Source organism: Cygnus olor, chromosome 3 (genome assembly GCF_009769625.2).
Source record: "Cygnus olor isolate bCygOlo1 chromosome 3, bCygOlo1.pri.v2, whole genome shotgun sequence".
Lineage (NCBI taxonomy): Eukaryota > Metazoa > Chordata > Aves > Anseriformes > Anatidae > Cygnus > Cygnus olor.
In genome coordinates, this window is record NC_049171.1 from 11,915,753 (window position 1) to 11,984,294 (window position 68,542).

Here is a 68,542-nt window from a genome sequence, read left to right on the forward strand (position 1 = left end):
TTTTCTTGAGTGATGGTTGCATTTGTGAATCCCGTGAGCATGATTGCAGTCTGAAACTGGAGACAGTTAATCTAGGAACACTTACTCTGCTGCCATTTAACCACAGTCTCCTGGGATGAGCTGAGCGGGAAATATGGGATGCCCAAAACATTAACTATATTGGATGAGAAATTGGTGTCAGGTTTCCTTCTGAGCTCTTTCCAAGTACTTGAGATATTTGATTTATCCATTAGTCATGTTTGGACTATGATCTCTGGAGTAACTTTTACAGGAGGTGAGCTAATAACCACAAAAGATAGATAGTCAGCTAAAACACATCAAGGATAAGCTTATCAAAATAAAACAGAGTTCCTCCATACTAATATTTAAAGTTATATACTAAAATGCTAATTACCAGTCTCAGATCACTGTAGAGGGGGAACTGGTACCATCATGACAAATAATGAGATCTAGCTTGCCACACACTATGTGGCAGACTGAAGAGCAAAACAACGGTCTAAGATTGTGACAAGCCAACAGCCTCTGTAACAAACCGCTTCCTATCTAAATAAAGCGAGCATGAGGTGAGGAGGGAAGCAGATCAATGAAGAAAAGGACAGAGGAGAAGCAGATGGGAATTAATGTCCCCAAGGAAATTGGGTGACCAAACCAAACTCAGAGGTCACGCACCCTCCATCATAGTCATGCTCACCTCGACCTGGGACATACATGGTATAGTGTAGGGGGGCTGCTTTTCCATAGCAGTCCAGATAAAATGTATGGCACTGAATATCCAGGCCACTAGCTATTTTAGAAGACTCTACTCAGATACTATTGGGCAAGAGTTGGAAGAGGTTATCATTATTTTCAGCAAGATCCTGTATCACTATTGGTACCCAGCCTCTCTGTGCTACTCCTATCCCCATTTCATTGCAAAGAACATTCCTTTCTGATTAGACAACACTGTCAGTTTCCATCACCCAGTTCAGTCCTCAGATCAGTACCCTTCCGATTTCTCAGCACCCCTTTTCTCATGTAGAAATACCTTTACACAACTGCAAAACTCCCCTCAAAGCTTCTCTTTGCCAGAACACTTATCAATGGTTAAGAAGCTGCTATTCTGAAGCTTCGTTGCTTGCACAAATAATTGCATAATTACTTATCTTGTGTCTGTATCTAGCTGTGGTCTCTAGATTTATAAGCATTTAATACAGGGCAATCGAGGTTAAGGAAAAGGTTGTCCATGCACTATTGAAATACAAATATGTACTTAGTTGTGATTCTCTCTCTATACATCTGTTTAACCTAGAACATGATACTTGTATGCCATCAGTTAGATGATATTTCTGTTAAAAATACTGGCTTTCAAAATTCTTCCTCAGTGTTAACTGGACAGGATATGTCACTGAGAAATGGAGAAAAAAAAAAAAAGAAAAAAAAAAACAACTTTCAAGAATAGCTAGTTTTCTTGAGTAACAAGAAGTTTGTAGAAGGAAGCAGTGTAGAGTCTTCTCAGACCTGTGGACCTGTGAGGACAGTATTTTTTGCTCACTGTAGGGATGGTAAGATAAACAGGAAATAAAGAATATAGCTAGGATGTTACTCCTTACTGGTACTAGCATTTGGTAGATCTAATGAGAAATACATTTCTCTGTAATATTTTTAAATTAAATTTAAAATGTAATAATTATCTTTAATATTTCTAAATAGTTTAAAATTTTAAAATTACTCCAAATATCTTTATGCCTCTTATATACTGTTGTGCACTGTGTTCTTTTCATTCCATTTGCAGAAGCCCAGCTAATATATCTTCAAGATCATGATTCTTGTCATAATGGCATCTGTCCCAGGATTCTTGATTTGTAGCCAGGGATTTGGTTAAAAGTTGTAAATGGTGTTTTGTCTTTCAGTTTATAATCTGGGTCCTAAATGCTGGAGGGTGAGGGGAAATTGTAAGTATAAAAATAACATTCTAAAAAGAAAATTATTGTACTTCTCTTCCTCTAAAGAAGTTATTACTGTTATATTACTGTTATGAGGAAGAAAAATATTTCTAGCAATGTAAATGCTCCTGACTCTCACAGCCAAGTCCATTTATAGAAGTTTCCTTTAGTTTATGACAGGTACAACAGTATGGAGAATCTGACACCTAGTGTAGACTTTTAATGCCTCATGTAGAAGTAGAACAACTGTATAAGAATTACTTTTCAAAATATTTTCTCGTCTTCCACAGTTTAAAATGTTTGTTACTGTGACTTCTTTTATTCTTCTTCTTATTTTTTATTTTATTTTGTCTATTCTACCTGAATGGCTGAAGTTCACTTTTCTTTATGGGAGACAAACTTGGTGATGTACCTAATTAAAAAAATAAAGCTAAACATTTCGCTCAAAACAGAAGCATGCCATGTCTGAGAAAGGGGGTTTAGCACTCTTTCTTTTCAACCTTCAATGTCATAATATTCACAGTAATGAACCACTTTACACAGGGCTCTGATTACATTGGGTAAGAAGAGGATGTAATGGATGATGTGAATACCACTCCATTGAGCTCTTCAACTATTATCCCTTCCCATCAAATGCAAATCACTAAACATATTACAATTTTCTGTCTCTCTTTTTCTATATATTGCAGTAAATCGTGTGAGACAGCTTAGAGAATCAGAATTTTAGATTTTATTCCCTTCCAATAATCCTGAGACATAAATTCAACTCAGCTTAAATCAAGTACATGAGCTGAGCTTCCTGTTTCGCATGCTGATCTGCCAGTTGTCAGCAACAAGGTGAAAGTGAAACAAAATCAGTATCTTGGTATATGAATACCTCTTATTGTAAATAATTGCTGTAGTGCCATAAAGCTACTCACAGGATGAATACATATTGGAGGTACGTCTCTAAAATGCTTACACTACAACTTGAAGACAAATGAAAGACAGAACACATCAATGTAATAAAAAGGAAAGAAATTAGGAATAAAACTCTTGCAGTCACATAAATATTTAAACGTCACTTATTACTAGAATTGACAATACCCAGACGAAATACAATGAGAAATATCATTTCCAGAAAGAAGCTCTGATAACACTGATAAATTCGAGGGGTAGATGTCACCCTGTACCTTGTCACTGAGTGCTCAAGCAAATCTGAAGTCCCTAAATGACATGCAATCTAAAGAACTACGTCTTTTCATTTCATATGATAACAGGGCATTTTATATGGCTATATTTTTTTCTCAAATGACTTGAAAATTGCTCCAGGCCACCATAAAGTGTTGAAGGTGGTAATACAAAATACACATATTTTTCAACATCCGTTTTTCACTTTGATTGTTTTGCATAGTTTATTTTTATCCATTCCCAGTCGCTAACATGATCATTTCAGATCTGAAAACACAATGTACCCTTGCAGGTTATAGCACCTACTCCACAATAGCTGACTAAAAGAGTTCACTCAGTTCTTTTAATATATTTCAATAAGGAACAATCTTCAGGGAAATAAGGAAGCACAGACAAAATAGGTTGTCTGCTCCGTCTACCTGAATAAGTGCAATTTAAAAGTAAAGTCTTATAAAATAAGAGAATGAAATATTAAATAAAGAGTATTAGAAAGTTGTGAAAGATAGAATAATAGCTTTAGCTTTTTAAGTCACTGAAGGTCTTGAATGTTTAAAGTGTATAATGTGAAATGAGCCAGATGAAATAATTATTTATCATTGGCTAGCAAAGACTGAATTCTAAATGGAAAACAATTTTCAATTAACTGGTCATGCTACACTTACCTGAGGTTATGTTGCATAATCAATCATGAAGAAATGTTATTTGCGTACGGTTCATGAGCTAGATGGTTCTAATGCTCATTTAAAAACTAAAATACTACTTAAAAGAGGGGGCCATTGATAAAATTTGCCACCCACTGGAAAAAAAAAAAAAAGAAAAAAAAAGAAAAAAAGAGCAGAATGTTGACAGACACTTTAAATGTATAAATATTTTGAAGAAATGACTTATAGCTGTTGGCATCTAGCATCTCATAAGGCTATTATCCTTCTAAAGTAATTCCTCAGCTACTTTTATAACCAAAGCTATTCAGGTCTGTTTATATTACTGCAGGCTATGAAAGTGGAAGCAGGTAATTAAAGTGGTATGTAAATGTGTGAATATGCTAAGCTCACCCCTCAAATTCAAAGATAAAGTCTCTGCAGCACTGGGGTCAGTGTCAAATTTCCCTTTGTCACTGAAGGCATATATCAGAACTGATTCCTTTAGTCTCTCAAGCTTCTTCTATTCACCTGCAGAATTTCTGCCTATTACCTTCTTTTCACTTGCTGGCTATAAGCTTGGGATGAACGGTTATTTGTTTCAATTTGCCTTTAAAGCATTCAAGCACAGAACATAATTTTTTCTGGCTTTTTAGTTGCTCAGTGCAAATAGTGTATTATCTGTGATTAGGATCTTCAGGATCTTTTGTAATATAAACAAATATCAATAATGCTCATGTCTTGGAATAGCCTAGGTTTCCTGTGCTGAAATATTCACTTAAAAACTGATACACACATGAGGAAATGGGAGGTGATATTCAGGATAGTTGAAAACATTCTTAAATGTAAGTAATTACTTACACCCATTCTTAAAGCAAATGGATTATTGCATTACTTTGATTCAATAAATACATGTTATTTCATAAATATACAAAAAGTGGTGATATTTATAGAGTTTTGAAAGGGAATTCTATTTCCAACAAATACAAATAGTCCAATTAACTTGAAAGAAACGGCTCATGTGCTTAACAGTAAGCATGTGCATAAAGATTTGCAGTAACTATATAGTAGGAGGCACTATTTGGAGAATGCGGCAAACACTTTCTTCTAAATACCACCACTGAATCACCCTAGGATTTCGAAGCACTTTATAAAAGCTAATTAATTATCCTCCCTCTACACTGAACTCTTAATCAGAGGAACTCAGCATCTTTTGCTGTAATTAATTAATTCAATCTCCTGAGACCACAGTAAGGTAGGAAAATACTATTGTCCTCTCTCAGATTTTGAAGGAATTCAATAAAGGTGCCTCTCTTTAGTTATGCAACAGATTACTTATTGGCTCCAGCACCCACCTCCCAAAAAACACACTGAATGCAGCAGCCTGGCAAAATGGGTAACATTGCTGTATATTTTTTACAGGTGCTTTAGTTGTTTTTCAAACAGTGACCCATCAAGAAAGCCAGAAATAGCATCCAAACATCATGACTTTGAATCCCTGAGCTAAATAGTAAAGGCATATTTTCACTAAAGGTTGTTAATTAACAATTTAAGACACTTCTACACCTTATTTTGAAGCATCTTTAATTGAAATCAGTTTCAGATATTTTTCAGTTGCTGTGTAAGCTGAGTGTGTGCCAACATCAAAAGTCAACAAAAGCATAGTGCTAACAGAAGTAAGATATGTTACAAAGGGAACTGTATCCTGTGAAACTGAAAAAGCATTTTCCCAAAAAGTGCTAATGCGAGAAGGCTATGACTGCATCCCAATACATTCTGTGGTTATAGTCCTCCTGTTAGCCAATGGCTTGCTAACTAAATAAGATGCACTCAGGTAGGTTTACTGACATGGCTGTTATATTTCAGATGACTTTTATCTCAAAACTAATGCAAGGTGTTCAAAATATTAGTGTATCTGGAGTATCTGGCATACAAGCAATGCAGGATGAAGCTGTGGTGTTTTCACACTGATGGACAGCTAAGCACCACACAGCCACTCTCTCACTCCCCCTCCTCAACAAAACAGGGGGAGAATATATGATGTAAAATGAAAAACTTGTGTTTTGAGATAAGGACAGGGAGATCACTCACCAATTACCATCACAAATAAAACAGACTGAGCATAGGGAGATTAATGTAATTTGTTACATATTGCTAACCGGCCAGAGCAGTGAGAAAGTTAAAGCAAATACTCTTTATCTCCACCGCTCCTTCACGGTCACTTTCTGCCCCTGATCCACATGGGGTCCCTCACACGGGATGCCGTCCTTCCCGAACTGAGAACAGGGGCTTCCCGAACAGGGGCTGCCCACAGGCAGCAGCTCTTCAAGAACTGCTCCCACATGGCTCCGTACCACGGGGTCCATCCCCCAGGAGCAAACTGCTCCAGCACGGGTTCCCCACGGGCGGCAGCTCCCCCCAGACCCCCTGCTCCTGCGTGGGCTCCTCTCCACGGGCTGCAGCTGCGGCCCGGGGCCTGCTCCTGCGGAGGCTCTCCATGGGCCGCAGCCTCCTCCAGGCCACATCCACCTGCTCCACCGGGGGCTCCTCCACGGGCTGCAGCTTGGAGATCTGCTCCATGTGGGACCCATGGGCTGCAGGGGGACAGCCTGCTCCACCAGGGGCCTCTCCACAGGCCGCAGGGGAACTTCTGCTGCGTGCGTGGAGCACCTCCTGCCCTCCTTCTGCACTGACCTTGGGGGCTGCAGGGCTGGGTCTCTCACAGTTTCTGACTCCTCTCTCCCATCTGCTGTTGTGCAGCAGTTCTTTTTTCTTTTCTTCCCCTTTCCTCAGTCTGCTTTCCCAGAGGCTCACCCAGCGTCACTCCCGGTCTTGGCTCTGGCCAGCAGCAGGTCCCTTTTGGAGCTGGCTGGAGCTGGCTCAGATCTGACGTGGGGCAGCTGCTGGGCTCTGCTCACAGAGGCCACCCCTGTAGCACTACTCATCATTCCCCTGTGTTCCCTCCTCCCCCCCAACTCCCCCCAAACTTTGCCATGTAAGCCCAATACAGATGCATACATGAACTGAACAATGTGGATCTCAGAAATTTGAAGCATTTTTGTGTTGTGTCTTTTGTGATACTACAGAAATAGCTATTTTCCTCTTAACCTACATATGACAAAGACATCAACTGAAGACATCAATAGTATTGCTTTCTTGCTTACAATGTACTGTTCTTCAATAGTATCATGACTAACGTGATAGTAATGTGTAATATATAACTTCTGGGTAACGTGCCTACTGCATCAAATCACACAACAGCTGGAGAAATGTCATTTGCTAGAACCTCTTCAGTCTGAACTTAAGGATTGTTTTACAGAAACTAGCTTTATCAAACAGCCAACAATTTTCATTCTTGATTTGTCCTTCTCTGCAGTTCCCTGTGACTACCACTAAGAAATGCCAGCAGCATCAAGGAGATGAAAGGAAAAGCAGTTTCTCCATTCTTGGTATTGCTGAAAACTTTGATTAGTCACTTGCTTATCTTCTGCTGTTACCTCCTCCCAGGCAACTTTTTAGGGAAAAGCCAGATCTGACCTGACTCACCTCATAAAACAACAGGTTCTTATCTGCCAGCTGCTACCTAAGGTCACAGCCAGAAAATATTTTATGAGAGTTAACCAGTAAGCCCCCTGGGTCTAAGAAATCCCTCCTGAGACTGGATACAGTGGAAAATGGTAGAAGAAGATCTCATCTTCTTTCCCTCTCTCATTTTCTTGTCTCCCAAGAATGGAGTAATAAAAATACTTTTAGATACTTACAAACCCCTTTTAACATTGCTTGGAGCCAATGGCTGATAAGACCCAAGACTCTGGGAAGGAGAGACAAAATGTTTCTGGGGTAGTGATGTTAATCAAAGCCCTTTTTGAAAATAAAATCTTTTGCTCATGGCCAAAATGTCTGGTTCACAAACATTGTGTCAATGGCCCAGTTATATGTAGATTTTTGTCTCAGGTTGTCATGTATCTTTCTCTGATAATTTTTAATCAAACCAGCTCTGCACAATTGGTATACTATTTTGCAAATATAGATTACAATCTATTGAAGCATCACAGATAAATGTAAGAGAGTCTTTCACTTCATTTCTTAATGTATACAACGCCATGATAGAACAAATTACATTATTTATAAAAAAAAAAAAAAAAGGGGAGGGGGGAGAGAGAGGCAGGGGGACTTGGAAAAAAATGAAGACCTGTACAACTCTATTGAAATCTGACCGTCAACACATTCAGTTCTGTCTCTGCAGCAGAACTCCTCTTAGATTATGAGAAAAAATAAAAAATAAAAAGTATCTTTTTTAACTCCTCATTTCCTAAATAACTCCTGGTAATGAGTGTCAATATAATACTGTAAATTGACAAAAACTGTCAGTATAATGCAAAGTGGTTTTGTTCCAGTGTCTATAATTGCTACCACTACACACAAAGAATAACACACATAACGAATAACACATACATGGACACTGTGAAATAAGGCTGTCATGTATATATACAGCCACCTGAGCTCTGCATTGCATACTGAATCAAGGGATTTCTGAAAACCCTCTGCTATCAAAACATTTGCATGAAATTAGAGAAATGATTGAAAGAGTGATTAAGAGTAGAAGCTTATCCTATGTGCGTGTACTAAGAAAATTAGTTAAACATACTAGTACTCATGCACAAATATGTATAAATTTTATGTATATATACATTTTAAATATAAATATATGTGCATGTACACATATATATGTATATGTATGTTCATACGTATAAGCAAATAAAAAATAAACTACAATACATAAAAATTATCATTGTTTTTATGATGGATATTCCAGTTAGAATACCCTTATATACTGCCTTTCTTAAACTCTCGGATTTCAACGCAAAGAAGACAAATGGAATTGTATTCCTTTCCAGTTGTAGAACTTACTCAGCATTTTTCGTTACAGAGATAGGATTGGTACTTTGTCAGAGTAGTCATTTAATGTATGCCCTGACACAGAAATTCAGACCAAAAATGCTCTATCAACAATACAATATTCCCTCGTGCTGCTGTGTAACTGAACTTCAATTCATTCAAACATGAAGGTGATTCACTTGGAAAAGATAATTATCTTGACCTGAGAAGTATTTATAACCTTAAAGATTTAGGGTGAAATCCAAAGTGATCTTAAGAAATTAAAATGACCATTCAAACGACTGAGCTACATAGATCCGAAAATATTGCACTGCAGTCACTTCAGTTGGAAGTTCAGCATCCCCTCTGTGATACTTGAGAAATGTAAGGATATTGAAAGCCTCCAATAGGCCTGAGTATTCTTTGAACTTCACTGACTATAATAATTATTAAGATCTTCCTCCTATAATCCACCTGATTCCTAGTGCTGAGGAGAAAACTGGTTTGAAATGAGAAAACAAACTAAATATTCAATATAAAAATTCCATACTATTACTGTACTATTTGTATGTAACCTGACAAATTATATGGTTTATTTTTATGACTGTCAGCAAGATTCATTCTTCAGCACAAAAAAGCTTCACAGAATTACGTGTTCCTACATTATCTGAGCATCTTACTCAACAGTTCTTAGAGAAATGTGTGTAAATGCATAGAGATCAGCCTATAATTAAAAAATTGTTTGGATAGGGTGAATCATAAAACGTAACCTATGGAAAAAAAAAAAAAAAAAAAAGACAGCTTTATATGGTCATTTCAGGGCATTGATTAAAGAAACTTATTAGCACTTTCTTGTGAATACCCCACAACAGAAGACATGCATAGTAGACAAGCTGCCCAAACAGCTGCCAAATACCATCTAGGGCTATCCATTAATAAAAAGAAACTCTCTCCCACAATCCTCCTAATCCTCCTAATCTTCTCCCTGCATATATATATATATATATATATATATATATATATTCTTTGATACTAACTCCATGTTGTGACATAACTGCTCAATATATTTTCCATGAACATATCTTGTGCCCGCACATGAGTCCTAGTCCTCTGTCTAGGTGTCTAGGTGTGTGCATGTTTCAGCTCAAGATCTCCAAGTCTCATGGCTCAAGGGAGCCTAAACTCTACTTAAAATTTGTGTCTGGTTCACATTGCTGCACTTTAAGAAGCTTGAACTCAGACTCATCAGTTATTCAAATCTCATTTTTGCAGGCCTTTTGAAGGTCCTTCCAGCCTGAATCTCTTGCTGCCCATCACAGATGATGTCCAGCATCCTCCGAGATACTGTTTTAGGAGATGCAAAAAAAATCTCATCAGTAGCTATACTCACCACCTGAAGTGGCAGCTCAAAGTTTGCAAGACATGCTGTCTACACACTTTATTCAGGAGCTAGGAACACCAGGCTCTAGGTAAAAAATAAGCTTTTGAACTCCTTGTAACCTGAACACCAGGATGGAAGTGTGTGCGTGCGTGCATGTGTGTGTGTGTGTGTCCATCCGTCCCTACCTTGGTTTTGCACTAATTTGTGCAGACAATGTTGTAGCTATATATGAGCTTCCTCTTCCCTTCATCATGCACGCACTGCACTGAGGAAAGCTTAGTACCTAGTGGAAAATGTTCATCTTGCCAGCCTGGGACAAGGACTTGGCAGGAAAAGGCTCAGATTCATCTCTCTGCTGGAAGTGTGTTGTCTATTTAGTAGGAACTACTCAAAAAAAAAAAAAAAGAAAATATTCCAAGGTTAGCACAACGGATCCTTGTCTGCACCTTCAATTAAAAAAGAATTAAAAGGGTAATGACAGAAGGGTTGTGAGAGTTCCCAAGCATAACGAGGTCCTCTATAAACAGTACCTAGACAACATAACCTCTGATTGCTAATGATGGTGTTATACTTGCAGTCTGAGGCTATATTCAAAATACCTGGGATGGCTTATCTACCTTCTTACTTCTGCTTCCAGCCCCAAATCAGTACCCATGTTCATAGACCAGCTGTTTGCAGTGAGCTGTTTTCAGATACCAACCAAAACGCGTGCAGCCCCCCAACATCAGGAGTGTCTAGGAGTCACGTTTTGGACAGATTTTTTCCCAATGAGTTTCTTTTATGTCAAAAAGGGCAGGTCAGTTCTGTAAGGATCTGGTTTCCTTCCCAGGATCTGCAGGCTACCCAATCTGATATCAGAAATTCACTAGTAATAAGAGGACTGGCTTGCAGGACACTGGAGGCAATGGGATGCTCAGCATTGGGACAGAAAATGAACAGCAGATTGTGAGGCTACAGCTCCATCAGGGATTGTAGGAAGACCATGGACAAGTCAACACAAACTAGTCTAATGCTGATCATCTGCAATGCCTGCAGGACACCTACATGATCTTTCTGTCCCAACAAAGCATTCCTTTTTTTTTTTTTTTTTCTGTCCATGGACACAGTTACAACAGAGGGATGAATTTCAATTTAGAGCTGGCCTGGGAGCTGCATGTTTGAACCCATTCTGGATGAAGGGTAGTTCAGACTTGGCTATCCTGCTTCCTAGGGGAGCACGGTAAGCATTAGGTTATTAGTTGTAGTCAATTATCACAGAAAGACTGCAACCAGCTTCCCCAGTTTTCCTGTCTTAACAGCAAAGTTGTTACTGAGTTTTCAGAAAGAGTCCAATGTAATTTATGTATTTTAAGTGTGTCCCATGAAATGATTTTCTTAAAGCTTTCAGGACAGACAGGATGATCCATATTAAATATTAAGCAGGCAAAATTATGGTTGTATATGAAGCTCCCTGAAAACACACAAAACTCCAGTAGAAGAAAGCATCAGGTGAATTTCAGTATCTTAAGCACCTGAGTCACAATATTGTATGATAGAGAATAACTTTAATGGCTTAATTATAGAAGGCACGGCAAATTTATTTATAATTCACATGCAATTCACAAAAAAAAAAAAAAATGCTTTGTCAGACACTGACCCTATAATAAATCACATATTGTGATCCTTCCTTTCTTTTTAGTAATGCCTTTATTACCTATAATGTAAATATCATTTGTTAGCATAAGGGTCCCAGAATTTGGCACAGGATTGTATTATGCTAGACCAAGTCATGTGGTTGGTTTTACCTCGAGCTGTGAGACTAAAGATGGAGAATTCACTAACAAACACAGAGAAAAAAATACACAAAGAAAGAATCGTGTAAAATTTTATTGGTGCTGAGGTAGCTTGCCTTATTGTGGAATAGTCAGCCAAGATATTTGCACAGTTTGACTAGTGTTAATTTTCATTTTTATTGAGATTTTACACAAAAGGAGCAAGAAAATAGCAAGCAGTATAATTTACATATCACAGCATATCCAAGTTACACAGTGGCAGCAGCAAATGCCAACAGGCACAGTATGGAGCACAGGACCCAAGAGCTCAGTCAGTCACATGACTAGTGGGAGATGTGCAGGCATCAGATGAATTATGTTAAAAAAGTGATTGGTGGGGAGGAAGTGTTGGATTTAATGTAAGCCCTCTCCTGACAAAGGGGAAGGCTGCCTTTCAGTAGTGAAAGGGTGGTTATTGGGTGGTGAAATGGGAATTGGCAATAGGCTCTACTGGTGAATGAGTGACAGGATCAAATCTGTCACCACTGTCCCCTTCATATAACTTACGGATTGCGATTTTTTTCCCTTAAAGATGGGTTGCACAGGCTTGTTGGCCATCTGAACAGGAAAGTGCTGCTTTATCCCTTCAGGAAATAAGGAAGATTTTGTCTGACTGACTTTATGGTCATGTCAAGTCCAATCACAGATGAGTCCTCCAAGAAACTAAAGATGTTGTTCTATGATGAAGACAAACACACTTTTAAAACAGAGGGCGGACATCTACAATTTAAAAACATAATGTATCTCACAGCTCCCATGACTTACTGGAGGAGGAAAGTGAAAACAACTACAACAACATTTTAATTTCTTGTTTGGTTTTGTGTTTTCTTTTGCAAAGGAAATGATGCAGCTCATGTTAGTTTAGTAAAATTAGCACCTACAGTGTCTAAGCAGGAGAACAAGAATATACAATTATATTTGACTGCAGAACAAGAACACACAATTGTTTTTTTTTTGTTTGTTTGCTTTGTTTTGTTTTATTTTGTTTTTTAATCTCTTCTTTACATTAAAGAAACAGCTGCATTTTTTATTATTATTATTTTTATTTTTACTGCCAGTGCATCTTTGCTGTTTGGAAAACTAAATAAATGGTTACAGATGAGCCGTAACAGAACTTTTTTCAAACTAAGCTGCAGAGAATAAACGTTTAAATATTCTCTAGGTACTAGTAGTAATTCTGGGTAAGACAGAAAATGGATGGTAAACTTTTGTTCCAAAATTTACCTGTAAGCATTGCTATATTTCTAAAGCTCCTCTCTTCTCCCTCCCCTCTTCACAAATTCCCTCCCCTCTTCATTCAGTTACATCACATGTTCATACATGTAAATATGCATATCAAACAGTTCATAAAACAAGCACTGCAGAAGAGCTAGTGACTTTTATTTGTAAATTATTGCTATAGATTGGGTTGGATTTTTTAAAAGGGATATTAACATTCCCTACTGCTAATTCTGAAGTAAATAAAATGATACGAGGTAGATGAATTTCTCAAAGGTTAAGTAGTTCTCATTTGATTACACATCTGAAAATCCATACTTAGACTACAACTTTAGAAACTGAACTAGAAATATCCCTATATTTACAGCAGTTACTGATTGCTCTTAGACTAGAACTAATAAAGAAGTAGTCCTTTTTGGTTTTTCTGAACATCCACTTTTGATCCTTATCTGGACAAATTAAATTTTAAGTGAGAAACAATGGAGCAAAGATGTAACATGGCCAGAGTTTTAAATGTCATAATTTCCTCCATTTCTTAGTTACTGTTATCCTACATTGATCTGTTCCTCTGCAAGCAGTGACAGTTTTAGAACTGAGACACATTTTAAAGCTCTCGATGTGGGTTTTGCATAGGGATTATCTGAAGGACTCCAAGGGAAAGGGGATCTTCAGCATGCTGGTTGGTGCTTCAGCATGCTAAACAATTTACTGACCTATCCAGAAGTGTTCAATCCACTACCATCCATGCAGGACATACAGCCTTTGTGGAACACCAGTGTTCATTTCATATTTCAGGATCAAACGTGACATTTGTATCCACACACAACTTTCATTACTTGGTTTTGTTATTGCACACAATATAAAAAAAAAAAAAATAGAAATGATATGGCTTGTAAAGCTGGCAGAACACTACTCAAAGGTGTACTGCCATCTTCTGGGAGAATCTATCCAGTTTTGAAGCCAGATGAATTAGTTACTTTGTCCAACTTCTGCCCGCTGTAGTGAAGAAGATGTTGTTTTCCAAGCAGCTGACAGTACAGCTGAAAGGTTTGCATTTTAGCTTTATAATGTCTTGCTTCATTCAGGACCAAGAAACAAACATCATCACATCATACAGTAATGTGTACTAGCACATCAGACTGCTTAAGAAAATCTCTTTTATGGCCAAAGAAGACATGATAACATTAGTAATACATTATCTTCAGAGTGATCAAAATTTTTAATTATCATCTCTTCAAGTCCTACTCCTATTCAATATTCCAAAGGAAAACACAAATTGGTTGTGTTCAATTCACAGAGATTCATTATGAGTTTGAGATATATCAGCCAATCTTCAAATAATTAAAAAGTTACTTTTTATCTATTTTTCATCTACTGACGCACACTGACCCTTTGGATCAGGCTATTAATAACCTGATTTATGACATCTTCCATGCTTAGACAGATCAGCAGGAAATCAGCTTCACGAACTTGCATGTCTCTCTAAAAACATTTTAATAGTGCTAACAAAAAGCTTGGATGTCTCAGATGAAAAGCAACCACTCCAGTCATTTCAAATATTTTTCCATATAATAATGTTGTTGCTTTTTCGTAGACTAGAAAAACACTGCCTGAAATCTCTTGCAGAATTTGCATGAATTCACTGAATTTAAGGCTAATATATACCAAATCTCCACTGCCTTTTACAAGTGCAGATGTAAGGAAGCAGAGAAACTGTTTATTCTGTGAGCAAATGTTATCTAATGAAACGTGTTTAAACTAAAACATCTGTCTAATTAAGCCTCAAATTCCCAAGTAACAATATATTTTGCTGCTGATATTGATAAGCCATGGACATGCCAATGATTATCAGCTATACCCAAGAAAAGACAAAAAATCATATTACCGTGTGAATCGCTAATAATCACCGAAGTTGCCAGGGCTCTTAACTTACCCTCTTTCTGTTCTATCTCTTTTTGTCATAGGCTGGAAGTATGTCAGAGAGAGGGGAGTTAGAAGGTTTACCCATTAGTCACTGCTGAATCTCATATTTAATATTTATGCTAATAAGCCATCCCCAAGCCAGTTTATCAGTTAATGCACGGAGACTCTCTGTCATCCTACGAGCAGTAATACTCATCAAAGCAGATTTTAAAGCAAATGCTTTATGCTGAAATGAAACAAAACCACTACTAGGGCTGATAAATGCTGGTAAGCCCAGGACAGGATGCAAAGAGGTCAGCAATTCCTCCGCTGCCACCACCCTGTCACAGCTCAGACTGACTGCTACAGAACAAGCAGTCTGCAACCAGCTGCTTTTTGCATGTCCCATCTAACTCTGACCTTCGGCAGAGCTCAGCTGGGGCTCTCCACACAGTATTCGGAGGGCAAAAGTTAATTGAAACCAATTAGGCTGCAATGATGTTGTCTAATGAACTCAGACCAGCCATGTACAAAGACTACCAGGCTTTTTGTTACCATAAACATCCTTGGTGTTCAAAAGGATGCAAAATACAGGTATTTTCTAATCTCTGTTTACTCTGCAACTTGGTTTTACCATTTTTAGGAACATCTGTGGAGCTCACAAGTACTAGAGTTAACTAATGAAAAAGGCTGCCTGATCCAAGTAGCTGACTCTTGTCATATAACTTCTTATTCTCCTGCTATTATCTACCCAGCTGAAAGGACCCTGCAAAGAATGGCAGTTACTGGACGAAAAGAGAGGTTCACTGACATCAGTAATGCAATTCATCTTCAGTACTCCCACGAAAAGCTTATGCATACAAATAGAAGCTCACAGAAGGAGGCATGTGCTTCCCCTGCACAGTTCTTCCACACTGTAAATACTCTTTGGAAAGCTTACAGTGGACAGACAGCTACAGTAGGGAGGTATTGACATTTGTTTTGGGGCTGGGAGAGGATTGGGTGAGAGATTTCTTCTTGGAATGTGATGCATTGAAATGGAATTATGAGCTAAGTGTCCATACGCACTCACGTCAAGTAAAAATGAGGCAATTCAATTTGAAATTGGGACCAGATGCACTTCCAAGATCCAGGCAAGCTTCTGGGGCTACAGATGGATGGAAATAATTTGCTGACCAGGTAAAAGAAATCTATGATTTTGTCAAAACCAGCAGTCACAAAGTAACAAGGTAAAAGACAATAGTCTTTTTTTTTTTTTTTTAATGCTGAATAGAGTCCTGCTATCCCATACTGTCTCAGGAGGAAAAAACAAACAAAATAAAAGGGGTGGGGGGGGTGGAGAAAAATTTCAGTAAAAGAGGGAGATACAAAACATAGTGGATCTGTCTTCCAGAAAAAATGAAGGTAAAGCCCTCACTCCCCTCTCCTGAAAAAGCCAGTGCGCCCTGTGGACTAACTTTAATATACTTCTCTGTGTAGGAAAGATACAGGAACATAACAACCTTGAACATGGGACCTATCCAAAAACAGGTTTACAAACATCTCCCATCCATGAGGACCAGAAACAAAAGGACTGGAGGGACCTGTGGTACAGGGATTACTAAACCTCACTGAGCACAGCTGTGACTACACTGCATATTTTCCTTTGCTTTGCCCTTGCTTTCTTCTGTAAAGCTCTAAAGCTCTGATGATCTTTGTGTCAAAAAAAAAAAAAAAAAGCTGTTCTACTGTAGAAAGCAATAAGCAAGTGGATTTCGAGAAAGGTTGCAGGTCATAATTTTTTTGCAAATTAATATTCTGTTCTGTGGAGAAAATTAATTCAGGATGTCATCACTCGTTACACCTGTCATTCAAAATAGATAGTTCCCAGAGGAAGAAGTGCTTGAACAGCTCCTTCCACCTCCTTGCCCATGCACCTTACCCTCCTCAAAGTCTGTGTTTGGCAGAGGCTTTCTCCTGGGCTTCCCAAAGTCACCTTGCAGCTTCCTAGCAAGACTCCCTCTGACCAGGAGCCACACAAATGCTTGTGTTTGCTGGTAGCCTCCAAGGAACAAACAAAGAGCTCTTCCCCAGGCTCAGAGAAGAGCCTCTCACCTCTCTCCTATGCATGTGCTCTTGCAGATGACTCAGACTGGGTCATGGATTTTGGCTTTCTTCCAGGCCGAATCCATTTGAGGTCCATAGACATGTTGCAGACAGCAGCACGTCTGTCTGTCCTCTGCAACAGTCATAACTGCAGATTTCTAGCATGCTCATAGTAATAATTTTATGGAAGGGTTCAGAAGAAATAAAGATGATTTGATACAAGTTATTCTCGGTTATTCTAAAGCCCACAGTATTTATTAAGGATGCATATTCAGTTTGGGACACAATATAAACTCTTGGTTTTAAGAATTATTTGAGCACCCCCTATTTCAATATGTCATGACATGAAAATGAAGCATTAAAATCATTAAATATATCAGCAATGATAATTAAATATGTCAGCAAAAATATATTGCTGACATTTGATTTTATATTGAAAGTATCCTTAAATTAATATTGGAGAGACAGGTCTTTTAGCTGAGTTGGGGAAAGTGCTGGAAATAAATGTTTCTTTACACCCTCAGAATTCAGAAACGTTTCAACAAATGTTTCAAACATTTACAAAGCCATATGTGTTAAAATACAGTTTCTAGTGAGCTAATCTATGAATCTCAAAATGAACAAAAATGATTACTCACTTTCCCACAGGAAGAAATCATCAAGTTTCACTCATGCTCCTTTTCCTGAATGATTAACTATACTTCTGAATCAACAACAGATGACCTGCAGTAACCATTCACAAGGGGCTAAAGTCATAAATAGATACAGTCCCAAAATATATTTATTTAAAATATAAACAACTCTCAGATCAGCAGAGCAACATGATAGGTTTGCTCAGCACATATAAAGATATAAGTATCAAATCTTCCCACAACTTAGAGCCTGTACAGTTTTCCTGGATAATCCATACAAGCAAAGCAATGAGATCTAACAACAGGAAGAAAAAGAAAAAAGAAAAAAGAAAAAAGAAAAAAAGAAAAAAGAAAAAAAGAAAAAGAAAAAAGAAAAAAGAAAAAAGAAAAAAGAAAAAAGAAAAAAGAAAAAAGAAAAAAGAAAAAAGAAAAAAGAAAAAAGAAAAAAGTCAGATATAGATATAAATATCTATGCTAACAATGAATACAGGCTGGCTATGTTTCACTGACTGCAAAAAAAAAAAAGCATATCAGTTTTATCACGACTTGCAAACAAGTGTTCAGAGACATAATTGAGCTCAGATCTCAACATCAATGGAAAACTCAATTGTATCAGCATCAACAAAGCTTTTCTGATATAAATATAAATAATGAGAAGCAGCTACACCAAAGACATGGATAAATATAGAAAAAATCTGTCAATAAAAAAGACTGCACTGCCCAAATAGAATCAAACAGAATGTGCTGGAAGCTAAATCTTATTACTGTTTTAATGATATTAAAGTTATCTTCTATCAGCAGACCATTTTCTAAAAGGTTAGGAGGCAGCTGGAAACACCTATCGAGGGTACCTCTGAAGATGCTATCTCCAGAAGCTGTGCTCCAGAGAATATCATTTCTTTCGATTCCTTTGTAAAGTTCTCCAACTGTTGTGGTAAAGCAGAGTTCAAAGGTTTGAACTGCCCCATTAATTCATTCAGGGCTTTATCATGCTGCCAATAACTCACATGTCAGGGATGCCATTACTTTTCTCTTTTAATCAAAGAGAGAAAGGACTGCAGATCTGCACAGACAGTTGCTGTGAATGTTGCCTTATTTAGGTTTATGTTGAAGGGTCAAAGAGCAGGGGAAGCTGTGGGGACTAACAAGAAATATATTCCCTCCAGTTAAGGAGCCATGTGCATAGCCAAGCTCAGCTGAAGAGAACTATACAAGGCATGTGGCTGGGCTCAAAGAGTGGCTCAACAATATTTTTACTGTGATTGACAGGTGAAACACTTGCTATTGGGATACAGAGATGCAATTTTTCAACAATACTGCTAGGAGCTAAACAGGTAGGCAAGGCATAGAGGAATAAGGTTATCATATCCCTGACTTTCTTCCATTCGTCTTTCACAACCAAATTTAAGAGGCTGCTTGAATTTAAATTACGTGTCTTGAAACTTTAGAGCACTTATAATAAATAATTTTGTGGCACAGGTGAGGCCAGTGTTAAATACCATGAGATTTCATCGTTCATTCCATGAATGATGAAGCTTTAGAAACTGTAGAAGTCTGGCATCTATTCAGAAGTTGATTGAAATATTTTGTTCAAAATTACAGGAGACTTGGTACAAAGTTTAAAGACTGTGTAGCCATTATATTATTCATAAGGCACTCTTTAAGCACACAAGGACTGGCTGATCAGCATGTCAAACACAGGAAGATATATATTAATGGAGACAAAATGTAACAAAGAAAGGTAGGTCCTGACTTTAAAATGATACAGTGTGGAGATTATATTCCACCACCTTGAAGCCAGATTTGTAATACATTTAGTGACTACAACTCATTCAAAATATAATAATGCTCCTATAAGGAAAGAATTGAATTTCTGCTCTAAGTATAAAATGTGGTTATATTTCTGATATCAATACACTGAATAAAATTATATTTGAAAAATTAAGAAAATAAGGAAAAACTGTTTTGTCAAATGAGAAACAGATAGGGTTTCAATGAAATAAATGCAGTTAAAGGGTTAAGGAAAGAGGTTCAAAATACTAACAGGGATAAAAATGTGAGCTGATTTATTCAAAAGAGCCCAGGGAAATCAGGTTTTTGTATGCAAAGCCTGTCAGAAAACAAAATTTCCTGTTGCTATGGAAATTGAAATGAAACCAAAAACTATTCCCAATCACAATGGAAGGGTGGGATTTTGAAATTTCCTTTGGAAGAAACTTTTTTGGGGAAAACAATTAATTTAGATCTATAAAAATATATAGCTTCTGACATGTGAAATGTTTTGTGTAGGTAAGGACCAAGATTTCTTGTCTATAGTTCAGCTCACTTCTGTTTACATAGTGAAAACGTTAATAGCTATATAATAATATATGCACAACATACAAGAAAATCTTTCTCACTACTACACGCAAGTGTGTGCATAACAAATCAAACTGATCACAGAGAAGATGATTAAACATTTCTGCTTTACACTTTGACTTTTAAAATCAGACATGAAATGGAATTATTAGCACTTCCTTACAAGGGTGCCACTAAGAAGATAAATCAAATCTGTACAGCACTCACATACCAAAATGAGCTCTACCAAGAAAAAGTCAGGCAAATGTGCCAAAAAGCTGAGAGTAGCCCTAGAATTTTGCTTATGGCAGACCGGCAAAGTCTCCCCGTCATGTTCCCAAGGATCCATTTACTGCATAAGAAAATATTTCAGCCTCTATTGAAATATATTCCCAGTCTCCTCCCTGAAGACCCTTCCTATACTTCTGCCAGAGAGAGCATTGGAAATATTAGTTGACACCACAGAAGATATCAACTTCTCCCCTTAAACCCAAGACTGTGTCACAACAGCAATTCAAATGTGTGAGGCTAGGTCCCATCATTTGTTTTCTCCTCTTCATACCTCAATACTTGGGCCAGGGAAACTTTTGTTACACAGGTACCCAGCCTAGTAGATTCCTTATTGAAGCCATTGAACTGGGCCCTCATTGGAATAAATTCTCCCATCCCCAGCAAACTCACAAAAGTGTTGGGTTGTTACCACAACTATGGAGTCACGGAAAAAAGGGCTGGGTCTCTGTCAAGAAGACAGTAATCCAGGGGGTTTTCAAATTGGCTCACAGCTCCCTTCCACCCACTCAGATTTTGGTGATTCAGCAGATAATTGTTTTATTTTTTTTTAAACCCAGCTGATTTGAAAAGTATGTTTTATCTTTACACAGATTTATATCAGTGTCACTGAGATAATGACCAGCTGGAGCTGGGGCTGGGCAAGGGGCCACAAAGGAGCAGGAAGAATCCTTAAGCCACTTCTAACAACAAACCTCCATCTTCACTCTCCCCAGCTTGAGCTCAGCTCCCTTACTCCCTAAAGGGTATGAAAAAAAAAAAAAAAAAAAAAAAGAAACTCTTCCTTCTTGCAAAAGCCTTTCACATATATTAAGAATGATATATCTGTCCAAGTATTCTCTTCTGTAGACTAAAAAGCATAAATATTAAACAATAATATTAGAACAATTTCTCTCTTGAGCCCTTCTATCCACTTTAGTACTCTACTTCTGCTTACCAGCCACTAAGCAGTTACTGATTGATGCTAGTTTGTTTACTGGAAAGAGCTCCTTTTGAAACACATCCACCAATTATTCCAAAGGAACATAAATATCCATTTGTAACTACTATTTAAAACAAATAATCTTCTCTGTGATCAGATTTCATGGTTAGATTCCTATCAAACGAATCACATAAATCGATGGGGTCCACCAGGCTTTTCATGTGCTGGTTTGTTGTGTTTTAAGTATGCTGGATAATGAAGCTCTCACTTGTAAATTTGTTAAAATGGGCTCATTTCCTTTCTCAAGATATGATTTTCTTGCAACTACATTTTAGTTTTCATCTCAAGCAAAGTAGACCATTCTTTTTTCTTTACCAATCACCATTTGAGTGTCACACACAACAGAAGGCAATGGATTGGCTACAGCAACCATGGAAGTGACATGGATTTTTGCTCTGAATTCTCCAAGGAACATAAGCATTTTCCAAAGAATACAACTAAAAGTGGATGAAAACATTTTTTTGTGAATAGAGAATTCATTGAAAAGGGCTGTGACAGAGAGACCAACTTTATTTCTAAACCCAGCCCAGAGTTGGTGGGAATTTTCCACAAACCAAACAAACCAAACAAAAACAAAACAAAAAAGGCAGGAGGGATTTTGGAACAGTGTACATTTCATTGTGAAATTTTCTAAGAGCATCTTGTTTCTGCGGATGCTGAAATGTTGCATTTCAACATATTCTAAAAAAAAAAAAAAAAAAAAAAAAAAACTTTTTTCATTGTGAAACTTTTTTTCTTCCTATTTCAAACCAGCCTAAATTTAATTAGATGCAAAAAGAATTAACCCCTCAAAATCAAATGAAACATTGAGTCACATAAAAAAAGTTCAAGGGATCTTAAATTATGGACTTTTTAGACAATTTGGTTCAGCAACCAAACAGAAAAACCTATTGTTCACTCTAATAAAATATACAAATTTTACATAACTATGACAGGACAGAACAGAGGATGATTTTTTTTTTCCTTAGACATTTCATTAAAGAGAGATCATTTTAAAGAGCTAGGCCAAAACTAAAATCAGTTTTTCCAACAAGACCTCAACTTTTTCCACTTCTCCACAGCTGAAGTCACCATTTTCACAGTAACATGAGGTCTTCTGCAAGATCACCATCCCATTTTTGACCATCACACTTGCCCTAGGGAAGGATTGTACAGATTGAGACAACTGCTGTCCTACACAATTTAAATGTCTGAAAAGAGAGGCAAAAGTTGTGATGGAAACCAGAAGTGTTGGATGACAGATTGGCTGGCAGGGGATCACATGAAACATTGACTAGAGCTGCAAGGGAAGATCCCAATCCTCTGTCACCCAAAGCTACAGCTCTCCACCATGACAGTGACATGCCTGAGCAAGCCCCGATCTGTCCCTCCCAATCTATGCCCACTCATATTGATATACCTGCAATTTGGGCTTCCCAATGGAAGCAGGTTTGGCTCCTGTTCCTCCCAGTATTTTAGTAATGACAGTAACAAAAAGCTTTGCTATGCAGTTTCCCAGCACTTGAGTTTCCATCACACTGCCAAAGATATCTCTTAATTAAGGTGTCAGAACCAGAAAGGATTGATCACAGTGATGGCTTCCTCCATGCTGAGCTTTATCAGGTCCCAAATTCCCTTTTCAGCTACTTTTTTGACCACTTAATTAACAAGTGATTCATCATCTGACTAGCCAAGAGAGAGGTATCTCAATCTTCATGAAAAGAATCAGAGATAGGAAAAAGTCAGCAATTTTTCTTTCCTTTTTTTTTTTTTTTTAATGCTCATGTATATATAGTTTCTTGTTGATGATTAAATCCAACAAAGATCACACTCTGATAACTGTGGAAATATTTCTCTGTGAAAGTTATTCTTCAGATATCTTTGTCTGCCTTTTTTCACTACATGAACAGCCACGCATTTTTATTCTCTTTTTCTCCTCCATCTAATAAAAAGAATGAGACCATGCAAGGTTTATTGTAAATAGTTTGTGTGCTGAACTGCATTTGTGATGATGAACTCAGCAGTATTTCAAAGGAACTGGATACTGAAATTACATGTACAGAGAGAACAGGATCTAGGCAATCCAAAAATTGCATTCACCCTTTCTTTTAGCTTGCTGAATAGCTGGGAATGTTGCATGGGCTATATATCCTAACACAAGCCATATGCCTAAAAAGGGAGTATGTGTTACCAAAGCCCTCTTGGGCTATAAAGTACAGGGTCAAAAGGGAAAGAGAGACCATGCAGTGAGCTACGCTGTCCTATTCCCAGTACACCAGTTCAGACTTATTTCCCAGGTTACATTCACAGTGCTTTATCCAGTTTTAAATGACCACAAGAAGGGAGACTGCACTTAGCAAAAGTCATGCTATGGCATGGTCCTTTTCCATTGAATATGTTTTTTTTGTTGTTGTTTGTTTGTTTGTTTGTTTGTTTTCTGTGGGAGTAGAGGAGAAGAAAAGCTTCAAGACGTGGGGGCAACATTTCCCAACAAAGCATCATTGCGGCGTGTCTCTCTATAGACACAACTCTTGCCATCGGCCCCTTTCTCCTGCTCCATTACTTCCCTCCAGCTGCTTTCATTGCCTCTCTCCTGATTTCAAGACTGCAGAAGCACTAACACTTTGGAAAAATGCTATCAGATTGAGAAAGACATTGTGGATAGAGCACAGAAGTTTGCAGTCAATGTGGTGTAGCTATGCAACAGAAAACTGCTGGTACAGAGACATCATCTTCTTTCCACCCAGCACCCCAAGCACAGCGTACACAAAAGCTGCATGGCACATCCCTGCTGTGTGCATATTCCCTACCCCAGTCCCCAGATTCCTCCAACACTTATTTTCATATGGACTCACAGTGGCCCTAAACTGACTCTCCTAACACTGAATTTTCACCAACATTTTGTTATCCTATTCCCATTGCTGCTCTGGCATTACTCCTACACCAGGGCAGAAAATCCAGGAAAAAAAAAAAAAAAAAAGTCTTTGAGCCACCTTTTTTCCCTCATTTCAGTGTTAGCTTTCAAGGAAACTTTGGATTTTCAAAGCCCTTTCTGGATACGCTAAATCATATCGGGATGACTTAAAACATTAAGTGGTGCACATACAGATTTTCAGCAGGTGATAATACAGTGAAAACAAGCCAACAAAAATTGACGTTCCAGCTCAAAGCACGCTTGGCAAGGACCCACATTGCGCCTTGCACACTTGCACTGCATTGCCTAATGAGGTCACTCTGCATGCACCACACACCCCTGTAACGCAGCAACTCCTCGGCAAGTGCCAGCACAGTAGATGAAGAGAGGTTACCTTTGGTGCCAGACTTCTAAAAGCCCACACAATAATGATTTGACAGCTGTCCGATCAGTATGTATATGTCTAGATATATAAAATACTAAGTACTAGTCTCCCATTTACAGAGGCAGTCTAAAAGCCAAAAGCGCATTACAGTACCAAAAGCTGCAACTAGACAGAACTAGATTCATCCTTTCTCTTAACCTTTCATTCACTGAACTTACATTTTGTGACTTAAGATGCATTAAATATACCATACCTCTGTGTGAATCCATATGTTGGTTAGGAATGCTTCTGATGAGATTATAATTCATCCTCAAGACCTGTAACAATATAGATGACGTACCATATTTTCTCCTCCAGATTCAATTGTCTAAAAAAAAAAAACCCTCCAGAAAAGAATATATCCATATATTATTTATTTTGATTCTTCAGTTGCTACCAATAAATAAATAAATAAATAAATAAAAATAAAAAAACAATTGTGTGGTGCCAAAGGCAAAAGAACAGAATTGCAAAATAAATTCTAATAAATTCCACGTACCCCAACATCCTGCCCACCAGCCATTTCTCTTTCCACACCTATAACTACAGCTAATTTAGTCTTTAAAAAACCCTGCAAGGAAAAATATTGCTATGCTTTTGTTATGTTATGCTTTTGTGTTCAAAAAAAGTTGGAATAACATGAAAAGTGACTGACCCAGGGGAGGGGGGTGTTTACAAAAAAGTTATGTTAGTTTTTAACAGCCTTAACTTCAATGTACCCATCATTTCATTCAACACTCTCAGTCACCACAGCACCGCAAGATTGTTACTCCATATCCTCCTGAACTATTCAGAGAAAAAGAATGAAAAATAAATAAATAAATGAAATCTGTTTTTCCTTCCACCCAGGAGGCTTGTGAAGCTATGCTGTCAGACACCAACATCCTCCTGCTTACAAAATCCCTGTGCACTTCCGAGCATTAAGCTGGCTTTTTGTATAGTTATTCACCACGCTTTTTTCCAAAGATCCACAGTCCAAATACAGAAGATTGAAACCTCTTAAAAAAAAAAAAGAGAGAGAGAGAGAGAAAGAGAGAGAGAAAGAGAGAGAGAAAGAGAAAGAGAAAGAGAAAGAAAGAGAAAGAGAAAGAGAAAGAGAAAGAGAAAGAGAAAGAGAAAGAGAAAGAGAAAGAGAAAGAGAAAGAGAAAGAGAAAGAGAAAGAGAAAGAGAGAGGAAGGAAGGGAGGAAGGGAGGGAGGGAGAGAGGGAGAGAGGGAGAGAGGGAGAGAAGGAGAGAGAAAGAAATGGATTTTTGTGTACTTGGGGTTACATCCCCTGGAATTAAATGCCAGAATTATCTATCTCCTTGTTGTGGGGCCTAAGCTAATCTTCAAATAATTGATAAAAAAATTATCCAGAAGTCCTAAATTTCACTAGGAACTAAAGTTCAGGAGCAGAGAAGATCCCTTTCTCTGAAATGCATGGCATTTGATTCTGTCAAAAAATAATATTGGACAGACAAACTGATTGAACTCTTTCATTATTGCAGTTTTGAGGTTTCTAGGAAATGGGGTAGAAGCTGCAATGGTAATTTATAGCATGTGTAACACTTCAGAAGCAACCGACCTCCTATCAATGTGAAAGACAGATACAGCACCATAGCTAGAAACTGGCCTAGAGAAAAGGAAATTTTGTACCTGCAACAAAAAGCCTGTGGGAAGAAAATGTATTATTGCATCTAATGGAACAGGTTCAAGGTTATATATAAATCTCTACCTGTGATTCCATAAAAGCACATGGATCAACACAACACAGAGTAGCCTCCAAATGGCTGTTGCTAAATATCTGGACCTTGAACTTCTCCCTTGTATCTGCTTTCTCTCCCAGGTTGCTTCCTAGGGGTGTAGGAGCATCGGGACATCAAACTCAGAGATATTATTCCACCTCCTGAAAGGCTGTTTATTCCACACAGACCTCATTATACTCTCACCCATACCCATTCCTTCCTAGGACCACAAGCATAGTAGCGCCAAGAAGGGTCTTTGGAGTGGTTCCCAAGGCCATACAGGTCCCTCAGCCTCTATGCACTACCAAGAAGAGCTCAGTACTAACTGTGCAAAGGGGGAAAGGGAAGCCCAAGTACTAGCACCTGTGTTTGGTCCCTTGTCCTCCCCACCACTGAGGCAGCTACAACCTTAAAATTGCAGTTGTAGCCAAACAATATTTTTGCAGTTTCTCCAAGCTTGTATATTTTTTTCTGGCTTCACAGCTGTAATACCAGGACTTGGCTCCATTATAATATTTATATTAATGTATAGAGACAGACTTTACAACACATGGCACAGTCAGAATATTTTATATAGCTTACAGGAAGCCAAGAAATAATGCAAATTTGGGTCACAAAAGTACTGTCAGCATATTGTGCCTGCCTCTGCCAACACTGGTTTGCTCCCTCTGGTATTTTATTATGTGTATTTTTTAATTACTACAGGAAACTGAACTTCAACTTGCAGGTTATTCTAGACTTTAACAGACAGCTAGCAAGGCTTTTTGGGAAAGTCTAAATTTTCTTGTACAGGAAAATGTTTTTAGCAATATTATGCTGAATTAATTCCTACCCAGCAGCCATCACTGAGCAACATTAAGGTTGCAGAATAAATTCCTGTGTCTGTCTTCATGTCACCCAGGTTGAAACACCTACATCAGAAACACGGCCGTTCCTACATATATATTGTTCAGGGGATGGCACCACCAGAAGACAGTCAAGTGCCTACACCTTGTGGTGTCGCACCCATCACATCTAACTTTATCTACCTAAAGACCAGGCATCTAATCTAATGAAATCATACAGGCTTGCTGCATAGCCAATGGACATGTGTCCCATCTTCAGACAGGACCTTTGTGTACACAGGATGTGCTGTTTCCTGAAGAGCACTGTTTTTTCTCAGTTGACAGAGATAGTCCAGATGATCAGCCACACAATAGCTGAAGTTAGGGGACATAAATAATGCCAAGGGTGCCCTTCTCTCTGTGCTGATTCATAAAAGATCCTAAGACAATGAGAGCAAATTTCACCATAACCATGTCCAGCATACTTATGTGCAAGTTATAATAGGATTTGAGTGGAAATACTGTTGAATACCACAAAAAAAATAGGAAAATTAGACAGTATATATGTCATTAAATAGTAGAGATTAACTAAAGATTAAACCATTGTAATGCCTTCTTGAGCTCTGACTTGAAATAGTCTTGAAGAAACAGTGAAAGATTACCTTAATAAATCACTACAAGAAACCATGTAATATTGCTTTTAATCAACAAAATACTGAAATGGTTAAGAGTTCCTCATTCATGGCACCACATTGTCATGGCTGAAACAAGAGAGGCTCTTTCCAGCCAGATGCCAAAGATGGGTTTTCCTCCACAACCAGCCCTCAATTTGGAAACCCGGTTCCTTGGCCAGGAGGTTCATGGTTGTGTTAGGGGTGGTGCAAATTTTTTCCCTCCCACTGGTATGAGATCTGGGGGAATCAGATGTGGGTTTGGATGAGAGAGCCCTTGACTTGCTTTTCTGCCTATATACCAAGCAAAGACTGTCCTCTCCAATATATTCATTAAAAATAAATGAGATGTAGATCATTTCTCAAGGAAGCAGTCATATTTATATTTAATCTAATTATTACACCTCAAGGAACTCTGCCTTTTGCTCCTTAACTATGAATTACTGCTGTTTGTCCTTCTTTAGCTGTGCCAGTCAGGTGGAAGGGCAACTTTCAGAGTGGAAATAAATGCCAACATCTTGTAACCTGTCCAGAAGCACACAATGGCTCTTCCTTCTGCTAGATCATGTTTGGACCATAGGCCCATCATGAAAAATTAACTCCAACTACACAAGAAATTAAACAAAGAAGTCTCAGTGAGTCGTGACATTTTGCTGTGCTTAGAAGAGATGCTGCAATTATGGTGCAGCAGAAAGTGCTGAGATGGTTTAATGGCATCTGCTGCCTCTTGATTGACAGAGCATAAACATCTCAGAAATACAAGCAGCAGCACTGCAGCTATAGAGCACCAGACAGCAATATTTACCGACTGCAACTGAGCTACTGCTATCAGACACAAATTGCACATCTAGCACAGGGTTATTTTGGTTTTGTTTCAGAAATGTTCTTTTTTGGATGAAGAGGTATTAGCAGCTTCACAAACACTGTCAGCTAATCAAAAAATATCAGAGAAGCTCTCCATAGCTTAGCTGCTTTCTATCACTTGTTCAACTTGTTAAGGATGTGTGGAAATGAATAAATGCATTAATACACAGCATCCTGGCCTGGGTGACACCGTGCTGCATTTACCAGTCAAAGCTGCCTGACACTTTCAGCATTCCCTGACAGCAACCTGTTCACATGGAAATCAGCACAGGGTCTGCTTTTAAATGGTAATATTTTGCATTACAGTGCCTGACACTAATTTCTACCTAACCAATAAGTGATATTTTGTTTCCTTGCCTTACACAGATGTGCTATCACTTATTTACCTTCTGTTTATGCTTTGCCACTGATTTGTGCCACACAGTGCCTTTTCCTAAAAAAAAAAAAAAAAAAAAAAAAAAAAAAAAAAGCATACGTACGCACAAGACTACTCAGAAATTTCACCCCAGCTATGCTCTGCCTGATGTTAGCCAGGCAAATGAAAGATGCCCTTCTGGACTCAGAAAGACCTCCCTCCTGTTCCTCTACATTTGCCTTTTAAAGTCTCCTGACACACACCAAAATGTGACAGTGACAGAGACTGCTCCCGGCAGGGCATGAGCTGGGGGAAGCTGGGCGATACCCCATCCTACACCACACTGGGGGAGAACTCTGCTAGCATGGCTGCTACTGTGGAAATACTGAATATCAAAAGGGAAGTGTTTGCCATCAAGACAAAGAAACTAATAACGTGCCAGAAAACTGCTTTGTATAAAGACAAGCAAATTGCTCCCATACAAAATCGGATGCATATCCGAACATAACCTCTTCTGTGTTTTGGTATCTGAAACAGAGCAGCTGAGTGAAGAGAATTTAGGCAGCATTTTAAAAGAGAAAACCATGTGGTACAGGAATAAAAATGCAATAGACAATCTGCCTTCCATTGATACTGTGTTGATGCTATATAACTCTAGACCAGGAAAGAAGATGAAATAAGAAACAAATCTCCTTTTACACTCATTTCTTAACAGTAAATTCTACTAAAACTACCACTAGCAGAAAGAGAAGTACCTCTGTATTTACTCTCGTCTGCTTTTTGCTGGCACTCAAGACTTGTGTCACTTTCCTGTACCGGAGCATGTTACAGGACCGAAGTTCTGCTTTGAGGGCAGAACTTTTGGCATGAAACAGGGCTCGCATCCTGCTCCATGTCATGTCAAATTGAGGTGCTGGATTTATTCCAGCAGAAGAAACAGACAACAACAAAGCCTTTTTTTTAAGATACAACTGATATTAACAGAGCTCTGCTCTCATCCCAGAATAACACATTGCATAACGCATGGATATGTACTCTACCTTCTGATATGGTCCAAAAGATATGCCTCACTGTGTTGCAAGATTTATCTACGCATTAAAAAAAGAAGTCAGAGGAACTTAGTGTCACATTTTTAAGATTGATTCATGTGATCGATCAAGAACTTATGAATTTTATGATAAATTACCATTTAGTACAATTTTTCTGTGATCTTTGGGTAATGTTTAGTATATAAAATGAGATTTTTCAATAGTATGTTTTTTTTTCAATGATTTAATAGAAATTTCTTGCAGTTTTTCTTGCATTACAATTCCTTTTGAACTTCAATGGCAATATGATTTATCTTTATGTGGAAACTGCCAAGAGAGTTTCTTTGGACAGAGCGATATTTATGCTGTTATTCTACTGGTTCTTATTACATTCACATGCACATACATATTTAGCATTTTATATCATTGCATCTTTGTAATGCTAATTGTTCACTAAGAACAAAACACATCTCTGCTAACTTTCCCTTTTGGCTTTCCTGCATTAACATTGGGAAGAATTAACTTAAAATATCTGTGAAGCATCACATACACTTATGATACTCAGCAACTAATAAGCCAAATTCTAAAGTTTCTCCAAAGCTCAGAGTACTCCCACAATACTATGTTAGTGCACAACAGTCCTGAGGGACACCTCTCTCCAAGGTATAGGTTGATCCACCCGATTCTTTTTTTCTTATTCTCCTGGGAAGAGGTTGGAGCTCTGTGCCTCAGCAAGTACGAGTGCACTTCAGCTATTCACTCAGTGTACTTTGCAGTAGAAATCCTGGCACACACCTGAAAAATCAGCCTTCTGGGTTATTCTGCAGAGTAATTGATTCCCATCTGGGTTTACTCAGTCTTGAAGTCAACTCCTATTGAGTCTGAACTGCCTGAGTAGAAACTGATTCAGCCCAATAGGGATTACAAAAAAAAAAAAAAAAAAAAAAAAAAAAAAAGTGAAACCTCTCTTTAAGCAAAATATCAACATCACAGTAGCTTGGATTCTCCATTGCCCAGCATCTAATTTAGTCACCAGAAAAATGACCAAAACAAAAACCTAAAAAAACCCTGTGTTCACAAATACTATTAACTACTATAATGTCCTCAAGTTTCTCCAGCACTCCTTCTTGCGAGGCTCAAGGGCCAGCTTCCTTTTTAAATAGCTCTGGAAGATACAGTTTGAACCAGAGCAGGATTAGCCAGCTGCATAAGAAATCCCTGGAGAAGAGAGGGATGCACAGTGCTGCAGCACTCTGCCAGGCAATGAGTGCTGCTCCAGCCCATAGCACAAGCCAGGAAGGCTGCTGTCATCAACAGAAAAGCTTTAGAAAAATGAGCTGCAACAGTTTTACTTATGGGTGCCCACGTGCATTGCACATCCTACCTCTCTGATGGGCAATATATGGTAGAAGAGAGCATGTCCATGCATCTCCATTCCTTGGCATTACAGTCCTGGACTGAGAACCAGTGCAGTTGAGATGCTGCTCACATTTTCTTCTAACCTCCAGCAAGGAAGCAGAGCTGACAGCAGGGAGCAATAACTTCTAAAGACCACCACAGATGTTTGCTTCAGTGCCCACAAAACAAAGCCTCTGGGGAAGCCACTAGGGTGGTCTTAATCACAGCAGGATCCTCTCCAGGCACCAGAATTGCTCAGGTTTGCAATGACAGAAAAGGTGGCTAAAAGGTACAATATGCTCCTGTCCAGCCCTAGGCCACATGCTTCATCCTAGGACTCATGATTTAGACCCTTTGGGACCTGCCAGAGCTCGGCCATGCTGGTTGTGGAACACTGGGAAAAATACAGGCACAATGGGATTAATTTATTTTAACAAACTAAAACTGTATTGTGCTTTTGGAAAAAAATTCATAAATATTATGCTTCCATGGAGTAAAAACAATATGTACCAATACATTTTCTGTCCCAGCTTAGGAAGCTGGTTCCCAACTCCAAGATTACATAAATGTTTTACAGTTTTACATGTACATAATTCCTTCTTTCTTCTGATGTGTTTGCAGGTAAAGTCTTTACTGATGTGCCATAGTTCTTATATGTTTGCAATATATGTCTACCTGAACAGCAGCAAATTATAAAAGCAAATTCCATATAAGCTATCAGATTGCTGCAGGAAAAAAATAAAAATAAACACCAATCTCACATTTAAAACTGTTTTCCTGACTTTTTTTTTCTCCCCAAGATGCATATCATTAGTTGTGTAAAAGCTAAACCACCATATGAGGCATATTTTAAAGCCTCATATAAACAATGAAGCCTGTATGGCATCCTCAGAGCAAAGAATGTCCAAATATGGCTGAGAGTTAAGTACCCTGAGAATTAACTGCTCTTAATAAATTCACTGAAGTTTCTAAGTCAACATTTACCAAGGATTAGAAGTGAGAAATAAAGGAAAGAGAAAGTGATTCAACTCATTTTCCTGTACCATTATCTAAAGATGTTGTGTTATAAACATCCTCCATATCTTGAATGCTGGAGGCATCTGTTGAATCTTGGTCACTGACTACAATTCCTACTGAAGAAAGGCTAGAAATGAATGAGTGCATCTTTTTCGCATAAATATCCCTAATGTTAAAATAAGGTAGGTCATTACATTTCTCTTTGCGATCATTGTTGCATTGGTCTGGATCAATATCTTTTTGCTTTTGATAGTACTTAGAAAACTTATTGAAAATAATGGTGATTGGAAGTGCTACCACTAATATCCCACAGATAATGCATAGGGTGCCGAGCAGCTTTCCAGCAAGCGTGACTGGGTAAGTGTCCCCATAACCAACAGTGGTCATGCTGATGGTTGCCCACCACCAGCAAACAGGGATGCTGTGCAGTTCTGATGAGTCGTCATCCTTCTCCACTGAGTAGACAAGAACTGAAAAAATAGAAATCCCAACAGACAAAAACAAAAGGAGAAGTCCAACTTCCTGGTAGCTGTGTCTCAAAGTAGCACCTAAAGACCGCAGTCCTACAGAGTGCCTGGCCAGTTTCAGGATGCGAAATATCCTCATTAACCTCAGGATCTGAACCACTTTCCCCATGTTTTCAATATCTTCACTTTCTTCTTCCTTCGTGTCCACAGCTAAGGTGGCATAAAATGGGATAATAGAGACAAAATCAATGATATTCAGTGGTTTCTTCCAGAACTTCTTTTGACTTGGGGCAGTGATGAGTCTGATCACTAGCTCAGCAGTGAACCAGATGATGCACGCAATCTCCACAGCTTCCAGCACAGGGTCTTCAATCTCCCTGTCATTGGCATCCAGCCTCTGAAACTCGGGCATGCTGTGAATGCACATTGCCACGATTGACGCCAGGACAACACTTAGGGAGGACACGGCAATTAATTTGGCAGACAAGCAGTATGCAGGATTTTCCATTCTGACCCAGATCTTCTTTCTTATTTCACCAAAGCACAGATTATCAAACTTTTCCAACTCCTTATCAAATATGGATGATTCTTCATTAGAGGAGTCAATGCTTCTGTCATTGCTTTTCTGATCCCAGTCTTTCTCGGGACCTTCCTCTTTCCTTTCCTGGTACCGATTGCTGCAGCAGGAATCAATAAACAGCTCATTTATCCCCCAGTATTCTATTTCCTGGCAGAAGGAAAAGACACAAAGCTCCTCCATGACATGAAGTTTCCCAGTGTAGTAAAAATTCAGAACATATTGGAACAAGGAAGGGTTCCTGTCAAAGTAATATTCCTTATCTGCAACACTATAATCATCACATAGTTCCAGAATAGCCTCTTCTGAATGGCATTTGAGAAGTTTCCCAAGTCTGGTATGAGGAAACCGGAGCAAAGTGCTTTGATCCACTGATTGCTTAAAGCCACCCACATTCAAATTGATAAGTTCTGCATCTTTGCCAGGTCTGCGGAAAAATTCACCGTAAACCATTTTGAACAGAACAGTTCCACTGCTGGTGCCCAATGAGATTACATTGAACCTAAAAAGAACATAAGATATTATTAGAGCATTTAATTCTGTTTTGCTCTTGTGACACATTCTTTTTTTCCATCTCCAGTTATTGTGTAATGCTGTAACAACAACAACAACAAAATGAAATGATGTATATCATTATTTAGAATTTCACAGAAGTAGGTTTAAATTAATTTGACAGTTTAACTCAGCTTTACTAAAATTTGAGAACTATAGATTCTGTTTTAGCTCTCCTTAATTTTTCTAGTGTGCAGGAAGAATGCCTAATTTATCGATAAATCAGTCTCTGTATTACTATCACATTGAAATTAATACTTAATAGATACTGCAATGAAGCTGGAAATCTTTGGTTTAAAGAGAGAAAACTTGATAATCCATCAAAACATTTAGGACAAAGCTTAAGAGCAAGTATCTCAATTATGGTGTCGGGAGAGCTGTATTGATTTATATGAACTGGCAATTTATAATCCACTACTTTCAGCATTATCTGCATGAGTGAGAACTGCAATTACTTCCATTGTAATACCAATTCATTTCTTTCTGGAGTCATCCACAGAAAAGCATTCTGTATTCTTGAAAACATGTCAAATGTGCATTTGAAGCTTTCCAATTCATGACTTCAGAGTTTTGCCTAATGCGTATTTGGACATCTGCACTCCCTCAAGGTACTTGCTCGCTGGTTTCCTACTCACCTGGAGTGTCCCAACCCTCTCACGACCTTGGTCAGTTCCAGAAGCTCTTCCTATTCTGCCACGGCATGGATACAACCACTAAGGTAGTGCTGAGAAGCTGGTGTTGAATTGTCATTTCTAGAAACAGAAGCTTCCAGAAAAGGAACTTCCACAAAAATTTTGCCTTAGCAAATAACTGTGGATACCTGCAGATAGACAGAAGGACATTTCAATGCTTCCACATTTTCCTGTAAATTAAACTATTCAGCTGAAACTGAATTTCAAAAAGGCAGATATAGTTACCAGAAAAAGTTAAATTTTTCAGGGGAATTTAGCTCTTGCTTTCCTTCTAAGAAACCATTGTCTTCAAGCCAAAACTGGCAGTTCTAATGCTTTTCATGAAATTATATATCACTTCTGATCATGAGGAGAGCAGAATTTTTTGATCTCTGACACTTAAACATTAATTGATGTATACTAAGCTAATTGATTCCAATTTAATAGGCAAGTCAATTAATTTTAATTGTAGCAAGAGAGCATTGTAATCCTCCAGTGCTACTGGATGGATTCAGATATAAAAATATTGTTCTAGTGCTCTTTAATGGCATAGACAAGTTACTCAAGGAACAGACAATATTTTCTATACTTGTCTATTTTTCAGTACCTCCTACAATAGTACCAACTCTGATTCAGAGTCGGGATCTGTTAGAGTTTGAATATTTTCTGCTGCTCTTCAAGGTCTCCTGACTCAGTTAATGAAGGTCACTAGAGTTATATCTATTTCCCAGTTCACAGTGTGTGCAACATGGTTACGTCCCTGCTGTACATCAACATGAGACAGGAGCATCAGTGCTTCTGTATATAAAAGAAACCTGGGCACTTTCTCAAACAGGAGTCACTGTAAATGGCTGGGACACCAGCCCTGAAGTGAGTCCTACTTCACAGTACCAGTAGGAAGAAAAAAAAAAAAAAAAAAAGTCTGCAATCTTTATTCATTGTCAACTAAAAGAATTCAGCTTTCATTCTGCCTTGGGCACTTGTATTAATAGACTAGTTCCTCAGAGCCATCTAGCCTCACTCCATCAATCCATAAAGATATCAAGTGTTTTCTTGCTGTAGCTCCAAATAAAAGAGTCAAAAGAGTCTTGCGGAGAAGGGAAGACTTGACTGAAATGAACTGACTGACCTCTTGGTACGAAACAACTGCGAATAAAGTGAACAGAGATAAGCCTGCATCTCTGCTACTGTCAGCTACAGCTTCATCAGTCATCCCAAGTAACTTGTTATGCAATTCTTCGGCACTTCTGTCTAACACAGAACTGACTTCCCCCATATTTTTAAAACCGACTGACTTTAAACTGGATGCATTGTGGAGATGGAGCCATTTTCCAGCTCATTTTCAAGTCTATCACCCCAAGTGGGTGACACCCCCACAAGGCTGCTTGCTTCAGAGGGAGGGATCCACTCCGCTGCAGAACTCCCAATACCCTTTTACTGCAGCAGGACCTAAATGGAGGTCTCATCCTGCTCTACCATAGGGTCAACCTTCATGCACAATGCTGTCCTTGTCACTTGTTGACTGTAGCAAAAGACAGAAATGGGAAAAACTCTACAAAACTGGGCTCAAACTTCTTATTAAATGCCAAGGAGAGGGGAAGGAAATTGAGATATAGATCCATGCTCGGAGGGAAAGCACCAAACTGCTCTGAAAAGTCTACCAGCCAGAAGCTGAATCTCTTCGGGACTGTTCTGTAGTATCTGTAAGATGCAATGATGTATTTGCTCTGTGGTGCTGAACACCTGTTATTCAGAACAGTAACTCCCTGCAACTGCCATGAAGGAAAGAACTTCTCTTGTCTTCTTGCCACTCCGGTGCCTTCCAGCGAGAGTGAGAACAGAGAAAATAGACCACCAGGAGCTCAATGTTTTAGTGAATAAGTGAAGACATCCAGGGTTTTACTGCAGATCCACTTCTCTGTTTAGGGGAATGTTACAAAGGACATTCTGAGCCATGAATTTCTCGTTCCCTTTACCTTTAACCTCCCTACATGCAATTTTATTGTTGTTTTTCTATAGTTGTTGTTTCTTTGGTGTTGTTTGTTGGTGGTGGTGTTGTTTCTTTTTTGTTTGTTTAAGATTGCCACAAATATCAATACAGATCTATTCAGTACTGTTCTCTTTTCAGTATTTCCCTTGCATAGTTCCTCATGCAAATAGGAACACAGAGTGTAATGCTACAAGCATGTATTTACTAATTTTTGTTCAGAAGACTCTTTCAAACCAAAGCTACTGAACATCTCACAGTTATCTTCTTGTGTGCAACAACTACTGACACCTATAAGACTTCAACAACCAGGCCCTGAAGATGGTGCAGATAAATATATTCCCTGGTAATTAGTTCTGAAAATACATATCTGTATCCAGAGTGAGATTTATTTATGTAGTCAAAGAAACTGTTATTTATGAAAATGGAAAAGAGTACTACTTCTTTTTTTTTTTTGGCCACACTACAAACTCCTTTAAACAACTTATCTGAAATCCAAACTAGCTGGAAACATTAATTTTACTGTGTGCATAGACTACCACACAATCAAGATAAGTTCTCATTCTGTTAAAACACAGGGGGAAAAAAACTGTATGAGAAATACTGCTTTCTAAACAAGAATGACAGAGAATGGTCATTTTTTACAGGATGATAAACTGAGTACAAAGTGATTTTACACCTTAAAATGTAGTTAGAAGACAGGTATTTACTAGCTAACAGAATGACTGTAAAACACCATTGCTCAAAGTATTTCCCAAGGCTCAGCTTTTACAAATGATTAAGACATAAAATAAAAGTACTGATCTCTGCTCACAGATGAAGGGCAGTAGGACCCAGCCGATAAACAGTAAAGCACTTCACTCAAGATCAAGAGGTGAGCCATGATTTTACAACAGCATAAATTCCCCCTAACATTTCTCAGAGTCTGGAGCAACTGGAGGTCAAAGTATATTCAAAATCAAACTAACTCTGTTTATTGATTAATTTCAGTGAGTAAAACTCTACTTCATTTTCAACATTTCATTAAGATGAGAACACTAGAAATGTAAGCTAATGTTACAACAGGCAAGATCTAAGATTATTGGGAGTGGGTGGAAACTATGACAAAAAGAAAATAAGTTTTACTTAGAAATAGCAAAACAAGAACTTTAGTGCACAGCATTCCTTAGAACACTAGACAGACTTATTGTTGAGACAGCAATATAAACCCATATTGGTTATGCAGGTTATACTCATAATGGTATCTCCATGTAATTACACTGTATAATAAATTCGGTGAGCAACAATTTACTGCTTTATTTTGAGGGCACTGTAGTCATAATTTGTGCAAGATACAAAGAGGAAATGGATCCTGCTTAGGAAGGCCATGATCTGGAACCTGCTATAATCCTACTGTTAAGTGACTTTTAGATAGAGCCAGGAATGCGCAGGAGAGTTTCAGGAAAACTAGGTCAAGAGGAGCTTCATGATCTGAAGAATTTCTTGTTTCACTTGCAGTGACCTCGATCCCTGAGACATGGACCAGGATATTCATAGAATCATGGAATGGTTTGGGTGGGAAGGGACCCTAAAAATCATCTAATTCCAACCCCCCTGCCATGGGCAGGGATACCTCCCACCAGACCAGGTTGCTCAAAGCCCTGTCCAGCCTAAATTGGGAACACTTCAAGGGATGGGGCATCCACAGCTTCTCTGAGCAACCTGTTCCAGGGCCTCACCACCTTCAGAGTAAAGAATTTCCTCCTCGCATCTAATCTAAACCTACCTTCTTTCAGTTTAAAGCCATTACGCCTTGTCCTATTCTACACTCCCTGAAAAAGAGTCTCTCCCCAGCTTTCCTGTAGGCCCCCTTTAGCTACAGAAAGGCTGATGTAACATTCCCTGGAGCCTTCTCTTCTCCAGGATGAACAACCCCTCAGCCTGTCCTCATAGGAGAGATGCTCCAGCCCTTTGATCATCCTCATGGCTCTCCTCTGGATTCATTCCAATATTTCCATGATATTGTGCCAGGCACCATCAGAACAATTTGTGGCATTTAAACAAGTGATTCCAACCCCTGGGCAAAGACCACAGTTGACAACTTCTCTCTCAGCACAAGGGAGCCCTTTACTTACACAGTGGACTTTTTTATTCAAGGGTAAAACTGTGCTCAGCTTGTAATGATGCTTTCCTGGAGTGCCAAAGCCTGCATCATGAACATCCTAACGCAGAGCTTCCATAAACTTTGCAACTCTCAACTTGAAGTATATCATCAGCTTCTTTGATCTTGCCTTCTGTAAACAACAAGTATTCATATATACCATAATAGACTGCTAACTATTCCGAAGCACACACTTTTTGCCCTGGAGAGAGTATAAGAAAGGAAGCAAACACATAGCAGATGTTAGTTACTTGGTTGCTTTAATTGATTCAGTTCGTTTGATGAGCTACTGGATAAAAGCTCATATAGAATAGAATAGAAAATGAAACAAAACACAAAAGAAAGATGTTTATTGCAAGAATCAACATAATTTTCTGAGATGCCAAAAAAAAACATTCAATAGAAGTTCCAAATGTTAAGCTTGAGGGCCAAATAAAAGCCAGTCATAAGGAAAGCTGTGTGAAAAGGATATAAACATTAGAATAAAAGTCAAAACAACAGGATCCAACTCTTCCCAGTCCAAACTGGAGATGGGCTTTAGCCAGCACTTCTGCAGTCATACATTGTTGGTGAGGCCACAGACCCATTGTCTGGCTTGGAAAGGAGATAGCAAATTTCTGGGCTTTTAGCATGCTGTGAAATCCCTAAAGCTCACAAAAGGAGAGCCACAGAGACAGAGTTTGTATATATGGTCCCTTTGAGAGAACTACACCATGGATGTATAACGTGGCACAAACTGTTGTGGTTTCCATCCTGTTCTGGAACATCCCTCTAAAAGCTTTTTAGTGAGGATGTGAACTCCACACCACAAAGTTATTTGTCAGGAAAGTTTCTCTTTCTCAGTTGTCACTCTCATACTCTCTATACAAAGCCCCTGTACTCAGTCAGGTCCCATATCACAAGCTACAGCACATCTTTTTTGATGTCTTTTTGTTGCACATTTAACTATGGTAGTGCCTCAACTACTGGTAATTCCAAACTGGGACAGCTTCAGCTTTTGTTAGCATAAATCTGTCTGTGATTATCCAGGCACAATGGAAAGGAAGCTGAACTGATTTATGATTGGATAGACTATGCTGTGCTTTGCTACTTAAAATATTTGAAGACAGCAAGTCTCTACAGATTTTCTACTAGTTTATTTCATGGCTAAATTGTCTATAGCCTCACCTTCTGCTTATTACACCACAGCACTTCATAAGCCTCTCAAGATTAAGAAACACTCACATTTCATGATGTTTTCCTGTAAGTAGAAAAGGCCTTAGTCCTGTTCACACTGAAATCAAAAGAGTTACAATACTGACCTGAACTTGGAAGGACAGGGAAATCTTTATAACTCTGAAAATTCTTCAAGAGCTCATTTTGTTGTTGTTGTTTTCCCAAAGAATCTAATAATTGTGGAGGATTTCCATTCTAAGTTCCCCAGTTCAGAAATCTGAGTTTTGAGCAAATTCACTCTCAAGTGTCTTGTTTGGGCACCTGGCTATCACCAGGCATCACATTTTTCCTCCTCATGATGCAGATGACCACCTAGGTTCTAACTTCTGACAATTTCCTGAGAAACCACCCTAGCTACATATGTGGAGCTTTAGACATCTAGCTACTTTTAAAAACTATGGATATGACCCTAACAAATTCAGTTCAGAATCAAAACTTTAACCAGTTTTGAAAGTGTTTGGATTTGGAACCACACACCATAGGGCAAATACTTGTGTAATGCACCACCTATGAGTATTGCGTATGCTTTCTGGCTCACTGAGCATAGTAAAACAGCTAAATGCATATATAATTTACTTAATCAATCACATTTAATGATTTGGACTGAAATCCAGTCAGTATGACTTAAGTTACTACCTGTCAGCTGGGCAGTTGTAACTACCTGAGCACACACAATTAAGCCTGAAAATACGCAAGGCAATATTATTTGTTGCAACCTCTCTTATTGTGATATTAGCTGTAACCAGCCCTATTGTGTAATATTTGACACTGTCAAGTTCACTGCAAAACCATTTGCAGTCTGTGGTGGCACAGGCTAACCTAAAAGAAAAACGTCATCTAGAACAAATAGCAAGACCATCTGAAACTGTTCTGTGGTTATGGATATCCTGTGAGGCAAAGATGATAAGTTCATTAGCTAAATTATTTGCTCAGTTGTTATTTATTTTATATACTGTATTAGCAGTGACATCCTTTATCCAGAATAATATAATATAATGCTATAAGAATAAAAAAATCATGCAACTATGTTTCTCTCGAAATGGATTCAGTACAGCCTCCAAGGTCAAATTTTGTTCTGATGTTACCTCTACATAAACCTATTTGGTCAAATTCATCCCTGGTACAATACTGTTGATGTCAACAGACTTTCGGAAACTAAACTTCCACCAAATGCTTCTACATCTTTTCAATAATATGGAAAATGGAAAGAAATGATAGTCATTTGGAAACAACAGTAGCTGTTGGAAAGGAAAGGAAAGGAAAGGAAAGGAAAGGAAAGGAAAGGAAAGGAAAAAAAGGATAGGAAAGGAAAGGAAGGGAGCGGAAAGGAAAGGAAAGGAATAAAGGAAGAAAGGAAGAAAGGAAGAAAGGAAGAAAGGAAGAAAGGAAAGGAAAGGAAAGGAAAGGAAGGAAAGAAAGGAAGAAAGGAAAGGAAAAAAAGGAAAGGAAAAAAAAAAAGGAAAGGAAAGGAAAGGAAAGGAAAGGAAAGGAAAGGAAAAAAAAAAGGAAAGGAAAGGAAAGGAAAGGAAAGGAAAAAAAAAAGGAAAGGAAAGGAAGGAAAGGAAAGGAAAAGGTACCGTTTTCATAACCTGAAATGTTCCTGGGAATAACACACATTTTGACAGGTAACAAGTCTGGCACCCTGCAACATTCCCAATGGCTCTGCAATTTATAGTCTGTTCAGATAAAATTAAACGATCATTATCCACTTTAACTAAGTGGAATTGACAGATTAAAATACATTTGCTTGACAATCTACCTGTAAAGCCCCACCAATCAAGCAGTTATAATGCTGTCATTATGACACCTGTCAGTTTTCAAGACAGTAGAAGACATTAAGCATTTCCTTGAGCCATACTGTCCCAATTGCTGAAGTTCACAGGAAAAAAAAAAAAAAAAAAAAAAAAAAAGATACAAAGATCCCCAAGCCATTATTACAACCAGGTCAACATTGTTATAGTTTGATGGTAAAAGAAATTCTTTCTCTCCAGGTTAACTTTTTGACAGGTCATCTTAATGACACCCTGTTTCCATCAAAAATATGATTTCAAAACAAAAAGTACTATTTGAAGTGAAAGTTTAACTTGCAGCTCAAAGGTCCTCTGCAATGAGGACAATTTCTATAGATTCCCTTCCTTAAAACAATATTCCGTACTTTATTTTCTACTGAGTCCTACGTTGTTTCCATTCTAGTACTTCTCCAACAAGCACAATGAACATAAATCCTCTTGTTACACTTATTCTGGTAGTTTGTGTTACCACTAGCAGTCAAAAACATCTGATACTTGATCCCAGTATCAGACACTTTTCCACAAAGGAAAAATGGCATGGAATAAAGGTACATTGGTCTATTTCTTAAAAATAATTCCTCATTCTCATTTTGATCTTTGGCTACTTAGAGGTGAAACCCTATTTTATTCATAAAGATAGTTGGTAGAGGTTAATTGCCTAAGCAACTAAGGTGATGCAGATACCTAGGTAGGGAAAACAGCATACCTGAAGTCATACAGCAGATCCATGAACAACTGCAACCCATGTCACCTCACTCCAGTGTTCACTTCACAATCTCCTCCATAGCTGCCATACACCAAACTAAGTAGTGGAAACACAGGATTGGGTACCTGGGCCTAGAATCCATAGTCAAATGCAGTCTGATAGCAGGGCATTCATTTTTCCTGAAGTATGTTGTCTTTAAATATTTCTTCATTAAAAAATGAAAAAATAAAAAAAAATAATCTAAATATTAGTCCTGCACTTATAGTGCAATGCAATTTCAGGAGTCAGCAGGTGCATTGGCAGGGTATGTTGACAGAGATAAGAAACTGTACAATCTATCTGGCCACTATAACCTCTCCAGGCCTAACATAAAGGGATAAACAATTAGACATAATACTTTTTTTCTGTAATACAGAGGCCAATGTACCACTAACGACTCTCCTGAGTTTTCAAGCTGAGTGTTAACAGTTCACAAGCCTCCACACAGAGGCTAGTTATACCCACAATTAACCATTATAACTTTTCCATGTTAAGGCAAGGAAGTAAGAGTTTGGTGAAATTCATAACATTTTTACCTCCTGTGGAAAGGGAACAGAGTTAAAAATAAGATTTAACTCACTGCCAGGACGATTGACCTGATATTCAAAAATTTCCATTCATTAGTCCATCCTGGATTTTGTAATTGTAAAGGAAAAGTATTTATTTTTTTCCTCACTTTGGAGTCTGAGGAATTGTCCTCCACTTCATAACAGAGGAGACTCCTGATGCTGCAGGACTGTTGATCTTTTCTGCTCCAAGATTCTCTTTTCCCCCTCCTAATTGGTTGTTTGTTCTTTTCTTTTTTCTTTTTTTTTTTCTTTAGTAGTAGTAGTACTAGTACTAGTACTAGTAGTATTTATTTTTTAGAAGCAAGATAATATTTCTAAAGCACACAAAGTCAAAATGCAGATTTGATTGGATTAAATGGTTGTTCTGAATAAGGACAAATCTGTACACACAAAAAGCAAGTTTTTCCCACCTTATGCTGGGAGGAGACACCTATGAACATAAAACCCAGGACTGTGCTGTAGGACATCACAACAGAAAAACCTTTTATGAGACATCTGAAATCAGTCCTGCCTGTGCTAGCAATCTCACCTTCACTTGCACTCAGACACAGAACCAAAATATCTAGAAGGACAGACAATTCAGCCACGGATGGCACAGTGCTTAACCACTGAATTGACTACCCATAACTTTTGAATCCATGCTAGTTTTATTCTGTAAAGCTCTAGCTTTGAGATAAACTGCTTTAAAAATTCTCTCTACAATATTATTAAGGGTGCATGTCAGTCACTTAACTTTTTTTATTTATAAATAAAATAGTTGTGTTAGTAATATACTAGTGACTGCAGAAATTAAGTTGGGAACGAACCCTGAAGAGTTATCTAATTCAAACTCTCCCTTTCTTCAAGGCAGGATCAGTTATTCCTAAACAAATTTTGACAGATGTTTATTTAATCTCCCATGATAAAGACTGCCCAGAGAGGTTGTGGGATCTAGTCCAGTGCTTGAATGCCCTTGTCCCCTCAAAGTTGTTTTCCTAACTTCTACTTAAGCATCCTGTGCTACAGTTCAAGCCCATGGATATATAAACAGAGTAGATTTGGAATGGGATGGAGTCACTGAGGACAGACAGTAGAAACAGGGTATCTCCAAAATCTTCTTAATGATTAATTTTATTCATTTGCTACATATCTAATTTTACTTGGCAGTCTGAGTAGCTAAAGTGACGTGGGTTTTTAAATATATCTATATTTTTATATGTTTTGAGGAATATCTATTAATCTCAGTGATAAAGAAAGGTTTTCTTTACCCAGGGGAAATTCTTCAACATATTTTCAGAGTCTCTTAGGCAACAGGAACACAAGCAATTGTTATTGTGGAAATTCTGGGTGAAACCTTCAGCTGAAAAACTGTAAAAACCTTTGTGTTTGAAGTATTTCACTAAAGGAGTCACAGTGTTGTTCACAAAATAAATAAATAAATAAATAAACTCTTGACCCAAGACAACTCTGAAGCAAAGCTCCAGATCTCTCTGATGTAAGTTCTGCTGTCTGCTTGGATCTGACAATCATTTTCAAATCATTCAAGTAACTTTTACAATGTGTGAATGTGTGAGTATGCATGACATGAGGCCACATGCTAAGGGAGGATATGTCGAGGCAGCCAGAGACAATATCTTCAAGAGAGACTTTTTTGAGCATAGAAACCTCTGGATGCAACAAAGAATTTGGGCCAGCACTGGGAGAAGCACGTTACAGATCAAGCCAGCTAGCTGTAACCATCAGGTGCCATCTCAGAGTGGCAGAAGGAGGGTAGCATGGTGTCACAGAAGCATTAGGTAAAGACCAAGCTCTGGGGACATACCTTTCGGAGCCAGTCTGTAAAGTTTACCCATACTTAGGCTTCATTTTCTTGCAGTGCACAGTGTTTTGGGCACATGCCCACCACTCAAATACTGGATATCACTTTGTTCCACTCCTCTCTTTGACTTTCCAGGTAGCATCACAAACTAATCTGTTTTGAAATGGTCTTCTGGAGGCTATCTTGTCCAATGCAATGATCAGAGAAGGTCCAGTTACATCAGGCTGCACAAGGCCAATTGAATTTTGAAGGTCTGCAGAAATGGAGAATTCTTAAACCCTCTGGGCAACTGGCCAGTGTATGGCCCCTCTTATAATGAAAATATTTTCCTAATGTCTAACCAGAAGCTCTTACATTCCAACTTGAGTACACTGGCTCACATCTCATTGCTGCACACCTCCGAGAAAAGTTTAGCTTTGTCTCCTATGTACCCACCCATCAGCTAAATATTGAACACAGCAAAGTTTCCCCAAGCCTTCTCTTCTCCAGGTTGAATAAGCACATCTCTGTCAGTCTTCCCCTGTATGCTGTGTGCTCCATCCCCTGACCATTTTGATGGCCCTCTATGGGACTCACTCCAGTATGTCAATGTCCTTCTTGTAGTGGGGAGCCCAAATCTGGACATTGTCCAGATACAGTCAGATAGAAATAACTGCTTCTGTGGATCTGCTGGCTACAGCCTTGCTCTTAAACCCTAGCCTTTCACTGCAAGAGCACGCTGCTGACTCGTGTTCAGTATGTTATCTACGAAGACACCCATGTTCTTCTCTTCAGAGCTGCTTTCCATTCAGTCAGTCCCCTAGCCTGTACTGTTGGATGGGATTGTTGCAGCCTGGGTGGAATTTTGCCAGGACATTGAAATCCCTTTTAGCAGCATCCCTTCAGCATACCGATGTAGTATTAGCCATCTCAGCCTCACTAACCTCCCCTATTACTTCAACTTGGCTGTTCTCACAAAGCATTTAGCAAGAAAGGACATTTGCCAGAAAAGGTGTGAAGCAGGTATATGACAGGCTAAGATATAAAATTGCATCACTGCACAAGTGTTCAACTGAATATTCATAGAAATAGCTGAGGCATTGTCCTTCTATGTAAAAAAGAACAGCCAGCAAATAAGATTTTCATTGAATAAGCATTAGCCTGTGAGTGCAATTCATCTCAGCACCTTTCAGTATTATTAACCATCCCATTTTTCAGGAAGTGTTGAGTAGCTGCTAACACCCGGATTTACACAGGCAAAATAATACCTCACATTGGCATAACTTGTGAGGTGCCTGAGGTGTTACTTGAGTGGACCGTATTCTGGCAAAACTAACAAATGTGTTGCACAGTCCATAACAATATAACCATTTACTCAACCCAGGACTCAAAGTCAAGCCCTTTAAAGTTACTCGGGGTAATTTTTACCATTGCCTTTCAATGACAGAAAGTTTGGTTACGGAGTATCAAAACAAACCAAATTAGAAGGAATTTCAGAAGGAATTTCAGAAGGAACAACCCTTCCCCTCCATACTTCTCTCACCCTGCCTCTACAAACATGGCCTTCTAATGTCTAAGGTGACCCATATGAACGTCCAGAGAAGAAAAATGAGGACAGGTGGCTAGGTAAAATTTTAATCCCATAAAGGGAAAGCAAAGGTTTTGCTGAATATTTTGACAGGGGAATGGATTTCTTAGGTTTTTGCCTGGGGTACGCTTCAGCTAGACAGATTCAGAACTCCCACAAAGAGCCCCAAGGATTTCAAAAGAAAAACAGTGAGGAGGCAATCTGCTACCAACGGGTCCAGAGAGACATCTGAGAACCAAACTACTTATCCACCAAAAAGGAGATAAATCTGTCAGTGTTTTCCTTACTGCAATTTTAGGTGTTAAATTGAGCACTGTTATGTTCCCACTTCACTACCCAAACTCATGAGTACCTGTGGACACAAGACTTCATGGGCTAAGCACTTTCCAAGCCTCATTCTGAGATGAGAGAAGTTATGTTTCAGAGACTTTCCTTAGCCTTGAAGTAGGGAATAACTTCAGAGCAGGAATTAGATTTAATTAAGCATGTTCAGTGCATCAGAAGAAACTAATTTAAGAACAGTACATATTTGTTGTCAGTTGGTAGTTTCCCTTTATAAGCTGCTGCTTAAAGAAAAGTATCACTAAGCACCACTTTAAGCAAAAACCCATTTGACCTTAGCAGCAGAGCTAATCTACAATTCACTGGGATAAAGAAGAAGACACCTGAAATTACATTCCTTTCCTCTGGTCTACATTTAAATGAAGTACTTCAGTATGTGCTCAATAAAACCTTGGAGAGAAACAGAATGATGATATGAGGAGGGCAAGGCTACAAGTTTCAAAGAACACAGCCAACATTCAACAGTGCATCACAGCAGGATGCCAAAGGACAACTCATTCTGCAGGGAAAGAAGAGGTGCAAAGACTCCTGCCTCTTGCTTTATTTGTGCAGCAGTGTTGCAGTGTAACCTGGCAGGCAGCTCAGCACCACACAGCTGCTCACTCACTTCCCCACAGTGGGATGGGGGAGAGAATCAGAAAAAAAAGGTAAAACGCATGGGTTGAAGTAAAGACAGTTTAATAGGACAGAAAAGGAAGGAAATGAAAATAATAATAATGATAATGACAGAAGTATATACAAAAAAAAAAAAAAAAAGTGATGCACAATGCAACTGCTCAACACTCAACGACCAATGCCCAGCCAGACCCCGAACAGCAGCAGCCCCCCAGCCAGCTCCCTGCTTTATTTTTCATCATGATGTTCTATGGCATGAAATATCCCTTTGGCCTAGTTGTGTCCCCTCCCAGCTTCTTGTGCACCCACAGGCTATTTGCTCGCAGGGTGGTATGAGAAGCTGAAAAGTCCTTGACTTAATGTGAGCACTGCCCTGCCACAACCAAAACATTGGCATGTTATCAACATTAATTTTCTCCTAAATCCAAAACATAGCACCACAGCAGACACTATGAAGAAAATTAACTCTATCTCAGCTGAAATCAGGACAAGCAGTTCCCCAGAGGCCTCTGGGAAGCCCTTTAACATTCAGACTTTGTATGTGAATGCAAAAACACTTGCTACCAGCTGTAATCACTAGGATTTATCACTGAGAGAAAAATGTCTGAATCTCTCAGAGATCCAAGTCACAGGTCTAGGGCCAGCAACTGCTGGAGAAGCCAACAGAGACTCATGTGCTTGTACATTAGGCTCTTCTCATTTATGAGCTTCACAGTTTTCCAAGTACCCACAAACTTCTTGTGAGCATCAGATATACTGTTGAGACCCAAAGAACTGAACTGTCTTTAGTTTTGCACCTTTTTGTCATCCTAACAAATTAATCAAAGGGGAAAAACTGTTCTTTGCCTGGTGTAACAGACAGAAAACTGTAAGACGAAAAGCACAAGTCCGTGAGAAGAACAACTTACAAAAAACAAGACCATAAACACCATTACGTTTTACAGACCAAAGGCACTGAGCTAAAATATCAGCGAGGACCCTTGCTACCCCTTTTCCTCAGCACAAGCTTTTACCGGTTTCACGGATGAATTAAAAGAGCAGTATTGATCCACACTGGCTGTCCTTTACAGTGCAAACATTGCACTGGACAGGCAAGCACACAGAGTTTCTTAGCTTAAGAAGAATATACAAGGCAGTATCCTTTTCTGCAGCTTATTCAGGGAAAAGGTGTCACTAAAATGTCATGCTGAAACCATCATTCAATGCTTGTCACAAGCTAGGACTAAAACACCAAGGACTAACTTAAATTTGGGCTGCAGTAATGAGTTGGTTATTTTCAAAATCAAAATCTAACTTATGGCTCTATTTGTTCTTCTTTCAATTGGCAATAAACCGAGTTCATAAAATTACAAAGCAGCTTTGGAATTGTAATCCAGTTAAATCAGCACTTACAGGGATTCAGATAAGTGAAGAATTGTAATTAAAAAAAATAAAATAATAATAATAAAAAAGAAAACTACAGCAATAAAAGTCTTCTTTGGGACATCCTCCCCACCACTAGCCTTTAAACATACTGATATACTGATTGACAGCGATCATACACTAAATTTATATTGTACATTTATCATCTCACAAACTACGAGGTTGATTCTTCTCCCACTAAAGTATGAAGTGAAAATCCTCTTGCCCTCTGCAGCACTTTTTCCCCCTGTATCAGGGAGGTGTCTGTGCAGAAGTCTGCATGGCAGTTAACACCACTGGAAACAGCCTCAGCTCTTGTCAGCTCAAGGGGAGGAGGTAGAAGAGAAGCAAGGAGCAGTATGAAGCTAGCAGAAGCACCTCCAATTTTTGGCAAACTACCCAGGCTGTGTCTTAACTCCTCCATGCAAATCAAAACTGTTCATAGATTTTTCCTGAGTTGGTTATCTGCCTCCCACAGGTAACTTGCCTGTAGTTACATCAACATCAGCAATCAATTTGTTAGGCTCAGAGAAAAATAAAATGCAGAGGAATATAAAATGCCCCCTATATGGGGCAGCAAATTTCTAATATAAAGTTGTACAACACTGTTACATACAAGACACTTTCTGTCCATAAATCTTGTATCATTTTATTAACTTTAAACTGCCGTGAGGGAGATGCCTTCAGCTCCGTGTTTTGGAAGCAGAACCTGAGACTTGAGGGGTGACCCGTTCAACATCACACAGCAGGCCAACATGTTCTACTTCAACATTCACAAATCTATAAAGTCTCTGCCTTTGCTTTGCTTTTTGTGGGAACTGAAAGGGGAGAGGGACCGGCAAACCTCTGCACAAGTTGAGCCCTGAGCCTGTCATGAGAACAGCACTGGACTGGAATGAATAAGCACATTGAAGAATTAACCAGTTCTTAAGATATCAGCTGGCATCTAAATTGCTTGTCCACACTGATGAACAAAGGGCAAAAACGTGCAAAAGTGGAGGAAAGAACAGGGAAGCAAAATTCTTTCTAACTCAGATGATAAGTACCCTGTCCTCCTTAAACCAGCCACACTTTGTTTTCTCCATGTGCCCTTAGTTGGTGTCCCCCCCCCCCCAAAAAAAAAAAAAAAAGAGGGGGGGGAGAAAGGGTCGTTTATTAGTCTTTACCCCAAGACAACCTTCTTCAGAGCACATGTGGCTCCAGCAAAGTAGATGCATCTTCAGAGCACACACACCTTGCCAGCACCACCTTTCATTTCTTGCTGCTGCTGCATTGCTGCATCAGGAGTATGTAGCAGAACAGATATCAATGAGGGAAACAATTTAGAGGAATTAAAATGAGTGAAGCCTTCCAGAGTCCTCTATACCAACGTTACCAAGAACTTACCCACACAGATGGTCCTGCTTGCTTCAGACTTATCCTAGCTCCTTGCAGAGCAGTGCATGAAGTTCAAGGTCTCAGGCTCTATCTGTAACACTGAAAATGACCTGATTCCATCCAGAGTAAAGAAAGCTCCAGAACAAGAACAGTGGTTACACTGGTACCTTCTGACTTAAAGTAAAAAGCTCATCTTTTCAGAAGACAAATTTCTTTTGAAAATAAGATGAGTGTGGAACGAGCTCCCTCAGAAACTAAGGACCAACACAGTCAACACCATCTTCCTTTCCAAGCAAGATAAATATTTTAAAGGCATCTCTTGTAGAGCAGAATAATAAATAAAATAAAAATAAAAATAAATAATACTAATAAATTCAAGCATCAAATACAGAATTTCCTTTAAAGGAAAAAAAAAAAAGAAAAAAAAAAGTTATCCACAAATAAGAGATGACAGCAGTTTAACACACTACTGTTAGGACTCTAGATATACTATGAATGACAGGAAGACAAGACAGAATAGAACAGATTCAAATAAAATGGGAAATAGAGTATAAAGGGCAGAAGTGTTATTAAAATATGGAAAAAATAAAAGGGCCCAGAGGGAAATGATGTATAGTAAAGAACAAATGGTGGAGAATGGAGAAGCAAATTGGGGTCATGCCTTGGAGCAGCTGAACACCTGGCGTCATCTGGTGCAGAACCATCGACTGCAACAGGTCAAGGACTGCTGCTCTCAGCTGAGGGTTTGGCCCTCTGCATTGAACCAGACAGAGGCAATCAAACAGGCCTGGTCTTCTGGGGGTGTTCCCCCCTCAGGAAATAAAGAGGCAACACAGGAAGAGAGTAAGGATGATCCCACAAATGACAAAGGAGAAAGCAAAGTCTACACAAGGAGAAAGAAGCTAAACAGAAAAGAATGGAAGGAGAACAAGAAAGAGCAAAGAGATGGGGCAAAAGCAAGATAAGAAGCAAATATCCACAGGTTAGTGGAATACATTTCATTTATTCATGAGCACTGTTTTATTATGTGTCCTTGGCAGACATCCCGTAACTGAAAATTTGCAAGGCAGAGAATGATGCGAGTTTAGAGACTTGAGCCTTGTTTCTAGTCATTAGCCTTGGGCAGGTCTTTTTAATATACGTGCCCCAGTAGCAAGTAAACAAGTTCTTTAAATCAAGAGCCTTTTGACAGGAGGCGTGCTGCAAACAAATGGACTTAGCCACAGTAAGAGAGGGATTCCGGGAGAAAAGGCAATAAGCAAGCCTGGCCACAACCTGTTTACGAGTAACCAAGAGGACAGACAGGCTGTTGGGAAAAACATTGCTCCACTGCTCACTCCGACCTTAGCTCATGCCAGAGCATCTGTCTTTTACACGCACTCCGGGCTAACTGGCATTTATTTTACCTGGGACTAAGCGGGGCTCAGCATGCCCAACTGGCACAGATGAGGGACGCTCGCAAGCGCAGCCCAGGAGCGGTGGCAGCGGTGTCTGGTAGCTGTCCCAGCACAGAGGCAGGCATCGTGTCCAACATCAGCTTCGCTGGGGGCTCTGCCAGAACAAAGTTCTCACCCCTGGCACATGTATCAAGGCTGAACTGGGAAAGCCCAGCCACCTCCATTCCCCATACAGGTATAAGGTGCCTCCACAGCTCGGCTCAGTCACTGCTGAACTTCACTTTGCATTAAGGCTGAGCCTGCCCCGTGGTCCTGGTGCTGACAGTTAATGGCTGGTTTTACTTTGCCTGTAGCTGTAGTTCCACAGCTAAGGTGATAACAGTGCCTTAATACTGATTTATCATCTGTTCAGGTTTGAGGTGTTTATATTCTTCTTGCCCTGGGGAATTTGCTAAGTCCTAGAGAGGATGAGCAAAGAAATACTTTACTTAGAACCTCTCTGTTTGTTCAAAGGACAAGATGTTTTAAGAAACATCCAACCCCACCAGTATCTGGAATAACTCTAGGGATCACACCAGAGTTTGCATCAGTGCAACTGAAAACCTCTACTCATGCCTTTTCCTTTGCCGTTTGTTTTTACAAATGGGGAGCTGAAGGGCTCCTGTGATTTTTGTTCATTGTCTTAGTGCTAAGCCTGGTAAGACACAGATCTTTAGATATTGTGTTCAAGGAGAAAAGTCTCTTCAAAAATAGCATTAATGTCCTCTGCTATAAATACATATAGATTTTGCTTATTTTAAGATCAATTTAAACAAATCATTTCAGGCTGTATAAAGAATGCCTAACAGACAAAGTAAGGAACCAGGAAATTTTGATATTATTTCTGTACCTTTCCGATTTTTTTTCCAATTCCTGCAATTGAGAAAAAAAAAAAAAAAAAAAGGAAAAAAAATGTTAGTGTCTCTTTATAAAAAAGAAATGTTTTGAAATTGACAGATAACAAGCACCACACAAAAGCTAGGTATGAATATTTTCAGTTAAAGCTTTTTTTATCATCATTTAGAGACCTACCTACATATAAATCATTTACCCAATTTCAGAACATAAAATCCCCTTTGCCTAACTACAGGGCTGTCTCAGCAGAAGTTTGGATACAGAATCCACAAAGTTTTTTCATCATTAGCCAATTGTAGCCAATTATTTCCCATTGCCCTAGTACTACTTTTATGAGGAGTGAAATTTAGAAAAGTAGAGGACAACAAGAAGGGGATGAAATTCTCTATTTAAGAAAACAAACAAACAAACAACAACAACAAAAATCATTCTCATCACAAATTATTACTGATCTCAACATCACTGCAATGGGCAGTAGCAAATCCAGTAGCGAATAACAAATATAGCCCACAGGATATAGCCCACCTCTGCTACCCTTTAAATCTAGGACATCAACACTAATCAAGTCCTGCCAAAACTGGGGTTGATTTAACCCTAACTTCTCTGAGCAAAGAAAGATTTTGGAAAATGCTGACTGAGGAAAGTAAGAAAGCATGACTCAGGACATGCCTCTGAAAATGAGACCTTCCCAAGATATCACAAAGACTCCCAGGATTTGACTTGCATACACCCCCTGAAAACCCTGGCTCCTGCACAAAGTGTACTCTTGCCTCCTCGACCCTCTTAGGATGTTAGTCTGAATAACTTATGCCATCTATTGGCCTAGACCTGCGACAGATGCTCCGAGGAGAACTTTAATTCTGGGAAAGCGACTGTGTTAAAAGGGATCTGACAGTAGATCTGTAAATTCTGCTAATGGAATCAATACTCTGCCGCTGCTCAGATCTTGAGGTCTACCTTCCCCATCAGACGTGATGCCTCAGAGCCCAGCTCCCAGAAAAACCAGCAGCTGTGGTCTGAATCAGGCAAAAAAAAAAAAAAAAAAGAGATAGTATTGGTATAGGTCTAGCACGCACTGCCAAGAAAAGCCAGAAATGAGCAGTGAGGATTTTCACTGTCTTACAGAAGCATGTAAGAAAAGTCTTTATTATAAGAGAAAGGCCCTTCAAAGATCCCCTTGGATCTAAAACCAGGGAAACTATCTCCAACTTACTAAGTCTGCTTTAAACCTGCCACGCAGTGAGAAGCCACTTCTCTCGCCTTTCTGTACCCACAGTGACTACTGCAGTGATTTAGGGCTCCTCCAAGCGAGTTTACTTTTTTATCTAAATGCGTTTTTAAAAGGCAAGGCAGAGCTCTGCAATGCGAAAGGGACGCAGAGCCATCTCTATTGATCCGCTCCCTCGCAAGCCATTAGGAAGCACCCGCGGAGAAGTCGGCGAGGAAACACGCGGCCGCCCCGGCATCGCCTCGTCCCCTCCGCGGTTCCAGAGTGGTCCCCAGCTCCGGGACTGTTTCTTTTTGGGGGGACGGATTGCTCCGGGAGCGACTTCGGTGGAGCCGGGGATCCTCAGCACCAAGCTGCAGCATCCGTCCTCCTCCTCCTCCCCCGGCTGTTTGCCCCGCAAAGCGCAAGGAGAACCCATCGCACCTCCGGCACCGAGCTGTGCCGTGCCATGCCGTGCCGTGCCGAGCCGTGCCGTGCTGCCTACCTGGAGCTGCCCGGCTCCGCCGCCTGCCCCGCCGGGCTCTGCCGGGCTCCGCGCAGCGGGCGGTGGGAGGGGAAGGGAGGCCGCAGCGGGCGGGATCAGGCGAGTCCCCACCCCGGCCCCAGGCACCCCCCCGGGCCCCCCCGGAGCCCGGTTCCCGTCCCGGAGCCGCAGAGAGATCGGCACCTTCCCGGCGGGGCGGCTGCAGCCGCGCTGCTGCCGGCTAGGGGGGGTACCGGGGGGGCAGCACTGAGAGCGGGGGACACGAATTGAGCCCGGGGGGGTCCCGCACTGAGGCTGAGGGGTCTACACTGAGACCAGGGGGTCCTGCACTGAGACCAGGGGGTCCGGCACAGCGCGCCGGGGGTCTCGCACTGAGACCGCGAGGTCCTGCTTTGCACCCAGGGGTCCCTCATGAGTGCTCCCGGAAAACCCCTCTCCAACACGGGGGTCCTGCTCCTCTCCCGGAGAGCTCCCACTGTTTCCCCCTGCGTCCCGTCCCGCACCGCACCCGTGGGGTCCCGTCCCTGAGGCACGCGTGGAGACCTGCCCGTGTCACCTACCGAGCAGTGACCCCCGCTCCCACGGCCCAGGAGCAGGGAGAGGGACAGCCGGCAGGGCAAGGGAGGCGATGCTGAGGCTGCCCCTGGGGTCCCTCCAGTTTGGGCTGCGGGGCTCCCACCTTCCTGCTTTTGGGCACCGATGGTGCTGATAGCACCCCGACAGCGTAAATGGCATCGATCCGCTATCGATTTGCTGCCACTGATGTGCTCAAGGGGAGAATGGGTGGCTTCGCCTCAAGGTTCTGTAGGGGGAAGTGGTTTCTCTTGGTGTCCTGCCCCCAAATTGTCTGTGTTCTGCCTCATTTCTGCCTTCGTGAAGGCCAAAGGGTAGCAAGAAGTCAGGACTGCTCGGACCGTACACAACAGGATATTCGGGCAACACCACCATTGTTCCTTGGATTGAGAAGTTTTGTGCTTTTGCTACTAATTTAAACGCAAAAAAAAATAATGAGAATTTTCTGTACTTTTCATAAACTTTTCCAAACTTTTCATTAAAAAGAACCTTGAAGACATCAACATTACCATAACCAATTTCAGAATTTGGGAAAAAAAAAAAAAAAAAAAAAAAAAAAAAAACTCCACTTGGTAACTATTCCCCCCAGTTTTTTTTTTTCCTAATTAATCTTTCTTTAAAATTAAAAAAAAATAAATAAATCACAAAATAATGTGATTATGCCAGAAATTCTCCCCCCCCCCTTTTTTTTTTGTAGAATTCATTACGAGTTTTAAGCTAACGAATTCAATTTAACAAGGTTGTTCAAGAATAACCTCTTCTTGTCAAGTGAACATAAATACTCACCATGTTATTGTGTTCCTGGTGATAATTTTGAAGTCGTACAAGTGCCCTTGGCTGTGAAGACTGAGGAGAGTGGGGATCCTAAGACAATGTATTTCTCTCTGGTAGTGTTTTCTGGTGTTCTCTTAAGTTGCTATTGCTGTGCAGAAAGGGTTCTTTTTCTTCCATGTCATGGTATATATTTGCATTAATAAAATCTTGCTTATCATATTCCTGTTCCATTAATCAGAGAAGCTTTAATCACCGCAGAATATGGCTTGCCCAGAAATTATATGAACCCGTCAGTGCTATGCACAGCAATCTGCATTTCTGCTATATGGTGTTTTTTTTTTCTTTTTAAAAAGCCTAATTCACCAGCAGTATATTAAGATCAAAAGCAATGACCTGCACAGAATGCCATTTAGTTACGGAAAGTTTGCAAGAAATTAAGGGGCTGAGTGCAGAGTGACTTTCTCAGAACTATCCAAATACAAGAACGCGAACGGAATTCTTCTCAAAGACAAATGAGGTCATCTCAGTGGGCCATTTAGAGATCTCAGCATAAAATTTGAAAGATCCTGCAGAAATACTGTCACTGACTTCGGAAATGATGCTGCAGCACAGCAGCCCATCAGATGGGTGCACAACCTGAGTCATCACAGGTGAGATGCTGGAAACTGCCCAGGAAGGGTAGCAGCCACTCTCCGGGCAGCAGGGGCATGGACGTTTCTCTAACACCTGCTGAGATCTGTGATAGTAAAGGGGGATGTGGTGGGCTCATTGTTTAGGTCTACAATCCTGGTGATCCCTTAGCCACCATTGTGGCCACTGGATACATCTCATGGTTTTGGTCTGCCCACCACAGAGGGCAGAAATGTGCTGTCTCAGCATCTCACCCAGCCTGCCAAGCCTCAGCCTGCATTGCCATAACTTGCGGCTCCTTACATCAGCATGATCTTGCACTGCTCCTTTCTGGATGACAGGCCCAGCCCCTAGGGGCAGCACATCTAGCAATGTCAATTCTCTCCTCCCAGTGTTCTACAGGTCCAGACGTCTTCTCTTCTTCATCCGCATCAAGAAACATCACAAGACTAAGCAATCACATTTACTTTTGTATTTGATGCATCATGGCTTATTTCCACATAAACAGTGCTTAAGCACTGAGCTGTCTGAAGGAACATCTTCCCTTACAAAGCAGTTTTTTGTGTGCTCCCACTAAACCTCGGCAACTCCCTTGAGCTGTGATCATGCTGTTACACAGAGGGCTGACTTGAGGTTTTTGGCAGGTTTCTGCATCTTTATTTGAAAACATGCCCTGGAATTTGCTTGTCTTGCTCATCTGGAAAAGGAGAGAGGTCATTTCTAGTTTCCTGATGCAGGGAAATTTATTGGCAGCTGATGGTGGTGGTGGGCATGAACTCAGCTGCTAGCAATGGGAAAAAGAGATGGAGGGAAATCTAGGCTGTTAACACTGTCATCGCTGTTGCTCTGCAGAGGTTTATAATATTGGAAAATGGTGTTAACTGTTGCTTTCTGGCTTAAAAGGATTGTGAGATGAAGACTGCTAGGATAAGTGGCATATATAAAGCTGGCCCACATTATCTTGTAATTTAGCCAAAGGTCAACCAGAAAGATTTGTATTCTGAAACAAATCATTATAAAGTGCCCAGGCAAGTTTTTACAAATATTAACTCCTTCAAAGCTACTGGTAATAAGTTAACTCAAGACAAAACTGTTGTTTTAAATCCCTCTTAAGATGAGAAGACCATACCAGTGGAGGGAATGGAGTGAAAAGTTTGCACTAGTGAACATATGGCTGCACATTGGAAGCAATTGTGACCCCTCTAAAATGGCATACATCCTTTTTATGGCTCTCTAAAGCATGCAGTGATCCCGTTCAAAGTCAGGCTGCCACTGGCTAATCTGAACTGGAAACAGCAATGCCCTGAGCACTGTTGTGCAGGGGTTTGTGGTGTTTATGTATTTCCGCCATCCCTAGGGGCTGGCCATTTTTTTTCCTATTTGTTTTCTTCCCTGAATTGCCTTCATTCAACCAAATTCTGTCAACACTTACACCAGTGGAGCCCTATTAAAGGCAAACGGACTCAATGTTCTTCCTTCACAAATGCTCATAATTTAAACTGCACAGCTGTGGGACAAAGTAAGAGTCATTCTGCCTTAGGTACTTTCTTGGGGAGAAAAAACAAAAAAGGAAAAAAAAAAACCTACAATGGCAATTCCTCTGTCAGCAAGAGCTGAATCTGCTCTGCCTTGCTCACTACAATCCCACCCACTCTGCTCCAGCCTGCCAGGGGACATGTGGGACAGGGACTGTGATGTTTCTTCCACTCCCTGCAGCACTTGCTGATGCACAGCCTCAGCCACCACACCAGTCAGCACAGGGAATTGTCACTTGCTGCAGAAGAACCCCTATGAATCACAGCTTTTCACTTTCCCATTGACTTACATGTTTTTGAGTGCAGGATTTCAGGTTTCTGGCTGGATGCAAATTGTTTCCTTCAGTTGTGTTTTGCATGTGATTTGCACTACTCCACAGAGTTTTTGTCCTCCCACCCACAAAAATCAGAGGACCTACTGCTATAAGATCATGTTTTTACATTGTCACAAGTGAGAGGTAGATTAGACAAAAAGCATTTCTATACTTGTGTTTGTGGCTTCAGTCTCGGGACTATGATCCTTTGAATTAAGTAAATTGGTGTGTATTTATTACCTTTGCTATTGAGTTCAGGCAGACGAACTTTCTTCATAAATGTGTGGAGTTCCTCCTTATATAGCTTGAGAAAGTATCTTCATATAGTACAACACAGCACCTTCAAACCACTAAATTGCATATTTCCAAGATGAGGAAGTATTTCCGAAAAGATATTTTAAAGGGTTTGTTAGACTGTGACTGGATGAAAAGTTATATCTGCTGCAGAAGCAGAACTTAGAGCTCAAGAGTTTTTACTTTTTTTGTGTGTGTGGGGGGGGGGTTGTTTGTTTGTTTTTTAGTGCTGATTTTGCTAGTAAAGTCAGAGGAGAACACTGCTAGTATTTGAATTTAAAAGCATCTGTAATTGTTTCTAGGAATATGTGAAGAATCCCAGACCTTCAGTCAAGCAGAAATTTATCCATGCAAGTTATTCACTGGTTACTGTGATTCCTTAGGTAGACACGTCAAAGCTGTGTGTGCATGGAGCATCTTGCATTTGCAGAAGGTATGTCTTCCATTTATTCTGAAAACATATTAATGCAGAAGCTTGTTTAATAAAAGGTGATGAACTGCAAGTTACTGAATTCACTGAGATAGATAGGAAGTTGCTGGTACTGTTCCTAGCTCAAACTAACCTGAAATTATAATGTGACATCCAGTAGAATAGGTCAAAAGTAGGGCCATGGAAGCACAATATATAAATGACGACTCACGGGGAAACGTTGAATGCAGCAGCTATCATTACACAGACTACTAATACTGAAATTACACACTGGATATATAATCTGGCTTGCCTGTCATAACTGATTTTTTGCTTAATAAGAAGTTCACTGGGCTTTACAATGTTATTCCTTTTTTTAAAGGAATAGTGTGAAAGAATAGCAATAAAGATAAAAGAAGATAGGATGTACCAGTGAGAGAAACGTGTTAAGAATGGCGAAGAAGGACCATATGAAATCTTTTATTTCTCCTACAGAGTTATAGAGGGTTTGGGGGTTGTTATTGTTGTTTTATTTGGGCAGTGGTGGTGGTATTTTCTGTTTGTTTTTGTTGCTGTTTTTGGTGTTGGTGTTGGGGTTTTATTGTTGTTGTTGTTGTTGTTTGGTGTTTTTTTTTCCTTAGGAAGATGAAATGGACCAGCTTTTCCAGGGAGGTGATGAAGTCATCGTCTCCAGGGATGTTTAAGGAACTGTTGGACATGGTGCTTAGGGACATGCTTTAGTGGGTGACATTGGTGGTAGGGTGATGGTTGGACCAGATGGTCTTGGAGGTCTTTTCCATCCTTAATGATTCTGTGATTCTATATGAAGTAAAAGAACATTGGGGCCTTTTCTCTTCAATATTCTTTCTTTTCTCTTTGTTTCTTTATTTCTTCTTTGCTGTCTTCTTGGTTTTCAACTGTATTGTTATTCAGGGTTACTAAGGCAGTCCCTTAGGAGTCTCAGTCCAGGCACATAACTTCATTTTGGTAGATGTGATACAATCAAGTACAAAGGAAAAAAGTCCTTAAGATTGGATAATACAGACAGGTCTATAGAGAGAAGAAACTGAAAATCAGGGTTTGGAAGGTGAGGTAATACTAAAATGAATGGAACAATAAGAAAGTTATATCAGTGTTTCAGTTTCCTTATCTGATATTTTAAACATTTTCTTCTATTTCTTTTCAAATCTATAATACTTTTTCTCTTCTGCTTCAAATTTCTTTTCTTACCTTTTGGGGATTTGTCCTTATTTTGCACTTCTGATTGCTTCTGAAGTCCTAGACATGTCCATTTCTCTGTCTGGCCATCAGTCACCAGCTCTGTGGGTGAAAGATAGAATTGCAAAGATTTTCTTCAATACTTAAAAGAAAAACAGGCCAGGAATCAATACTGCTATATAGGCATATAGCTCAGATTATTGAGATGTAAGGGTATTTACATCTGAAAGCATTCCACCATGTTCTTCTAATGAATAATGAAAGCAGATGTATAATTATTGTGGGTCTGGGTTAGCCAAATAAAATCTTTGGAGTGTATGAAACAACTACTACTTCTTCATTACTATCCTGTGTTTATTTAATGTGTTTGGGAAAAAATAGAGCACTAAAAGCTCAGAATTTTGTCTCCATTTGGAAAGTTTCTAACCTAAAGGATTTATAGATGCAGACTATTGACACAATTATTGTATAAATTCCAAATAAGTTCGATACAGAAGTCTTTCAACACTGGAGATACTGCATTTTAGTAAAATGTTATGAAGCTTATCCATGTTTATGCCCCTAAAGTTTAGGTCTTCAGTCCAAGTTAATGAGTTAGGACCTTTTCTTGTCAGTGATTTATTCCATGTATCAGAGGAATTGCTTTTTAGGGAGGCTTGTCTCATCTGATTGACTACAGGAAAAGCTTCAGCCTAGCAGGCTAAAAACCTAAAATCAAAGGACTAAAAGTTATCTAAAGTGAATCCCATCCTGTGTTATGAAAGTATAAGAAAATCTCTTTCTGGTTAAGACAGGACATTTACATAATTTTTTTTGTTTGTTATGATTTAACAGTTATTGAGGAAGTACTGACCAAAATGACAACACCACTAAAATAATTGCACAGTCCATTGAAGGTGAGACACTAACCCATTCTCAGTGATGCAACCAAGAAGAAACATCGATGTTGGAAAAGGATGTTTGTTGTGCTTTTGAAAGAATTTATAACCATCCTCATTAATACATCTATAAACTAAATAAAAATGTAGACTTTGAATTAAGAGAGTGGATGAAATAGAATATTTTACCCTGTTTTGCTGTCAAATGTAAAGCACGGTTTTGCCGTAGACTTTTTTTGTTTGTTCTGTAATTTTATTTTATTTGTCAAAGAGCAATATGCTCTGTTGCATTATACTTGGGAAGCTCTACCCAAAAATCTGTCTGAGTCCAAAACATTAACATCTTTGAAAACCCATCTTAGAACTAATCTCAGGTCCAATGACCAAGAAAAATTATTAAGTAGGACATAGGCTGTGGTGGTTGTTAAAAGTATGTAACTGGCTTACTTTTCACACTGCGTGTACCTTTTTGTGGAGTTTTCTGCCCTTTCTTGAAATTCTTTGGATGCAAGCAAACTCTATTTCATATAGTTGTATTAACAGGGCATAAAGTGATAAAGTTTTATGCTGCTTAAAGTTGGGAGCCATTTCACATCCAACAGTTCAGATACACCAAGGAGATATGCTGAATCCATCTGCTCATAGTTATCAGTAGTAAGAATAGAGAAAGATCATCATAATAATTGGTCACAGCATAATGATGAGCCATCAGCAGAACATGGTCATAAAAAAATAACCACAATATTTTCAGTAGAAATAGAGAAGCACTTGCACCATATATATTCCAGTGAAACCTCATCTGTATTCAGTTCTGATTACCCATATTACAGAAAAATACGTCAAACTGGAATAGATGCTACTTGAATGTTCACAGGAGTGGAAAGTCAAGCCTAATAGATGGCATGACAAATACTCAGATGTTTCACTCTATAAAATGAAGAGTAACAGTGAGAATGCTTTCTCTCTTTAAAAATGAGAAATAAAATCAACAAATAAGAGTAATTTAGGTTCAAGAGCCGTACTGGTACAAGAACAAATCAATATAAACTGCTCAAGAACACAATCTGGATAAAAATTAGAACATCCCCAAACATATAAGAAATAAAGATCTGGAACATTCTCTCACTGGGGAGTCTGACGGGCAAAAATAAGATTGTTTTGGAGTGGGTTTTAATCACTTCATGAAAATGATTGTATAGAGGATTGCCTGTAATAGGGGAAGAGAAAGTACATGGATTTATGGACTCATAAACTTCTTCCCAGACCTGAGACTTTCAGGACACTACTGCAAGTAAATGTGGAAATCAACTAAATCAAAATAGCAGCATTTAACGTTTGCATAAAGGAAGCTGTGAATGGTTATCCTGATCGAAAACCCTTTTAATACTGTCTCTATTTTCTGACAGTGATTAGAATCTGATGCTTTAAGAACTGCTTCCTTTAGAAACAAACATATATTTATATGTCCAGTTTGAATATAGAAATACTAGATGAACACAGATGCAAGGAGTGCATCTGATGAAGCTGGGATTACCAAAGTAAAAACAGATGGGCCAATTATAAATCAGCTGTGGAGCAACCTGATTGCTTAATGGAAAGATATATGAAATCCACAGCAAGTTTAGGTTTAATGGCACTGTAGCACCTCCTTGTACAAATGAAATAAATGTACAGGACCTGGTAAAATACATATCTGCATGAATTATGAAGTTTCTAATACAGTACCAAAACCTGATATCTTTGACCCCTAAAGGTATATGAATATTTGCTGGACGATCCTTATAACACTCAGATTTTTCCAGATATGTGAGTTAAAGTAGTTGCAGCAGAATCTGTTATTTTATTAATACTTTCTTGAACACCAGCCACTGCTCTTTGCCTTGGAAGAGGAAAAAACAACACTCATTGCCTTACAGAGCTGAAGACATTCAAAGCTCATAGTGCTTTCTCAAAAGAAATCAGCTTAACATCACTGTTGATTTCCAGTCCTGTGCTCTAAAGAGACTGCAAAGGACTTTAAAGCAAACTGCTTTACAGGATTCACTCGCTACTTGGAGGAGCTCTAAAAGCAGTCCTGGGACATCCAGTGGACTAAGCTGTAGCATTATCAGGCTGACAAATAGGTTTAAGAGCTTCATCTGTACTTCTACACAGCGCTTCTATGTTAGAGTGCTGCTCTTTAATTTAAAAATAACATTGGAACATAAAAATAACATTCCCTTTAACTTATGTAAAATAAAATCTTATTGCTAAGCTTAACATAATTTTATTCTTAAGCCATAGGAGTCCTGTCTATAATATGTCTAAATTCTGGAATAGCATATGTTGCTTATGGTATGGCAATTGTACTTTAAAAAAAAAAAAAAAAAAAAAAAAAACGAGTCAAGCCACTACTTGACAACTTTTCCACTTGCTTTTCATCTGCTGTTAGAGTCAGAACTCTCTTGATAGTCTTGCTTGTGCTGGGTAATATCAGAAAGTTAGGTTTGCAAATGGACCAGCAATTTCAGCACAGTAACACAGCTATTTTATGAACGGGCAAGGATATGAAAAATCTAAACCATAATTTTCAGGCCTCTCTCACAGTTGCATGCCATGCTCAAATCACAAGTACCTCACTTTGGCGTTCTGACTGCACCCATGTTGTCTAAGCTTGAGAAAGGTGTAAACCACTCTCTCTATTCTTCAGGTTGCCAGATCCTGCCTCTCTGCAGTAACTGGCAGAAGTGGTCCAAACACCTATTGTGCTGAAAATGCATTGTCTGATGATCTGTTGAAAGCAGCAATATGCCATCTCCATACATGATCTCTCTCCCATGTCAAAACAGCCCACCTCCTCTCCTTGTGTCTGGTTGTGCCAGCACTAATTAAGCACTGCAAAAATATGTGTTTCTTTCTAATGGTGGTGCAGTTGGCCAAATCATTCCCTGACATTGTCCCATAAATAGTTGAAATGATGCTTCTATGGAGGCAGCACCTTGTAGCATGTGGAAATAAAGGTTTGACCAGAGCATGGGAGCCAAGCGGGGAAGACATTAAGGCAATGCTGCCACAGTGGTCAATGAATAGTCAAACCATAGCCTAATCTGAAAGCTGTTAAACAAGTTTTCTAACTAAGCTACACTAAAAGGACCCCTGAACTCCACAAGAACCTCTAATTTTGCATACATTCTACAATCTAATGAATGAAATTACAGCTAGAACATGTACAGAGAAAGATAATTGGACATGTGATACTAATCTTGTCCTAGTTGGTCTTTACTAGTTTCAAAAGACCTATTCCTAATTTTCTATGATGAGAGTAAGCTCATAATCTAATTGTTATTTGATAAGTTGTTGTTTCTTCAAAAAAGAATGAGTTTTAATTGCTCATTTTGAAATAGAGGCAAAATGAACTTAGCATTTTCAATACAATTTTCAATACAAAATACTGAGCTTTCATAAGAAACCAGTAGGGATCAATTTCTGAATTTTTTATTAGACTCAATGAAATGTTATCAAATAAGTCTTTTCTGTCAGCAAAGTGAAATTAAGAAGCAAAACTTATCATATACATCAAGTTGAACAGGTCAAATCAAAACGGGCTTCAGAGAGGATTTGTTGTTATGCCTGAGTGGCTCATAGCTGTTCTGCTTAGTGTCAGGTAAAGGTGACTTCCACACCCCTAATCCATCCTGGTTTGCAGAATCACTCTGACTCTTTCAACTCTAATTGCCAATTACCGTAGATTAAATCCTCTCAGCAAGATGACAGCAATATCAATATTGCAACTTGCCACAACTAACTGCCAATCTACTGAACGTCCATATAACTTTGAAATGCTGGAAGCATTGGCATTCTGTCAGCTGCTGTGGTACCTTGTGGCAGCCAGGCTTCAGTTGTTAAATATCTCCTGTTCTTCTCCATGGCCTGAAGCCTCTTGCCATGCAATATCTTCCAGGATGGGGGGTAGGCTGTTACCCACTGAGATACCAGAGTGTGTTCCGGACAGGGAGGTCTGGCAGGGAAATTTGGCTTTCAGTGGAGAGCAGTGACATGAGACATTCAGTCTATAATCTTCTGATGGTACCACAGAATCTCAAGAGGTTTCAGCCCAGCAAGCTGAAGCAAAGCCCCCAGATATTTCCAGAGTGAATTTCTGAGGAACTTTCTCTTCTGCTAGCTATTTCATTATTTCTTACTTCTACTCTTTATCTCTACTTATTGCCAGGAAATATTTTTTGTTTTTGACTGGTATTGATGAATGTTCAATGTAATTTATTGTTGAATCAACAGGACTATAGGAAACACCAAAAAGGTGTTAGCAGTATCTCCTTATGCCACAAGTTTGTCTTCTTTGTAAAATACTTAATCTAAGGCCAATTTTCCCTACAGTTACCAAAGGCTATATAAATACAGACTGATTATATTTAAAATAATGCAGCTACAGTAAAGCACAAGTGGTCTTCCATGTTTATATTGTCTTTCTTGTGCACATATTCTGTAGTGTACGAGCAGTTTACAAACTTCTTTGTATCTTGCCTAACACTTCTATGAAGCATTATTAACCCTGTTTTATGAATGGAAGACACAGATGCAGATGTTTTATGAGACTTCCAAAAAACATTTGGAAACTTTGAAGTAGACAGTCCTAATCTACGAGAGACTGATTGGTATTTCTTCACACAATTCATCACACAAAATGGGGATATACCAAGTGACCATCTCCATATCTTTCATGGTCCTAAATAAAGATCATTCATCATTGGACTCTTTATGGTTAGAATCTGTTTCCACAGAAGACATTATTTCTGGCAAAAAGCCAGGGCTGTCCCCAAACCATTATGAAAAGTGCTGTGAGACCTTTAACTTAACATTGGATGCCTGTCAGTTCTGGTAGAGATGTGTCATCTGAATTTGAACTTATCTTCTTCCCCAGAGGCAATAAGACGTTCTACCTGCAGAGCAAAATAGATAAACACTGATGTAATTGAATACATTTCCAAATATCTAAATAAACCAATCAATAAAACTAAAAAATAAACTTCAATGTTTACAGTGTGCTGGGAACACAGAGAACTTCCTCCTCCAAGCTTGGAGAACCTTCTCTACAGGTCACTGAAATCAAATACGATCAAGTTATTATCCATTCAAGACTACAGCACAAAAATGTTGAGATGTCAATAAACAAGCATAGAACTGTATTTAAATAAATTACAATTAGATTTACAAATTAGATTTTCTAAGGATACCTGCAAAGATCACTCTTCTCTTGGTTCTATATCACTTCATTTGGACTGCTAATAAGACTATTGGAATATGGAATTACTTGAACAGACAGAAAAAAACTGTTTATTTGCTGGAGATGACATGATATTTTCACTTGCTATTTCTGTTGCTACATATTCTAATTTGGACTGGTGTGTGGACTTGCACCAAAGAAAATTTACTTCTTCCTTATAACACCGAAGACTTACTTTTAGATAAATAAATGATGTTGTAGGATATTGTACACGTTATATAAATAAGAGAACATATAGGATTACAAATGAGTAAAATAGTGACTATAAAACTAGAGAAATATTTGAAGTGGCCAAAGAAAAGTAGTCTGTATGCCTGTAGGAAGAGAAGAAGCATGGCTTCTGACCATAGGCCTGAGTGTTTCAGGTTCTTCAGGGTCACAGGAAACATCACTGAAACTAAAGATGAGCTAAAAATACAAGAAGATTATATCTGTGTGACCTATCTGCATGGCAGGATCTAGTTTATGTGTCCATTACTTTAAGGGATATAAATGTGCAATAGCAACTTCAAATACAGGCAAAGGGAGAGAATGTGAGCAAAGACTAAAATCTCTTGTTTATATTTGAAACAGAACTAGATCACAGATTGTATTTTCAATTTAAGAACAAGTAATTCTTTCCTTGTTTATTACAGACGTCAAGTATCCATATATAACAACATATAGACAAAGACAGGGTTATACAGGGGCAGCAATTATTAATGGACATCATGGAATGACAAATAAAGAGCTAGCTCTAAAATGGTATTCATTGCACACAGATGTCTGGACCATGGGCAGATGTCTTGAATTGTCTACACAAAGCGCTTTTGTACTATCACAGTAATCTAAATTGCTTTGCATTTGGTTCCAGACATTTCCACAGATTGTTCTCCACTGCACATAAATTCCTACTCTGAAATTCTAACTGGACTTTAAGGGCTAGATTACTTCCTGGTATAATTCTTTGGCTTAGTTTGTCTTAGTTTTATTGAGCCAAGTTGATGCAGCCAAACTTTCAAAATGGTACTCCCAATTATAGGAAATCTCATACCTAACTCCATAGGTTATGGTCCTGGTTCAGAAGAGGGCTTCCACTGCCCTTGAAACACCATGCTGAAGGGGATAACACAGTAAGCACAAGCAGGAAGAAGGTGGGGTGGAAGCATGGCTTCTTGTGTGCTCTGTGTGCAAACCACCACATACTTCACAACTCAGTATGCTCATGGTTGACACTCCTTGTGGGGAGGCTTGCTTCAAGTCTCCTTCTGGACCCTTTTCAGAGAAGAAAGGACTATCATAGCATGACTTAAAAAAAACTTTAACTCAGGACATTTGTCCTCTTAAACCTGTTGGTCCCCGATTTTATCTGTGAGTTGCCAGCTAAAATGAAAATAATTACTGCCCCTAAACATGGGAGAGCCCCGGGGAAGCCACCCATGCCACCCATCTCTGAGACAGATGGCTTCCTGACTCTCTGGGGATCTTAGCCATACTGTACTCCCAGAGCAGGACTGTGCCTAGCTGAAAATCAAGTCAGTGATTATTTAGGAAATCATTCATATCCCCAGAGGAGTCATATCTTGCAGCACAGACAGCCCAGACTAAGTTGCTGAGTTCTAGTTAATGGCTTCATTCTGTCTAATGTGTCTGTTCTTGCAGATATTGCTTACAGATAAAGTGTGTGTTTTCTGTCTTCCCATTTATTTATTTTTTTTTTCATGGAAAATATTTGAATTAGCTGAGCATATAAACACACCGTCTAGGAACAGATTCATGGGAGAAGGAGGATATAGAGTGAGACAGATAGGATAGTTCATTTAATAACTATTATTCTGTATTGTAACCCTGCGAAGAAAATGAATAATAAATTTTCCAGTGGACATTTTACAAGGGTCACTTTACAAGAGTGAGACTGCAAAATCTCTCTGTTTTATTCTTCCTATTAGCAACGAGTTATCTCTCAGTTTTATTCTTCCTATTAGCAATGAGTTATCTATCACCTAATCTGAGAAACACTGTGACTTGAATTTCATTTCTTATGCATTTTTTCCTTCAAAATATGCAAAATAGTTTTCAAAGTAAAGTTGAGATATAGCCATACTAGATTGTGCAGACTTCCTTTCTTTTCCTGATACAATGGTCATGACACTACATGATCTGACCCTACCACTCAGTTACTACTTGTTGTGGGAGAACGATCAGTTACCAGAAAAAAACCTGGAAATATGAAGACATGCTGATCCTAGTAAATTAAAGAGCACATACTTCCACACAACTGTTAGCCATGAAAGTGTGTCAAATACTACATAATTTCTTCCTCTTCTTACCCTGATGCAAATGAAAAGTCCAGAAGGAAAATTTTGTCATCCTTGGCATTTTTGGCCATAGAGTTTG

The 68,542-nt window shown here is 39.1% G+C and overlaps 1 protein-coding gene and 1 long non-coding RNA gene across 12 annotated transcripts; one reads left to right on the forward strand and one right to left on the reverse strand.

Moving 5' to 3' along the window:
- Nucleotides 1-11,848: 11,848 nt before the first annotated feature.
- LOC121067513 lies at nt 11,849-21,806 on the forward strand. Its single transcript, XR_005818325.1, has 2 exons — nt 11,849-19,378; nt 20,856-21,806. It is a non-coding gene; the product is annotated as an uncharacterized LOC121067513 (long non-coding RNA).
- A 10,413-nt stretch (nt 21,807-32,219) lies between these two features.
- Nucleotides 32,220-54,342, reverse strand: KCNS3 (potassium voltage-gated channel modifier subfamily S member 3). 11 transcript variants are annotated; one of them, XM_040552123.1, is made up of 7 exons: nt 54,261-54,313; nt 52,544-52,566; nt 51,664-52,112; nt 50,267-50,356; nt 50,047-50,155; nt 34,676-34,860; nt 32,220-33,990 (listed from the first exon to the last, which is right to left on the reverse strand). In XM_040552123.1, exon 7 carries the CDS (start codon nt 33,939-33,941, stop codon nt 32,457-32,459), a length of 1,485 nt encoding a protein of 494 aa, XP_040408057.1. In that variant the 5' UTR covers nt 33,942-33,990; nt 34,676-34,860; nt 50,047-50,155; nt 50,267-50,356; nt 51,664-52,112; nt 52,544-52,566; nt 54,261-54,313; the 3' UTR covers nt 32,220-32,456. The 11 variants fall into 11 exon arrangements, with proteins under 11 accessions (XP_040408057.1, XP_040408053.1, XP_040408054.1 ...); XM_040552119.1 differs by having other exon boundaries at nt 50,267-50,392; XM_040552120.1 differs by lacking the exon at nt 50,047-50,155 and having other exon boundaries at nt 50,267-50,392; nt 51,664-51,808; nt 54,261-54,342.
- Nucleotides 54,343-68,542: the final 14,200 nt, after the last annotated feature.

What these genes read in the sequence shown, in the direction of transcription:
- KCNS3 (XM_040552124.1), bottom strand. Translation starts at nt 33,941, where the DNA reads ATGGTTTACGGTGAATTTTTCCGCAGACCTGGCAAAGATGCAGAACTT.